Source organism: Sorghum bicolor, chromosome 8, assembly GCF_000003195.3.
Source record: "Sorghum bicolor cultivar BTx623 chromosome 8, Sorghum_bicolor_NCBIv3, whole genome shotgun sequence".
Taxonomy (NCBI): Eukaryota; Viridiplantae; Streptophyta; class Magnoliopsida; order Poales; family Poaceae; genus Sorghum; species Sorghum bicolor.
The window spans coordinates 4045419-4116501 of NC_012877.2; the positions used below are offsets into that span (position 1 = coordinate 4045419).

General features: G+C 44.4%; 4 protein-coding genes, 1 long non-coding RNA gene and 2 pseudogenes across 18 annotated transcripts; 4 read left to right on the plus strand and 3 right to left on the minus strand.

Moving 5' to 3' along the window:
* LOC110429667 lies at nt 9831–11009 on the plus strand. 2 transcript variants are annotated; one of them, XR_002446781.1, is made up of 5 exons: nt 9831–10049; nt 10120–10266; nt 10351–10521; nt 10598–10629; nt 10703–11009. It is a non-coding gene; the product is annotated as an uncharacterized LOC110429667 (long non-coding RNA). The 2 variants fall into 2 exon arrangements; XR_002446782.1 differs by having other exon boundaries at nt 9831–10018.
* Nucleotides 19478–23141, minus strand: LOC110429569. 13 transcript variants are annotated; one of them, XM_021445673.1, is made up of 6 exons: nt 22592–23141; nt 21847–21872; nt 21602–21743; nt 21313–21391; nt 20351–20383; nt 19478–19718 (listed from the first exon to the last, which is right to left on the minus strand). In XM_021445673.1, exons 3-6 carry the CDS (start codon nt 21671–21673, stop codon nt 19639–19641), a joined length of 264 nt encoding a protein of 87 aa, XP_021301348.1. In that variant the 5' UTR covers nt 21674–21743; nt 21847–21872; nt 22592–23141; the 3' UTR covers nt 19478–19638. The 13 variants fall into 13 exon arrangements, 5 of the variants coding, with proteins under 5 accessions (XP_021301348.1, XP_021301347.1, XP_021301344.1 ...); XR_002446654.1 differs by having other exon boundaries at nt 19478–20383; nt 21293–21391; nt 21821–21872; XR_002446659.1 differs by adding an exon at nt 20494–20640 and having other exon boundaries at nt 21293–21391; nt 21602–23141.
* Nucleotides 23847–27798, plus strand: LOC8073454 (annotated as a pseudogene).
* LOC8079841 (TLD domain-containing protein 1) lies at nt 31490–35697 on the minus strand. Its single transcript, XM_002442789.2, has 8 exons — nt 35288–35697; nt 35080–35182; nt 34876–34983; nt 34489–34574; nt 33870–34108; nt 32656–32845; nt 32140–32323; nt 31490–32032 (listed from the first exon to the last, which is right to left on the minus strand). Exons 1-8 carry the CDS (start codon nt 35347–35349, stop codon nt 31727–31729), a joined length of 1278 nt encoding a protein of 425 aa, XP_002442834.1. The 5' UTR covers nt 35350–35697; the 3' UTR covers nt 31490–31726.
* LOC110429837 lies at nt 35846–37046 on the plus strand. Its single transcript, XM_021446509.1, has 2 exons — nt 35846–36442; nt 36531–37046. Exons 1-2 carry the CDS (start codon nt 36256–36258, stop codon nt 36752–36754), a joined length of 411 nt encoding a protein of 136 aa, XP_021302184.1. The 5' UTR covers nt 35846–36255; the 3' UTR covers nt 36755–37046.
* On the plus strand, nt 44958–45944 carry LOC8073455. The gene is made up of 2 exons (XM_002441813.2): nt 44958–45099; nt 45203–45944. The coding sequence occupies exon 2, from the start codon at nt 45208–45210 to the stop codon at nt 45601–45603; it is 396 nt and encodes a 131-aa protein (XP_002441858.1). The 5' UTR covers nt 44958–45099; nt 45203–45207; the 3' UTR covers nt 45604–45944.
* LOC8079842 lies at nt 58280–60275 on the minus strand (annotated as a pseudogene).

Below are 71083 nucleotides of genomic sequence, written 5' to 3' on the forward strand. Positions count from 1 at the left end.
GATCCAGGGGCAGTCAGTCAAGGACATCGCGCCAGCTCTTTTAGCCTTCGTCAGTAACAGAGACATCAAGGCCACAACGGTCGCCGCAGGACTCTCAGCACGCGCGTGGGTGCGCCAGATTTCCGGTGGGATCTCCTCCACGGCCATCCTAGATTACTTGAAGCTGTGGGACGCGATGGCCCAGTGCCAGCTAGGTGTTGGGGAGGACTCCCTCATCTGGAGATGGACGCCGGACGGCCAGTATTCCGCCAAGTCGGCCTACCGGGCCCTTCTCCTACCCTCCCACCCTGTGCACGGCTACTCGAGGATCTGGAAAACTTGGGCTCCTCTCCGGGTCAAGATCTTTCTCTAGCTTGCCATCAAGGGCCGGCACTGGACTGCCGACAGGAGGCGTCGCCACGGACTACAAGCTGAAGACAGATGTTACCTCTGCGACCAAGACCCACAGACTATTGATCACATCCTAGCCTCTTGCTCGTTCTCGCGTCAGGTTTGGTGGACCATACTATCGCTACTCGGGGCCGACGCATCCATGATAGGCGACGACACTCTTCTTCGGTGGTGGGACCGTTGGAGGCAGCGTTTTCACGGTGAGCGGCAGAAAGGAGCCGACACCCTCTTCGCGCTAGTAGCCTGGGAGAGTTGGAAGGAGCGCAACGCTCGGTGCTTCCGCAACGCACCATCCAACATCAACCAGCTGCTAAACACCATCAAGCTCAACGCCGATCTTTGGGTTGCAGGAGGGGCTCGGCACCTTGGTTGTTTGTTTAGTGAGTAGTCGATTCTGGCTTGGGGGGCAGGGGTAGGCGTCCTTCATGTCTGTTTCTAGTAAACCACCCAAACCCCTTGCTGTCTGTGTCATCAGCGCTAAAGCGCCGCTGTAAACTTTTTTCTCCTGCTTAATACAATGATACGCAAGCCTTTTGCGTATTCGAGAAAAAATAACACTGATGGATCCAAGAGTGTTGAAAGCTGATGGAAGAGCTATCAATTCACTATCAGTGTAAAGCTTTCAATGCAATATAAAGCTGGGCTAAAAGCGTTTGGTCTAAAAATTCACCATCAGTGTACACGCGGCCGCGCAGATGTATGTTCGTAGGATGCATGATTTGCAGTAGATGGGATCAAGGGGGTGTGAATTTGGTTAAAGCGTGGTACCTTCTCAGGCCACGGTTCCATGTTTATATAGGCCAGGAATATCCTTTGGCAAAGGAGTTTACATCTTGTACAACAAGTATCTAATCTAGGAGATTACAATAATAGGATTACAACAAGAGGATATCCTAATCGTATACAACACATGAAACCGTATCTATGCCTGACTCATACTCCAACACACAACCATAGTTGTCATGTACGTATGCTGAACATACTGGTATTCTAACACCTCCCGTCAATCACAACTTGTCAGCAAGGTTGAGATTGTTTCTGAACAGCATAGTTTGCTTCACTGGAAGAGCTTTAGTGAATCCATCGGCAACTTGATCTGTAGTACTAATGAACCGGACATCCAGGCACTTGGAGGCGACCTGTTCTCTCACAAAATGATAGTCGATCTCGATGTGCTTTGTTCGGGCATGAAAGACAGGATTTGCTGTTAAGTACTTGGCGCCAATATTGTCACACCAGAGGCGAGCAGCACGGGGATAACAAATTCCTAACTCATCCAGCAACTTGCGAATCCACATGACTTCTGCAGTTGCATTTGCAAGAGCTTTGTATTCTGCCTCAGTGCTCGACCTGGAGACAGTCGCCTGTTTTCTGGCACACCAAGAGACTAAATTACTCCCAAGGAATACAGCAAAGCCTCCCGTGGATCTCCTGTCATCTGGGCATCCTGCCTAATCTGCATCAGCAAAGGCACTCACAAGATTTGAATCAGACTTTCTAATCTTGAGGCCAAGACTAATAGTTCCTTTGACATATCTCAAAATCCTCTTCACTGCCTCCCAATGCTGACTAGTTGGTGAATGAAGAAACTGACAAGCTTTATTGACAGAGAACGATATGTCAGGCCTTGTTAACGTTAGGTACTGGAAAGCACCCACAATGCTCCTGTATCTTGTAGAATCTTCAGACCCGAGGCTAGATCCACTTTGCAATGAAAGTTTCTCGGTAGTAGGAAGAGGAGTGGCAACCGGCTTACACATTTGCATATTAGTTCTTTGCAGAATCTCAGTAGCATATCGTTCCTGATTCATCAACAGGTCACCATTCTTTCTCTGAACCTGAATGCCCAAGAAATAGCTTAGTTCACCGAGATCCTTGATTGCAAATTCCTTGTCAAGATCACGCAGTAGAGCATCCACTGCTGCCTGTGAAGAGCTTGCCACAATTATATCATCAACATACACGAGCATATAAATGACATGGCCTCCTTTCTTATAGAAGAAAAGGGATGTATCTGACTTGGAGGCAACAAAACCAAGACTCTGAAGCTTCTGACATAGGCGTGAGTACCAAGCACGGGGTGCCTGTTTTAGGCCATACAAGGCCTTGTCCAGCTTGCAGATGTAATGTGGCTTACTGCTGTCTTCATAACCAGGAGGTTGTCGCATAAAGACTTCTTCTTCCAGATAGCCGTGCAAGAAAGCATTATGCACATCAAGTTGCCTCAAACACCATTTGTTAGACACAGCAAGAGACAATATAAGGCGAATAGTAGCTGCTTTCACTACGTGACTAAAGGTCTCTTCATTAGTCAATGCCGTACCTTTGTTTGAACCCTTTAGCAACTAATCTCGCCTTGTACCTGTCTATTTTCCCATCGGACCGTCTCTTAATCTTGTACACCCATTTGCAATCAACCACATTCTTTCCCTTTTGAGGTGGCACAAGATGCCATGTCTTATTTTTCTGTAATGCCAGAAATTCTGCATCCATAGCCTTTCTCCAATTCGGATCAGCTAGAGCAGATTTCAAGGTAGGAGATTCCTCAGGAGTAACAGCAAGATGACCATACCGTACGGTGCCGTCGGTGTACTGTTTAGGCTTCCGTATCTCGTGTTGAAGACGAGTCCGTGGACGTGGTGGATCGGCAGGCGGTGGAGGCGCCATCGCTGAAGCCACAGGATCAGCTACTAAGGATCTAGTGTGGCCACCAGCATGTGTACTGCTTGGAGCAGAAGGTCCCGACGCAGTCATCGAAGATGGCGCTGGCGCGCCTTGTCCTTGTCTCCCAGCAGTCGGAGCTAGGACGGACCGGGACAGGACAGATGGCGAAGGCGGAGAGCTAGGCGCGGTAGACGACACCGGCGTGGACTGCAACGGGGATTCACCTGCAGTCGTAGCAGATGCCGGAGGATCAACCGGCAAATCTGTTCCGGGATTGGCGCCTGTTCCTGCCGAAAAAGGAAAACCACCCACCTGCATAAAATCACGGCCAGTTTGCCGCGGATTAGCACCGTCCGACGCTGAATCGTCAGGAGAATCTGCATGCTCATTACATGGGTTAGTGTGCAGGGAATCATTATCAGCTGAATCAAAAGTATGTTCACCGCCAAAACCAGAAGAAGGATTAAGGAGATCGGTTGGAAGGAGAAGGATGTCTGAGCGGAGACGAGCACCGGCATTAGGGTGTAATTTAGAGAAGGGGTAGACTGTTTCATCAAAGATAACATCCCGAGAGATGTAGACACGACCTTCAGCAACATCAAGACATTTAAAACCCTTGTGCATGGTACTGTATCCCAAGAAGACACACTGTTTAGACCTAAATTGTAACTTCTTTGCGTTGAAAGGACGCAAGTTGGGCCAACAGGCACACCCAAAAGTACGAAGATTCAAATAATCAGGCTTGTGACCGAAGAGTCGTTCAAGGGGAGTTTGATGATGAATAACTTTGCTAGGCAACCGATTGATCAAGTATGTAGCAGTTAGAAAAGCCTCATCCCAAAATTTTAAAGGCATAGACGCATGAGCTAGCAAAGATAAGCCTACTTCAACAATATGCCGGTGTTTTCGCTCAGCAGATCCATTCTGTTGATGAGCATGGGGGCAAGAAACATGATGATTGATCCCTATGCGCTGAAAGAAGGTGTTTAGCTTTTGATACTCCCCGCGCCAATCAGTTTGGACAGAGAGAATCTTCCTATCAAACTGGCGCTCAACCATAGATTGGAAATCATGAAATTTTTGAAACACCTCAGATTTATGACGAAGCAAATAAATCCATGTAAACTTGCTAAAATCATCGATAAAACTGACATAATAATTGTGTCTATTGATAGAGGTGGAGGCAGGACCCCATACATCTGAGAAAATAAGTTCAAGAGGACTCGAGGAAACACTAGTAGACACAGGGTAGGGTAATTGATGACTCTTCCCTAACTGACAGGCATCACACATCTGTTCTTTATTTGACTCAGAAACAAAAGGAACATTGTTCTTGCTAAGAACTTGCTGAACTATGGAAGACGACGGGTGACCAAGCCTGCTGTGCCACCTAGACGTAGACGGTTTGATGGCAGCATGCGTCACTTTATTTGAAGTAGATCTAAACGACTTCAATGGATAGAGTCCTCCTTCGCAGCCCCCTCTAACCAGAGTTTTCCTCGTGACCTGATCCTTAATCAAAAAATGATCCGGATGATATTCAATGAATGCATTGTTATCAGATGTAAGACAATGAACAGAGGCAAGGTTTTTATTTGCTTCAGGAACATAAAGAACGTTTTTGAGAACAAGGTTTCGGTTAGGGGTATGAACAATACTTTGACCAATCTGATTGATTCTCATACCTGCACCGTTTGCCGTGTGCACTTGATCAGTGCCGTGATACTTGTCCCTGGCGATGAGCTTCTCAAGTTCGCCGGTGATGTGATCCGTGGCGCCGGTGTCAGTGTACCAATTTGTGTCTACACCATAACCGGCAGTTGCCGAAGATGCCTGCCGTTTCTCCTGGGCAGGTCCCTGAAAAGATGCGTTAAAACGCTTGTAACAGCGTAAGACGGTATGACCCTCAAGGCCACACAACTGGCACTCTTCATTGCTCTTCTGACGAGGACGTCCACCATTGCCATTGTTGCTACGACCACGGCCATTGTTGCGGCCGCGACTACCACCTCCACGTTTGAAGCCACCACGACCACCGCGAGCAGCAGCGTTCGCAGAGGAGCTGGAGTTGTCACCACCACCGTTTGAGAAATTAATGCGCTGCTCCCAACTGACAAGTTGGGTGTAGAGGTTGCCGAGGGACACCGGTTCGTCGCGGTTGGAGACGCCGGAGACGACGGGATCAAAATCCCTGTCGAGACCAGCGAGGATGTACGAAGCAATCTCCTCGTCGTCGAGCTTCTTGCCGGCAGCCGCCATATCGTCGGCAAGACCTTTCATCTTGCTGAAGAAATCAGCAATGGTGGAGGAGCCTTTCTGCGCTGTAGCCATAGCCATGCGCGTGTTGATGACGCGTCCGCGGGACTGGGATGCCGTCATGTCCAGGATGGCCTTCCAGATTTCGGCGGCTGTGGTGCAAGATGCAATCTGCACCTGCACATCCCTGGAGACGGAGGAGATGAGGTAGTTGAAGATTTGCTGGTCCTTCGCAACCCACTTCAAGTGCTCGGGGTTGATAATGAGTTCATCAGGCGTCTCCTTCGCCTTTGGGATGAACTTCGGCGGTTCTCCCGCCGTTGCTGCGTCGAGGAAGTGAGCGACTTCGGCTCCGCGGATCGCCGAGAGGACTTGCGCCTTCCAAAGCGGGAAGTTATTCTTTCCCAGCTTCTCGGTCACCGGACATCCGATGAAGGTGTACGACGCAGGTGGAACGAAGGACGTTGACATCGGAGACAATTGCGGAATAGCTACCGGGCTCTGATTACCATGTGAATTTGGTTAAAGCGTGGTACCTTCTCAGGCCACGGTTCCATGTTTATATAGGCCAGGAATATCCTCTGGCAAAAGAGTTTACATCTTGTACAACAAGTATCTAATCTAGGAGATTACAATAATAGGATTACAACAAGAGGATATCCTAATCGTATACAACACATGAAACCGTATCTATGCCTGACTCATACTCCAACACGCAACCATAGTTGTCATGTACGTATGCTGAACAGACTGGTATTCTAACAGGGGGAAGTGTTCATGAGAATTCGAAGGGAGAAGAAGATGAAGAGCAACAGATTGACACAGGTTACAAACAGTATACAATTAGGAAGTAGTTTGAGGATGGGAGCGAGCTTCCTCCAACGTCGTCCAACCTCATGTGGAAGCAGCAAATTAAAAGCACCCGAAGGTCTAGCTACTACTGCTGCTGCTGACCATGAGCAAGGGGATCGGAGCTTCTAGCACTAGCAGGTAGATCGATGGTGCCCCCACAAGGGTTTTGGAGCCATCCACCGCCGCAAACAGCCGATCATCTTTTCCGCGCGCGAATGCATGCATGGTCCAGGGGCACGGGACCAGCAGCTTACAGCAATCGCCTCCAGTACGTAGCTGCCTATATATACTATCCCTGCCCAAATGATTAGGCTGCGGGCATTGCAATCAGACAGACAGGCTTGCATGGTTGGAACTGCACAACCCTAGCTAGCTTGTCGACCGGCCTCGGCCTGCTGGGTCCATCTTCATTCGCCAGCTGCGGTCTTGTTTACTTCCACCCAAAATCCAAAAACTTTTCAAGATTCTCTGTCACATCGAATCTTTAGACGCATATATAAAGTATTAAATATAAACGAAAATAAAAACTAATTAGGGCCTGTTTAGATTTGAAATTTTTTGGCCCAAAGAGAAAAATTTTTGTGGAATTGGGGCCTGAGAACTAAACGGGGCCAAAAAATTTTGGGGCCAAAATTTTGGGCTACAACTATGCACGCACTCCCATGGAAGCCCACCAATGACAACTGCAACTGCATGCAACCCAAGTTGTGTCAGAAAAAAATTTGACAAACTAAACACCTAAAATTTTTCGCGTGCGTTGGACCACAAAAATTTTTACCACTTTGACCAAAAAATTTCAAATCTAAACAGGGCCTTACACAGTTTGATCGAAATTTACGAGACGAATCTTTTGACCCTAATTAGTCTATAATTGGACAATAGTTATCACAAACAAACGAAAGTGCTACAGTGTTCCGAAAACATTTCGGGAAGGAACTAAACAAGGCCTGCATTTGTATCGTAGTATACTACTCCCTCCGTCCGTATTTAACTTCACCTTTGATGTTCAAAAAAATCTCCAAATAAAAGGTCTCGATGGCATCCGAAGCTACCAGATCAGGACTGTACTACACGCATGGATATAATAAAAAATGCAAACCTGCCGGAGTCTCCTGTCCACACGTTTCAATCGAGCAGAGGAAAAAAAGGAAACGAAAAAAAATTCCCATCGAGGGAGCCCATCCACACCTGCGAGCCTCGCGAGGCGTGAGCACTCCTCCGAGCCTGACGCCTCTCTCTTCCCCTTTTCCTTCTCAAAGCTTTCTCGTTCCCTTGTCCTTCGCACACCTTCCTATCTGTTCAAGCCTCGTTGCTGTGTGACCATGGCTGCAGGCGGCCGCCGATGTAGCCGGCGAAGGATGCGTGCAGGTGGCAAGATGGCCGGGGCCATCGGTGCTGACCTTATGAAGCCCCCACGGCGGGATGAGCGATCTCGTCAAGCCAGGCGCCGCCGAATCAGCAGTGAAGCCAATCAGCGCCGACTCGGCTGAGGAGGCGTGGATCTACGTTCGCGGGTGCCGAATCAAGAGGGCTGGCCTGCGCTTCAACTCCCAGGGCGACGTGTACGTCCCTGACTCCGAAGACGAAGAGGAGGCCCTTGAGGTGTCCGTGAATGGGCCAGTCGGCGTCGATCTGGCCCCTGCGATGGCCACAGACGGGGCTGCCGGTGTCGATATGGCCCCTACGGTGGCCGCGGATGGGGATGCCAGCGTGGAGATGAAGCCGGAGGTAGCTGCACGCCTGGCCAAAAAGGTTCTTGGCGAGGACCTGCACCCAGAAGTGGCTGCCCTCCTGGCCACAGGTGCTTTGCAAGATGGAACCTTTATACCAAAGAAAGCTTCATCGACATGTATAAGGTTATGATGCCTAATTTCTTCACCCCCGCCCCCTAGTTTATTTGCTGTTGGTTAGATGATGTGCTTTTGGTGCCAGGATGCTTGTGGATGATGTGGTGTACATTCTGACTTTGTTTACCTGAAGTGTTATATGTACTAGGTGTATGTTGTCACTTTCTGTACATAACGTGGTTTTAGTGTACTAGGACGAACTACTGTTAGTGTACTGATGGAGTGTGTTGTATTTTAATAAATGTTAATCAATGTAGATGTGTGATGACGACTGCTTATGTTTTGTTATGATTTTAATAAGTCATTCACACAAGTGACCTGAGAAACTCTGGTTTCGCATAAACCACCACACATTATAAGGTCTTCTATTTTATAGCAGTGCCACAGATGATTAACATTACCATGTATACATGCTGAATATGACCAAGGACCCCCTGCTTTATTTATAGCATTACCAGACATGATTACCACTGTATCAGGCTCCCAAAATTCCCAAAATCACAACAAACACGATACAATTAGTTTCCTAGTGATGCCAGCACATCCTCATATAGCTTTCTGTCACAACCAAGTACTCTAGGAAGCATGCCTAATGACTGCAGTCGATCTTTGTCGATGTGAGGAATCTTGTACCTATTTCCTCCGCCATCTTTCATCACCTCAATCAAACACCCTTGTAGTGTCAGAAACACTCTGTTCAAAGTGTCTGGATCATAATTAGCAAACTCATTTTGTACATTTGCGATCAGGTCATCCAAGTTCCTAGAGATCATGTCATAGGTTAGGGATTGAAGAGAATTAAAGAATCCTAGGTCGAGTACATTCAAATCTGGGGAATTAGAAGGTTGATTGATGAGTCGTATATCAAGCCCTGTGTGTGCCACAGCAGTCCTAAACTCCTCATCATTTACTGGCACATGTGAAGGGGCATTATCTTGCTGAATATAAATGGTTTGTCCTCTAAGTTCTCGTGGCCACCGTTGAACAATAGCGCCCAGAACTTTACTGATCAGATATGATCTCATAGTAGTCCGATCTACATTGATAGGTTTGGTGACTTCAACCCCCCTTCCTCTGTTACGACTCTTTCTTCTTGCTTGTTCCTGTAGTTAATGAAACCAAGTAAGGATCCCAAATTTTTAGCATAAAAACTTATGAAATTTTTAACAAGTTGTGTGATGTACCTTTCTGACAAATGGCCACACCCCTAGCTTTCCATCAAAAATACAATTACTTGCATCGTCATATATTGGTCTTCCTACTGCTGACAGAAACATAACTTTGCCAATGCGATTATTATTGTGCACAGTCCTATGTGGATCCTCCTCCTCGGGAAGCATATAATATGTCATGTCAGATGTGGTGTTGAACCACTTCTCATCCATGTGGATGATGTTGTACATATCACGGAATTTGGGTTCATTAGGCAGTGTCTTTCCATCTAACATGGAAATACACCATCGTAGCCTATCTTTCTTATTATCTTCCCTCAAATAAGGCTTTAGTGTACTGGAGTGGCGGCGTAGTAGGCCTTGCTTGAACCATTTATGCAGGGTGGTCTTCTTTACACCAATAGCTTTAGCTAGAGATCGTATAATCCTCCTCCTATGCAAGGGAACTCCAAGAACACTTGATAGATCAATCTGTAACCTTTTGCGGCCACAATTCTTTCTCCGTGATCTGACATCTACTGGTCTACCTTGTGCACGACACTGCTTAGCTCTTCGCCAAACACCACGCACTTGATACCTACTCACCTGAAACATGTCTGCTACTATTTTTGTAGTGTTCTTTTTTAATTTTCCACGATTGCTTCTCTCAAGCAATGCTTCATATATTTGTTGCCTTTGAGCGTCCGTCAAATTTCTACACTTACGTGAAATATTTGTGTTTGTATGTTCATGTTGTTCAACGTCAGAGTCTCCAACTCCTCTTCAAAAACTATGTCCACAGCATCAGTGTAGACACCATAGTCGTCCATGTCCTCGATCATGTCTACAAAAAAAAATGTGAGACAGCAGCAGCAAAAAAAGTTGTGAGGTAGCAGTAGCAAAATATTGTTAAGAAAAAAATGCAAGTTCCATTGAGGCTTACTAATCATTTGTTGCAGCTCATGTTGGTGATCGGCAGCTTCTAAATTGATGTCAAAATTATCCTGTTCATGTGGAGCATCAAAGTTGATATCTCCATCTTGTTGATGGCCGTCTTCAACAGCAAGAACTGCAATAGGGTGGGAGATGTCATTGATGGCTGAAAGGTATGTTCACAGAAAATAAGTACTTGCTTTTAGTAATGAAATTGAGAGAAAAGTTACCTTCATGACCTTCTTCTTGTCCCTCAGAAGCAACAATATTGAGATATATGGCATGCAGAGCACCGTCTTGCTCTTTCTGAAGATAGTGGGACTGACCTATGAGTGGATGCACTTCTTCATTAATGAGATGAAATTGATCTTCCTGGAGGTATTGGATTTCATGTCCTGTATCATCAGCAAGCTCTTGATTTAGGTCTGGTAAGGGCTCTTCACTGTCTTTCCCTAAAACTATGTTTAGATCGAGGAGCATGGCTGAAGATGAAATGGATTGTAGGTTGATGGAGGTTGGTGCAGCATTTAGATAAGGTAGGGGCTCTCCATCTCCTTCATGTGGTGCTGTGTTTAGATCAATGAGCATGGTTGATAGAATGAATTGCAGGTTGATAGAGGTTGTAACACTTCGGAGAATGGGGGAAGGCTGTCATTGTTGGAGTCTTTATAGTGCCGCAAAGTGGCGCCCAGTTCAAATTTCAGGCTGAAGACAAATGGGCGCCAGAATGGGGACTAGAACTTTCTGTAGTACTCCTGGCCACATTCTACTCTGTGTATTGCTACTGTTTCTATTTTGTCTGTTGCTTGTGCTGGTTGAATTGTGACCACACATTTGTATCGTGGCTGTTGATCTGTATGGGGCCACTGATGTCAGCTGCACTTTTTAGAGGTATAATTGTAATTTTGCATGTACAGTATCTTCTCCATTTTGAAGTTAAATACGGACCGAGGGAGTACTCCTGTACTCGGGAGTATATGGTGCAGTCAACTTGCATGGCATTGCATGCTGTATCCAGGGACCAGACTGCAGCTAGCCAGGCTCCACGGCTCCACCCAACTCAATGCCTTGCCCCGTCCATGCGAATAGTCAGACTCGAACGGACACACAGTTGTAGTACACTATACAGAGCTCGCTAGCTAGCCCGTATCTTTCAGAGGGACACTTTTCTCTCTCTCTCTGCAGACAGATGCATGATCTTGAGATCTTGTGCGTGTACTTTTATATATGCCACGAAACCTCCAAGTGCACAGCAGGCAGCAGCAACAGTTAACAGACTGGCTATCACACTAGCACACTGCTGGCCTATTCATTGGAACGACAAATAGCTATAGATTCGAGGATTTTTGTTATAGCAGAACGTGAAACAAAGATCATTTCTAGTGATAGTCACAAGATCCTTTTATCAAGTAGTGGGAAGACTACCTAACCTTTTAGGGGATTCTATTGTTAGAAAGCATCAATATTTATTTCATTCCATTAAAAATAACAAGTCAATTATGTTTGTAAGAAGAAAGAGAAGCAGATCTTCCATTTTGTTCTAGGATTATTCTTTTTTGTGGCCATCTGTGTCATGCAAGTGTTAGATAAATAGACAATTTTCACGTTATTTTAATTGCATAAATTAACATTATGATGATGACATATAAAAAGTTATTAATCATAGAAATAATGATATCAAACATGTTCATAGCAATACGGAGTGTGATCAAATAACATGTGAAGCATGTGATTATTAAAAACATGAAAGCATAATATATATTGCATAACAACAAGGCAAGACATATATCTCATAACAACAATAAACATGAGACAACATATGAAACGATGAAACAAAACTACTGAAACATGTATGATCTAGAAGATGAAACACAACAGGAAGATGAATAGATCATACCCTCTCATGCGCTCCGAGGATCCCGATCTTTGTCCAACTCCCATGATGTAGACGATGAAGATGATCTCTCCACCGGTGCGACCGCGTGAGGAAGACGGAGACGGCGCTCGAAGGAGACCATGAACACATAAGATATTTGCTATTTAATACCTACCTAATACTAAAGAGGCAAAATTTCAGCCTCTTTTTTAGTCTGGATTTTTTTGATCTGGCCTATTTGTGAATCCAATTATTACCTTGTTCCCATATGAATCCATATAAAGCGGCGGCGCTATAGGTCCTGCCCAAAAAAGCCATATCTTCTGGCCGAACTACGTGGGCCAATTACCTCCCAAAGCCCAACGTCGAAGAGAATTCTCCTCAACCCACTTTCAAAGCCACACATGCATGCTATCGTCGGCCCATATACAAATACCTGGCTGAGCTGAAAGCATTCATTGTGGGCCACCCAAGTGGAGCCGCGGGACGCGTAGGCCTCCACGGCCCGCCTGAAGCTTGGGAGCAGTTATGTCCTCTAACCAGTTGTATAGCGTTTGGACTTTAGAGAATATAATAATCTATATCTATATCTATATATTTATCTATATCTATATCTATGGCCCTGTTTAGATTGGAGATAAAAAAATTTTGGATGTCACATCGGATGTGTCGGAAGGATGTCGGGAGGGGTTTTTAAAAACTAATAAAAAAACAAATTACATAGCTCGTCGGGAAACTGCAAGACAAATCTATTAAACATAATTAATCTGTCATTAGCATATGTGGGTTACTGTAGCACTTAAGGCTAATCATAGACTAGCTAGGCTTAAAAGATTCGTCTCGCGATTTTCAACCAAACTATGTAATTAGTTTATTTCTTTATCTACGTTTAATGTTCCATGCATATGTCTTAAGATTCGATGGGATGGATGAAAATTTTTTGGGTGGGGAACTAAACAGAGCCTATATCTATATCTATATCTATATCTATATCTATATCTATATCTATATCTATATCTATCTAATAATAAAGAGGTAAAATTTCAACCTCTTTTTTGATCTGGACTAATTTTTGATCTGGCTTATCTTTTCAAGCATCCGCTCCAACCCGCTCTGTTACTGTATACTCATACTCACAATTCACAGAAGGCCCACACTAACCTCTAGCTGCTCCTTAATGACTCTACTAAAGAGGCAAAAGTTCAGCTAAAATTTTGGTCTGGAATAATTTTTGTCTGCCGGAACTGAGGAAGGAAGCTTTGGCAGGGAAGCGAGGCGGCCAGGCGGGGGTCGCATGGCATGCACGACACGATGCCCTAGTGGCTCGGCGCCCCTGCCCACTGGTGCAACGGGTCGTGTGGTCGCGGTATAGACGAAAAAACCACCAGACCAAAAATTAGACTGAAATTTTGCCTATTTAATATTAGGCGGGGGTCGCCTGGCACGCACGACACGACGCCCTCGTGGCTCGGCGCCCTTGCCCGCTGGCGTGACGGGTTGCGTGGTCACGGTACAGACGAAAAAAACAACCAGACCAAAAATTAGGCTAAAATTTTGCCTCATGAATGCATGCAGCCGGGGTGCACGAGCAGTCAAAGGGTTGGGGTGTTGCGTGTCTCGGTCTCGGAGTAGAGACAGGGAGAGTATAGGGGTGTTTTTATCTATATACGAAAGTATGTAAATGGGTCTAAGAGGTAGTTAAGTGTGTGGCAAATTTCAACTACACAGGCGATTGTAACGACATATTTCTAATACCGCGAATAGTAATGGTACTAGTAGCTGGCGCACGCCCTCGCGCGCATGTTGGACTAACTTATGCTGATAAATGGTGAAGTTTTATTTAGTACATAGATTGTTATATGGGTAAAATACATGGAAGGTGATAAATGGTGAAGTTTTATTTAGTACATAGATTGTTATATGGGTAAAATACATCACTACTGGAAACAGCAACGCTGCCGAGGGTTTTTTCTTTTGCCGAGGGCCGGATTTCGGACACTCGGCAAAAGATATCTTTGCCGAGGGCCAACCCTCGGCAACGAGTGACCTTCGCCAAAGGCTTCTTCGCTGAGGGCCGGACCCTCGGCAGAGAAACACCCTCGGTCAAGGCCCATCTTTGCCGAGGGCCTGGCCCTCGGCAAAGAAGGGGCGCTCGGCGGTGTGGGCCCAGAGTAACGGCGGCTCTGGGCGTTAGGCTTTGCCGAGTGCCCACAGTTAAGCCCTCGGCAAAGCTCTGCCGGAGGTCAGGATTTGCCGAGGGCCCTCCGGCCTGCCCTCGGCAAATCCCCTCTTTCCCGAGGGTCTGGAGTGGGCCCTCGGCAATTTTTTTTTGTTTTTTTTTATCCATTTTTTTTTCATTCTGTGGCACACCTACACTATTTTTAAGTACATGCTAAAGTTTGGTTCATTTTGAAATAACTTTGGTATATTTTTTGGATTTTTTGAATTTGTTGAATTTTTCGACAAATTTCAAATTCAAACTACAGGTGCATTAAATAATAGTATTTAATTATTTCAATCATGACATTCATGATTGTTAGTGGATTTCCAGGCCGTATGCAGAAAGCCACATGAAATATCGAACATTTACCCCCCGAAACATGTGGACCAAGTTGCGTGAAATCGTTTTTTTGAATATATAGAATGAAAACAAACTCAGAAAATCACGAAACATGTGGACCAAGTCGGCGTCTAAACCCCTTCACGAGCATACAACTATTTCTCAGCTGGATGACATTGGGCGTGTGATTGGGCTGAAGGCCGAGCTGAACCTGAGTCGAGAAGGCTTCGATAAGATGTTGACTGTGTTTGCCACCATGCTACCGAAGGATCATATTCTGCCCCCCAACTTGTACGAGTCAGAAAAACTACTTCGTGCGCTCAAGATGCCATATGATAAGATACATTGTTGTCCGAAAGGTTGCGTCCTATTTCGGAAAGAACACGAGAATACAAAGTACTGTCCGAAGTGTGGAGCCTCAAGATACCTCGAGGCAGTATCCGGTGATGGCCAGAAGGTGCAGCTTACCATCCCCGCTAGAGTGTTACGTCACCTTCCTTTCATGGCGAGGATCCAACGACTTTTCATGACCAAGGAAACTGCGAAACAGATGACTTGGCATAAGAATGGCAAGCGGTACCTGTGTTGGTCTGTAAGCTGGAGAAGATCTTCCCACCGGGCTTTTTCTTGTCGATGCAACATTTGATCGTGCACCTTCCCACTGAAGTACGTTTGGGGGGGGCCTGTGCAGTTTCGCTGGTGTTTTACAGTGGAGAGGGAACTGAAGACTCTTCGCAAGAAATGTACAAATAAAACCAGAATTGAGGCTTCCGTTGCAGAGGCATACCTGAGGGAGGAGGTGGCAAACTTCACTACACAGTATTACAAGCCCAATCTGCCGAGCAATCACAACCCACTTCCACGTTACAATGTCGACGAAAATGAATCAACTCTAAGTCTTTTCCATGGACAACTCGGTAGCGCAAGTGCATCCACCGTGAAGATTTTGACAAATAACGAATGGCGCAGTATCATGCTATACTTGTTCAACAACCTTACTGAGGTGCAACTCGGGGAATTTGTTCGTGAATCTTGGAATGAACCAAGAGATCCAACCACGCAAGAACAAGACATCCTTCTATCCCAGGGCCCGGGAGCGAATAGGCCTGATTTCATTTCTTGGTTCAAACGAAAGGCCCGGACCGACTCGTCCATGAGTGTCGAGTTGAAACAGGTTGCAAACGGCTGCCAAGTTAGGGTGAAGTCATTTACCGGATATGATGTGAACGGTTATCGCTTCCACACAACAAGATACGAGAATATCCGGCCCAATCGGAAAACCACAAATAGTGGAGTTTGTACTCCCGGCACTGATGGCCTCGACTACCATGGAAGAGTTGAGGACATCTACCAACTTGAATTTGATGGTGACAAACCTCTGAAACCTGTCATGTTTAAATGCCACTGGTTTAATCCTCGCGAAACGAGACTCACCCCTAGTCTTGGGCTAGTCGAGGTGCGAGAAAATTCTGTATATCCGGGAAAGGATATCTACATTGTGGCTCAACAGGCCGTGCAGGTGTATTACACGAGATATGCGAATCAAGCCAAACAAGAGCTTCAGGGGTGGGCTATTGTGCACCAGGTTTCTCCACACGGGAAACTCCCAGCCCCAAACGATGACGATTACAACTTTAACACAAACACATATGATGGAGAGTTCTATCAAGAAGATGGGCTATCGGGGACACTTCAGATACTCCTACCTTAGGCCCTCGAAATGGAAGAAGACAACTAAACGGTTGATGACGAGGATGATGGAGACGTGGTGCAAAATGCCAAGGACATACAAATGCTTGAGCGATTACATGTCGCTGCTGATGAAGACGAAGACGATGACGTAGGACCTTCGGATAGTGTCGCTTATTTGGATAATATTGACAGTGATGACGAGACCTATAATCCCAACCACGAGGACTATTCGTAATACATGTAATACTATGTCTTTTTTAAATTATTGACATTTTTGTTTTGTTTATTTATTTTCAAGTCTCTAATATGCTTACTAATAAGTCTTGTTTCATTCTTTGTGTGTGCAGGTGTTTGATCAAAGATGGCGAGCAGGCGGCCACGACGTGACACACCCTCGGCCTACGCGAGACGCCCTTCCCTCACTGGCGAGGCAGAGTCGTCAGGGGCAGCCGCCGCAGGACGCCGCAGGAGGGGGAGGCCTTCCACGACGAGTACCAGCCAGGGGCGTAGGAGGCCGCGGAGTCCCACCCCAGACCCCGTGGCTCCGACGCTGGAGGAGTACCAGGAGGACGAGGACCAAGACGAGGACCAGGTCGAGGGCCAGGACGAGGGCCATGATGAGGAGCACGGTGCGGCGCCCGAGGACGAGGGAGGCGCGGCGTCGGGTGTCTACCAGCGAGGTCCCGCGAAGCTCCCTCCATACCCACTACCTCAGAGTCGGGCACTGCTTCGCCCTGTACCGCCCAAGTAAGTAAATCTAAATGATATCACAACTACCTCATCTGATAGGTTTGAGGGTTTAGAGAGAAACTGACTATTTTTTTCTAACTGGTGCAGGTCTTGGGATCTGGTGTCGGGTAGTCCCGTGCGCGCTCCCTCGACCATCCTGGGTACCCTGTGCCGGAAGTACATCCCCGGCCTCGTGGAGTTGGCGTCGGGGGCCCGTGAGCCGGCCACCACCTGGGACGTACGCTTTAGGGGAGGACGACACGTACCGCAACCCCCAGGAGAGGATACTGGCCGAGTTTGGGTAAGTTCCTTTCGCACAACAATAATTCATCCATTACATTAAAATCTATTTTTTTTTAAATAATGATTGGATGTATTAACTTTTGTGCAGAGGTACTTCAGGGTGGAGGACGAAGACGTGGCCCTGGCTGAGTCTGTGGCGCACGCCTCCTGTAGGAAGTATGTCAGCGACATGCACCACGAGGCGCGCGTCCAGGCAGTGATAGACTTCTACGCGTCGGCGCGTAGTATGACTATCACGAAGGCTCAGGCGCGGACGATGACGATGATCCAGGAACAGTACCTGGAGGTAGATGAATAACATTCAGATTGTCTCTTTTTTGAATTTAATATATTCAATTATATCTTCATATCTGTCAAACACTCATTGTCTTGTAGGTGATTCCCTAGTGGTGTCGTGCGCATACCGATGCCTGGGCCGCGATCGTGGGTAGGTGGTTCACGCAGGACTACCTAGACAGGCACGAGTCTCAGCGGACACTGCGTCTGCAAAGACCAGCTGCCACTCACCACCAAGGCAGCAAGAGCCTCCCCGCCTTCAAAAAATCATATGTAAGTGATTTGTCTTCTATTTAGTTTCGCGTTTAATGTATGCTTGATTACTCACCCTCTGACGCTTTTCTCGTAGGAGGCTGCGCACCCGGACGAGGAGGTGTCCATGTTCACGGCTTAGGCTGCGTCTCACCAGACTGCAGGCCAACGCACCTAGGACGCAGCTGCCCCTCGCGAGGCATACTCCGACCCCAACGTGTACGATAAGGTCCAGGAGTACACGTTGGCGGTACGGGAGCGGCACGGGCCAGAGTACGACGTCCGCACCGAGCCACTAGATGCCGAGGCTGTCATGAGGCTCGGTGGCGGTAGGAAGCACGGCCGGGCCTGGATTGCAAACGCCGCCATCGACCCCAACACGACCCCCACTCTCAGCCAGCTCAGAGCACAGAGCACGAGCTCCAGCCAGGCCATCCGTGCACGGCCGACTCCGACAGTGAGCATGTTAGCTTCGCTCTAGGTAATTCTAGGTTCTCTCATAGTAAATTAATATTCTCGCAACTGAATTACATTTGCATTACTGAAACATTGGAGTGTAATCTTGCAGGCCGACAACGCCCAGAAGACGGAGCAGATCACGGCCCTCACTGCTCGGCTGGAGGCTGAGCGTCTCGCGCGAGAGGCCCAGGACCAGAGGATGGCTGAGATGATGAGAGTCCTGGCCGCTCTGGGGCAGCATACAGGTGTGGACGTCACGATGTCAGCTCCAGCGCCTCAGCTTCCGACGCCGTTTAGTTCTACTGTAAGTGTCAAAGTTAACTTCTTTGTAACTGTAGTGCAGAAATAATTACTGCAATCTCACATAAACATCTAACTGTTTGTGCAGCCTCAGTCGACAGCGGGATCCAATAACCCGCCTCGTACGTCACCGGATCCTGGAGCCTTCGACACACCACCCTCGACGCAGAGGCAGGACGGTTGGGGACGATGGTGACTTCTCGCAGCCCTACGGTGCGTACGTGTCGGCGGTTTGAAACTTTGGTTCGATTTGGTGAACTTGTGGACTACTGGATGGTCGTGATATATATACATGATGTTCGTGATATATATATATGTGATGTTCGTGAGATGTATGTGCTCGTTGTCGACTCTGTGTGTGTGATGGTATATATATATGTATCTGTCTATTGTCTGGATGCAAATAAACAAACAAAAAAAATTTAAAATTTCTCTGGTCTTTGCCGAGGGCCTTGACCATAGCCCTCGGCAAAGATTTTCTCAGAAAAAATAGAAAATAGGTCTTTACCGAGGGCTATGGTCAAGGCCCTCGGCAAAGAATTCTCCAGAAAAAATAAAAAAAGATACTTTGCCGAGGGCCTGCATGGTAGCCCTCGGCAAAGAAATTACCCAAATAAAAATTTAAAATTTCTTTGCCGAGAGCCTGTATGGGAACCCTCGGCAAAGAATTTACCAAAATAAAAATTTTAAAAATTCTTTGCCGACGGCCCAACGTTCGGCCCTCGGCAAAGACGCCGTCAGTTGCAGCTAGTGGCCTAACGGCATCTTTTTTTCGCCGAAGGCCGGCGTCAGCCCTCGGCAAAATCTTTGCCGAGTGCCCGACAGAAGGCCCTCGGCAACTCTTTGCCGAAGGCAGCCCTCGGCAAAGCCTTTGCCGAGGGTCTTATAGCCTTTGCCGAAGGCTGGAAGCCCTCGGCAAAGATCCTCTCTGCAGTAGTGCATGGAAGGTCAGATTTATATGGCATATATCGTAGATGGTATAGCGATAACGATGGGTAGTAATATTATACAATACAAGGAGGTTTTTAACTCGGTAGTCCACTAAATAAAGTAGAGACAAGGATGTCGTAACAGCTTGCTGAAATTGTGGAAGAGCGATTAGTAGTTGATGCTGCGGTCGGATTTACAGCCAGGTTCGTATTCAGTTGAGTTGCTTCTTGCCCAGTACGTGGTATCATCTGATAAGACATGATGATGTTATATGGATGTTAGTATGGGGTCGATTCAATCTCTGAAGCTCAGGAACTCATCTACATTTTTAAATTATGACCTTGAGAAGTACCTCTGAGATGAAAATTTTGCGACAACAGCTAGATCCTAGCCAACTTTTGAGTTGTGCACAAAACTGGAACTATTCTTATGTTTGCATCGTTGAAATAATCATATCAAGCTTTGGTAAATTTAAGCAGATAAAAAATGAAGTTATGAAGACACTGGCATTATATAATCCTAGAAACTATATTAGACTATAAAATAGACTGCAGAATCAGCTAAGATTAACATTTTTATTCTTTTGTTTTTTATCATGTACGATAGTATTCCGTGTTTTTTTTCATGTCGTGTCATACAGCACTTCTCAGACTTTGTAATGAATTTTCTCTGCTGTCATAGTGATCAAAGATGCACACTGTTATGCCAATTATGTAAACAAAACAACAAACAGTTGAGTTCACTATCAGTAGTTGAATTACATATGAACTATCAAATTCTAAACCAACAATTTCACGAGAAGCAAACAGGTAGAGGTGCACACGAAGGTTTTCTTAAATTTCTATTAGCACCAAGTTCATCATTGACGATTGAAACCTACCTGAGGTTGTCAAACCTGGTGGCCCTTTGAAACCTACAGTAATATAAAGTGAACCATGACCATTGATCCTCCAATGTTGAAACTATGAAATGAATAATTCATGTGATTATGCAAAGTAAATACCACCAGAGGTCTAAAACTACCATAATAGCTTCATGAGGCTTTTGGTGCTATAAAAAAGGTTCCTTTGTGGATGGTTAAAAAATATATGAATTGCCGATGCACCCACACAGTCTTCTTTTCTTTAGAGGAGGTCCAGTATTGGTGCATATTCAAAATGGTTTATCAACCTGTCCCATATACATTATTTTGTTAGCTGAAAATGGTTCATAACCAGGTTCAGTCAGTAATAGTAAAGTATTGGAACCAATCACTGAGCCAGTTTTCTCAAAATAACTGCTATATTAAAAACCCTTTGCCTTTGGCAGTTAGATGTTGCTAAATTAAGAAAAGTTACGGAATCCCAAACGGTACAACAACTAAAATGGAGTTTTTTACAATATATGTAGAATGAATGACAAAAGCTTTCTGACTGTAACATATCTGGTGTTTCTTTTGCTAGGTCTGTCACCCCTGCATTCAGGCATGCATGCACTATGGTTTGGAATTTAGTACAGCATTAAGTTTAAGAAATACTAAGATATTACAGTCAGATATATGCCTGAATCTAAAAAAACTACAATGCCTCTGATTTTACGCAACAGCAAACAACTTGTAAAGAACATTCAAATAAAAGGTCAAACAACGTGATCCTGTGGCTCATTACACCTTAGATCAGCTGTTAATAAATATAGCCCTGCACTCATACTCAATCCATGATACAGGCGTACATCTATACGCACCAGCAATGTACAATGTATTATTTCATTAAGCTAAAAGAACTGTAAACATGTATGACTATGAAAAAAGGAATTTTCATAAGAAGGTTATGGTAGAGCGCACCCAAAAATAGTGTACTATACCAATTTTGACAGTTGCTGTGATTGGAAAAACCCTAAGGCGGTACCTCTGGATCTCCAGCTTGAACAAGGAAGGAATCAGCTGCATAAGAACCCACACGGTTCAGCAAAGGTTCACTGACCCCGTAAGCACAATAGGCCATTTAAAATAGTGAACATTGCAATGGTAAGATATAGTGTATGTCTTAGAAGAGGTGTAAATCAAATTGACGACTCTTGGAATGGAATGGTAGCTCAGTTCAGTAATCAAATGTAGCCTGCATCATGTGATGAACTCTGCATCATGACTTACTCTTTCGACTGAATTGAAGGCTCCAACACCAGCGACCTCGAGGCTGTCGGTGATATGGCTTTTGAGCTTCATGAATAGCCTGATTATGTATTGGTAATTCACCCAGACATACTGGGAAGTTCAGAGAGCAGAACAGAGACATCTGAAAGAACAGGTGCAACAGAAAAATCATAGGCCGATTAACCAAATGCTGTGGCAGCAGTGATTAATCCAACTAACAATGTAAGAGAAGGTACGGTGCACACTCTTTCTAGGTAAAGGAGTTTCTTTCCTGCAAGGTAGTAAGCAAAATTTGAGAGATGAGACAGATTAATCCAAAAATGGCATTGCCAAAAATTAGTAATTGTTTTAGGGCTCTATCTTTCTAGAGGGTTGGGTAAATAATTATGGAGCAATAATTTATTTGAGACCAAAAATTTGAGCAGAAAGCATCTAATTGCATAACTCAAATTTAAACAATTGGTTTGACCGTTTGAGGAGGTTTGATGAACTAAATATGGATAACAATTAGTTACCTAAGGAGCAAAGTATTGTGGTGTCAAAAATTCAACATATATGCAGGACAACACTGTAGGAGACAACATGTGGCATGCGTGGACTAAAAAACTACTTTCTTAGTCACATGATATCTAAAATTTCTCATCCAGGATGACCCCAATGCAGTGCAGATATTTATGTATTAATATAGATAGCTGCTTTGAGAAAAAAAACTTAGCCATATAGAGAAGCTGTAAGTGAAGAAAAATGTGGAAGCCACCGAGATTGTAGCATCACAGCAAATTAGGATGCTATTGAGCGCGTGTGAACCCAATCTCGCTTATTGAGCTGATAGTTAGGTCTCTAGCACTATTCTTATGTTTCCCTAAATTAGTGCAAATATTTAAGGATAGAGGACACACAAAAAACTGAATAAAAAGAGAGGCTAGTATAGCTGGTTTACGTGAGGAACAGGGCAAATAGAGGGTCCTAGATAAAAAGATGAGAGGAAACCTGAGCGTAGGGTACATGGCCCACGCCGCTGTTCCAAAATCGAAGGTGAGAACCACGGCCATCGCTAGTACGGCGGCAGCAGAGGCTTGCTCATGCTGGAGCTCTCGTGGTCATCGACGAGACTACCGTGCCCGAGCCCGGCACTGGACAGTGGTGTCCGCGAGCACGGAAACCTAGGGTTTCGAGGAGCCTGCCTCGGAGAGCACCCGCGCCGCCAGCCACCGGAGGGCCCTGCTCGGAAAGCCCTGTTGATGCCCTGCCGTGGCCGGGGATGAGCGTCGACAGGTCACACGGGCGGTGCTCCGCCGTAGCCTGAGGACATCGTCGCGCCGCAAGGACGCCCTGCGGTGAGGTGGTGCCGCTGGGGCCCGGCCTCCATGCCGCCACATCGGGGGAGAGGGAGAGGAAGGAAGAGGCGGCGGGAGCACAGATTGCCGGGGAGGCGCGTCGTCGTGGCTGCCGCGTTGGGAGAGGCTGGCATGGGGAGACGGAGAGAGCGAGGGGTCGAGAGGAGGCCGTGGGTTGTCTTTTTTTTTTGCCGAGATGAGGGGGAGGGGCTAGGACCAGATCAGGAGACGAGGACGAGCGTTTTTTTTTATAAACAGTAACCGCGGGATGACGTGGCTGTCGCGAGGCACCGGAGAATTCCCGAGCTATTATGTGTAGAAGAATATTTTTAATTCGTGATATTTATAATAATATGGTTCCAAATAACAAAAAAAAAGAAAAAAGAAAATACCATTCTATTCGTGTCTGCCTACGGTTCGCACGGCCGCAACCGGTGAGCGCGGCCCTTGCCCTAGCTACGGCGGGTACAGCCCCAACCCCTGCCCCTGGTCCGGCGGGCGCGGCCCGTGCTCCAGCGACGGGCGCGGCTCCTCCGCCTCTGCGGGTCCGACCGGCGCCTGAGCGCCGCCGAGTTCTCATCGGTCGTGTTCCTGTTTGAGAGGAACCAGCAGCGGCGCGGAGCAGAGCAGCTCTGGGTAGCGACGGCGCGGCGAGGAGCAGAGCTGCGGCACGCGATCTTCCTACCACACACACCGTCGGTGAGTCCTCCCCGACCCAACGACGCAGCTGCCCTGTCCTTGGAGTTGCGAAGCCATCTGCGAACGCCGTCATTCCACGGGTCGACGCCGCCATCACCTCGCGCCGCCACCGTACCACCCGTGCCAACGCCGCCGGAAGAGCAGGGGGCCAACACCCCTCGGCTCCTCACTACCTCAACCCTAAGCCCCGACAGCCCTTCTGCAGGACTGCAGTCTGCAGTTGTCAGGCAAGAGCCGTGCAGCTCTTCCACTGCTCTTGGTCTCATCTCATCTGGTCATTGATGAAGTGGTGAGGTGCAATTTTAAACTTCTGCTACTTAGCTACTGCCATTTACAGTTGAAGCATTTAGTTCAATTCCTTACAATTCCATTTTATGTTACTGTTGTCAGATAGTCGAGGTATAAATAATGGAAAATTGGAAATATGCATTGCTCTTTAGGAATATATATGGATGATTGCTTTTAAGGAAGAAGGAAAAATTGAAAATACTGTTGCCATTTTATGGGCACTGTTGTCAGAATTGAACTTGAGACATTTTGAGACCTTTAAAGTCCACACCTCATGCTTTTTTAATATGGATTATACTGAATTGGCAAATTTATACTTGTACAACAAGTTGTGAATATGGATTACCGAATTGCATATGAAACATTCCATAGGACTACCCTATGTTAAAATCCTAGTTCCGCCACTATCGATCACCAATGTTTGAGGATTGATTCGGTATTGAGGTCATGTATGCAAAAATTTCAATCTTATACCTTTTCTGTTCTGACTGCTATCTTGGTGGATCAGATCGCTGAGCAAGGGCTGCAATCACTCAAGATGTCATCATCACAGGCGGCTGGGGGCAGCACATGGAAGTGCCGCCGCACCTTGGGCCCTGGATCTTGTTGGGCATCACTGCCTGAAGATCTTATTCGTATGGTGGCGTCGCGCCTGCTTGATAGTGACTTTCTCGACTACGTCCGCTTCCAGCTGTCTGCACGAGCTGGCGGTCCAGCACCACCTCCCCGAGTGGCCGCGGGGTAACTGACCCGCGTTTCCACCCACGCCGCTGGATGTTGCTTCCCGAGGCCACCCCAACCTGCATGGGTATGTCCACTTCATCAACCTTGACATAGGGACCATGGTCCGCGTTCAGATCCTGCTCCTAGGGGATCACTGCGCCATTGACTCAGTTGACGGCCTGCTGCTGCAGAACTCGGACCAGGAAAGGCACCGTTCGCCTTGTCCACCCTTTCACCGGCGACATCACTGAGCTCCCACCCATAGGGACCCTCCTCCCACAGCCACAGGTGGACTCTTGTATTCCCAGCGGCCCTACACTATACAGGATAAGAAGACTTGCAAGATTCATTTGTGCTTCTGTTTCCTTCAAAGCTGGAGCCATGACCATCATGCTTGCACTTTATGACGTATGGCATGTAGCCTATGCTACCTCCCAGGATAGGCAGTGGAACCTGTCAAGCTGGCGATTGCCAATGCTCTATGCACCATTGTCGTTTCAAGGCAAGCTATACATAGTGGGTACTCCCAGAATATGGGAAAGTATGCACCAGGTCTTCCAGATTGACCCTCGAGGGCAGAATGAGGCTGGTGCAGATCCTCAACTACAACCACCAAAGTTGATTGCCACAATCCCCATAGGCAAACTCATCCATCCTCATGGTCTGGTACAATGTGGCACAGAGATCTTGGTGCTTGGACAAAACGACCTTTTAGTGTCACAAATTTTAGTTTGCAAACTCACAGACCTTGTGCTACAAAAGTTTATCCCAGTAGACAACATTGGAGATAATACCTTATTTCTTGGAGAAAGGAACCTAAGTGTCTCCTCTAAGATCCTGTCTACAGTCAAGGGTGACAATGTTGTCTACGAGTGTTCAGGACAACCCTATCTTGGACAGTACCACCTCAGTAGTGGCAGTTTGACACCAGCAATTGATAGTTGCAGCTTGTATGGCCGTGCACCGGGACCAAGTAGCCTCGTCCACTATATCTTCAGCTGCTGCACTCGTGATCTGTGGTATGTAAGTGTATTTAGTTTATTTTCTTTCTGCGCTGTCTCTCCCTACCATTACTTGTTTTGTTTTGGGCTACCTAGAAGATTGTTCCATTATGTGCTTGTAGGAACCGAGGACTACTATTCAGAAGAGCAAGGGATGCTGATTTATGGTTTGTGTAAGATGAAGAGCAAGTTCAATAATGAGGCTAGTCCTTCATCCCTTGTTTTCTATACCAACACATGGTTCACCAATCTTGGACTTGAATTCGCCAATACCCTCTTTATTATTATTTTTAAATCACAGCACAACGTAGACACTCATGCGTGCACCCCTATGAATGCACGTATACACACCCTACCCCTATGTATTGAGATTGACAAAGTCACGACATGAGCCTCTCTGTCAATGAATATGTTGCCTACCGCTGAAAGAACATGACTGTTAAATCATGGAATAAATCTAGGAAGTGAAAGTGCCCCCCGCCCCCCGCGGTAGCAATTGCATTTTTCTAATGATGTCTATGGTTAGTACTTATGAAGTATTAGAGATTCACACACAGATAACTTGAAAACTATTGGCCCCTCGAATCCTCGTGAAAACCTGGATGGCCAGGTTCCACCATAAAAAAACCCTACCAGCTGAGCTATGCTTAGTTCTCCAATACCCTCTTTATTTTAATCCTACGTGCTAGTTCTTATGCTACTCGCAAGCTCTTGTTTTGTATGCAAATCCAATTTGCTCAACCAATTAACTGTTTCATTCCCTTTTTTTAATGTAACATTATGTTTTCAGATCTATTAGTTGAAATATATGTCATTTATACAATTATACTGCAGCATTATATAACCCCTCTTCCAAACAAGCCTTTATAATGTGCATTACTGCATTTGCCTAGACATTTCCTTCACCAGACCTCACTTTGTGTGGGAGCTTTCCACCCTTGACTTTCTTACTGAATGCAGAATGGTTACAAAATTAATAAGATGCTATTGTGATGTTGTAAGGCGCTTCCTACATATAGATTTTGTTTGTTTGCCTCATTACCTACTGTTTATGTGCTACCAGCCTACCATAGTAGAGGTGGATGCCTTAGTTTAGTGTAAGGTTCATGTGCGCAATGGCCTGTCCAGCCATGGGTTGTCCCAGAATAACCAATTATCAAGTGCCCCCTTTTCTCATTATCCTGAAACAATCGTTCACATTTGGATACCCTTGAATAACTGTATTCAACACAGAGGCACAGCTCTGCTCACATTATATCCAACTGCACCGTATCCCTGTATGCCATATTGTTGCCGCCCTTCTCCCAAGCTCTCTTTGTTGGCCTGCTTCACCCGTATGCTCGTTTGGTTGAACATGCAGTGGTAGCAAGTTAAGTTCGGCAGGGTGAATGGTAGCTAGTTTAACACACTGTTGGCTGTCTTCCACGTGGTGAGCTCGTGCTGGGTTTGAACGAGCACTAAGGATAATATCATGCAATGCAATCTGTTTAGATCAGAATTTATTTTCTTTTTGTTAACACTCTGACTAGTGATTTCTACGTTTGTGCATGTAGTTTCGACCAAAGTAACTATGTATTGAGATTCGGGATTTTTTTTCCATGACACTGGTGGCATGCTGCTAATCTACATAGGCCTTGTTTGTTTGGCTGATTTATATTGAAGTGGTCAAAACTAGAAGTAGTCCTAGAACCAGCTTATATTTTTTTATTGATGTTATGAAATACTATGTTTGTACTCTCTGTCAACAGTGTATTGATTTAATGGTATAATCATGCTTTTAATACAATATTCTTGTCATACCCCTTTTCCAGGCTTAAACCAACACCTGGCTACCAGTTTATACCAGCGCACCAGTTTATAGCAGTATCAAAAGGATATGAGATTCCCAGTTGTAACAAATATTATCATTAGTTATGGTATTTGACTTTCACAGTACATTGTAGTATATTATGTTACTATTGTTTCTTACAAATCTTTATTAATGTGCTGCGCTCGGGCACCACTAAAGTGTTGTAATGTACAAAAGTGTTGTAATGTGGATCTTTACAAATCTTTAGTATACCTGTATCGGTAAAGTTGGATGTTTAGATAGAAACTGAACACCATCTTTTCAAATTCTGGCAAAGAAATGGCAAGCTCTTAGGTTGCTTCTTCAGGGACGTTCTGCGGCGCCTAAACTCTTCTGCTGATTTGGTGATCAGTAGGACTTTTGCTACAGTGGCGGATAGCGGAGTCGTGGTGTTATTCCTTTTTTTTATTATTTTTTATTTTATTTTTTACGGCGGTGTTATTCGTTGCAGACGTTATTGGGCAAACTTGAAACATGAGTCTAGTTTTGAATCAGCTCCACCGCTCTGCATAGAAAGGCCAGTCTGCTGACTGCAGAGGGGCAGTGACCGATTTAGGCTCCTTTCCGTCAGCCACCGTTTTTTTCTCTTATTACACTCAATCAAACAAACAATATTTTCAATCATAACTTTTCAAACAAGCGAACAGGCGGCCTCTTAAGGTGCTCCTGATTTTTTTTAACTCCCATCACATCGAATATTTAGATACATAATACTAAATATAGATTATTTACAAAATTAAAAATACAGTTAGAGAATAATTTACAAGACGAATCTTTTGAGCTTAATTAGTCTATGATTGGAGAAAAATTACCAAATAAAACGAAAATGCTACAGTACTTGTTAAACTTTAACACCCCTAACCAAACACCCATTAGATTGATTGTTAATTCTTTTTTTTTCTGCCATATTTACAAAGTCATAAACAGATGGAGACCATGCTTATAGATCACTCACTTGTTTTATACCAAGGCCTTGTTTAGTTCACCCTGAAAACCAAAAAGTTTTCAAGATTTTCCGTCACATCGAATCTTGTGGCACATGCATGAAACATTAAATATAGACGAAAATAAAAACTAATTATACAGTTTAGCTGTAAATCACGAGACGAATCTTTTGATCCTAGTTAGTCCATGATTGGATAATATTTGTCACAAACAAACGAAAATGCTACAGTACCGAAAAGTTTTCAATTTTCGGAACTAAACAAGGCCCAAACTTTGGGTATGTCCATATAATTCGTACAAGTTTTGGATTTCGTCGGTCACAAACTAGTTTCTGCCTATCTTATTGTCCTAACCAAGAATTTGTCATTGCCCATAAGCAGGACTCGAGCTTTAGCCGTGCAATTTGAGTTATGAAGTGTGCAACTCAGATTTAATCTCACTTTGTACTAATAAAAATGTGGAGCAGTTTTTAGATAAATTAACAATATACAATAACATTATTAATGATATAGCCTTTTATACTACTACTATTACTTATTTGCTATTCTTGGTATTTGTGCACAATATATTTATTACAAAACACGTTGGTTCACAAATTTATTCTCTCCATACCTATAAAGAAAGTCGTTTTATGTTCACAAAAAAAATAAAGAAAGTCGTTTTGGACAAGATTAGGGTCAAACATTGGAAATATAAATTATAAATAACTTTTAAGTTAGAGTTTAAAAATATAAAAACCATATGAATAGATTTGTCTTGAAAAATACTTTCATAAAAATACACATATACCACATTTTGATAAATATTTTTATAAAAATAAGGAGCCAAAGTTGGACTTTGAAAACTGTATCGCTGTCATAAAGGGAGTATGCAATTTTCTGAGGGCAGCAAGCAAACAAGCCCTAAATGCAAAGGCTTGACAGATCAAAAGTTACATCACTGTCAATTCCCATGTGCACAAATCCAATGTTTTTTTATTCAATTCCCTTAGACTTCTACCACTCTTATCTTGCCTCTTTCGACCAAAGGCATTTCTCAGCTTATATTGAAAGCTTAAAAGATGTTTTTACCGGGGCTATCGGCTTACAATGCACGAGTTCAAAAAGTCCACGAGACTGCAACCTCCTTGTGCAGATAGAAACAAAAAATCTTCTACGAACAACCCCTGACCTAGGACTGACCTAGGACCCTTAGACTGTCTCCAATAAGGAGACCTAAACCCAAAATACCTCGCTCATAGTGGTTTGTCTATCTAGAAATCCTCTCCAACGAGTGACCCAAATACAGGATGCATTTTGCGTATCAGCCTGAACGCTACCCAAATATGCCTCGCATCTCTCCACGGTCCGCAAATCTCCAGCGTCTCCCTCGCGGCCTACTACCTGCACCACGCCCGTCTGCGAGCCGGCGAGGCGCCGTGCCCTCCTGCAGAGAGAAAAGGGAGAGGAGGAAGAAGCCTCTACCGTCCCCAACCCACGCTCCGCCGCCGGCGTTCCTCACCTGGTTTGCCTTCACCGGATCTAGGAGCTCGAGGACCACCAGCAGCACCGCCTTTACTTGATCTTGGAGCAGGTCGCGCGTGGCTGCAGGGGCAGGTGGCGTGCGGCGGGCTGGCCGCGGAGGAGGGCGCCGTGCTCAACCAGGGAGGGGAGAGAGAGTGTGGGCGGAGCTGAGTAGAGTGGCAGAGAGGGACGGGCGGCGCCAGGGCAGACACGGAAGGGAACAGGCAACGTGGGGGAGAGATAGGGACAGGTTTTTGCTTTTGGGTACTGGCTGTTGGAGAATCGCACTTTTGGGTTCGCTATGGATTTGTTGTGCATGACCCAAAGTGTAGAATGGGTCTTCGGTTTAGGTCTTGGCTGTTGGAGTCGGTCTTACTTAAAGCCAGAAACATAGAACCTTACAACCTTACAGAAACTTGGGCCGTAAAACAAAAGAACACATGACAGCGAGCGTTTGCATTAAGCACAGGTCACCAGCGCTCCATCCCTGTCACCAACTTCTCCACCGCCGCTTCCTTCTTTGCTCCATCCTTTCTTGCTAGCTTGATCCACTGCTTCATAAAATCGAGAGATTTGTAAGCATGTTTAGGCAATTTAACCACAATGTTAGAAAAAACTAAGTCGTTTCTAGTTTTTCATAGCGACCACCTCAGAGCCGCCATCATCCACCACACTATCTCGTGCTCTTCTTTGCCCCCTTGTTCAAGGAACAAGTCCTGAAACCTAGTAATTGATGTTGGGGCACTTGGCCAGCCCACTCTTATATTGCCTCTAGCGATACCATATGCACAATCCAATGTTCTTATTCATTCCTACGAGACTTATACCATTCTTATCTTGCCTCCGGTGATTGAGAGAAGGGATGGTCTTCATATATTATCATCCAACTTCTTTTCAAAAATTTATTTTCAAAGGTTTTGAAAACATTGCAAGAGAAAACACCAAAATCCTCAAATGGTATTCTCAAGTCGCTCAAGTTGTTATTATTCCTAACTAGAGTTTTAAAGCACATCACACGAATGTCAAGCAAAATTTGGGAGCATTATAACATGGATTACAAGTTGTTACCCCCTCTGTCCCTAAAAACTTCAACTTTAAGAGTTGTCCTAAATCAAACTTTTAAAACTTTGACTTAATTTCTAGAAAAAAACGCTAAAATTTATATTACTAAATTAATACATTAGATTTATCATAGAATATATTTTCATAAGATACTTATTTTATGTCATAGATATTGATGTTCTTTTCTATAAAGTTGGTCAAACTTAAAAAAAGTTTGACTGACACGGATTCTAGGAGTTAAAGCTTTTAGTGATAGAGAGAGTATTATTCATCACTAGGGTTTTTAAGCACATGACATGGATGTCAAGCAAAGTTAGGGAGCATTGACATGGATTACATGGTGTTTAGTTTGAAGAATAAGATCATCCATTACCTTTGTCATATTTTAGTTTTGTTTGATCCATCACTACTTCATCCTCACAAGCACATTAGTACGACAAAAGGGATAAAGTCATCCCACTGAAGTTAATGAGATGAACTCATGATATACCATGTCATTTCTAAGATCAAACATATCATTAGCTCGTCTGTCCTTCACGTCTGGGGACAAAAGTAGGTAAATTGTTACAAAGTGTGGATCAAATGGATATTTTGAGTGGCAAATTTCAACTAAAGCAATATATGAACAGTAGAACACAAAGACATGGTCTCAGGATGGACTGTTCTTATAAACATGTGCTGTACAGGCTCTCAAACATGTACATCATTGTGATCCTCTGTCAATCACTCGCATTTGCCAAACCAACCATCTTCAGCATGTTCCGGTCCTCCTTGAATCTCTCGAGGACTGTCCCCTTGACTAGCTCCAGTTTTTCATCTTGTGCTCCTCTCATTTGTATACCCCAACATTCAATGACTTCTGGCCTGAACCTATTTGTCTTTGAAAGGGGAGGGCTGGTAAACGTGCTACAAGTAAATGAGTGCCCTTGATCGAAATTTGCAGATAAAAAGAGTCCGAAATGATGTGGCTGCCCTCCAAATCCAATACCATTGGGTATGTTCTCAGAGCTGAAGTTTATAGCACACTGCCAAAATAAGCTAATGATGTAAACTACCCTTTATTTATATTAGTAGTAACACAAACAGTGAAGAAATTAAAATAAGGAGATATGTCATACAGAGCACAACATACCCATTGCAAATTCCTGTTTGCTCCAGTAGGGCGGAAAATGGATGCTTGAGGATATAATTTGAAGAGGAATGTCTTCATGTCACCATAAAAATCACTGTGCCTTTCCCAAGGCTGTGATGCATATCCACCATAAATTGATCCTTCTCTATCTTTAACAATCAGAACAGTCTGGGCATCTCCATTCCTATAAAACAAGAAACATATCCAAGGACATATATAGGTCCAAAATTATTCAGATGAAAAATATGAGCAGTGATAGGGCAAGCATAAGGACTCTCTTGAATCATGAGGATAGGTTGTAAAATTGTCATGTTTGTGCCCATTATTAGAAATGACAATTGGCATCAATGTGGCCGCTAAGCAGACAAAGAAAAGTAATTGAAATCATATCATGAGGATGGAACTTAGTTTCATTATGCCATATGCATATATAGTAACACGTCTTTATAATTATGAATAAAGTTTTAAAAATGGGGCTTTCACTCCAGCAGATCTACAAAATTGAGGAGTACTCACGTTACTTTGCCTAAAAAAGTGTTGAAGCTTTGTCCATGAAGAGAACTGTGATATAAAAGCTTCCACTCTTGCACCTCATTTTGGGAAAAGCCTCCTCCAATATGCCAGGCATACTCTTTATTTAGAAGCAGCAAATCAGTGGAGATGTTTTCAGGATAATGAAGCAGTGGTACTTCAAACCCTGGTCTACCTACAAATGAAATAATGTCAGCAAAAACATGACATGATATATCATGTACGTTAGTCATTTAAACTGCTCAAATGCTAATAAACATGCTAGATGTATAAGCGTACAACTATAGACAGCATGTGCAGAAGCAGAAGTAGAACCGATTGAAATTGCTTCAGAATGAAGAGGCAAGAGTGTGAAATGACACAAGTGAGAAAAGCTGGCACTCATGCAGCACAAGCACCATATCTAGGAAATGTCCTAATAACTGAATCTAGGAAGCACATAAAAAACACTAAGCCAAATAACATATTAGTTCTAATTGGTGTCGTTGTGGAATCTAGTAAGAAAATATCAAATTCACTATAGTTAGCACATTTACTTATTTCATTTGTATATTAAATTACATTATTTATGACTTGAACAGACATATTAGCATCTTTCTGAAACTCAGAAAAACATATGTCTGTATCTGCTATTAATCCAGGCATAAAAGTATGGTTGAGAATGAGGCATGCTTCAGAAAGAGGACTCAAATGTTTGTAGGAGGTGAAAACAGTATGCTTCAAGACTATTTGATTCGATATGGTTTTGAGACTTAGAAAGCAGTGGTTCCATAATAACTTCTACTTCTACTACTTATGGTACAAGTTTTAGAGGAATAGTCAATGTAGTATGGATCCCATTTTTTCAAGAAAATAGTATAAGTTCTTCGACTCTATGTCTTGTATTTTTCACATAGCTATGTGCATGACAAATTTCTTAGATGTAAGATCACATCTACATCCTTTTGTACAGGTTTATGAGCTTATTCCTAACACTCCAGCTGTAGAGTAAGTGCATAAACTTTTTTGAGAGAATAGTGCAACAACTTCGCTCAGATATCAATGGTGTAAATTCCTAGATTTGAAGACTAATGAGGAACGACCTGACAAAAAATATCAGTCCAACTCCTACAGCATCAGATGGGTCTGATTATTTTGTTATAAAAAATGATGGAAATGCTGCTTAGGAATACTAACAGAATCGCAAGAATGAGATAAACCTGAATCAGGGGGCATCAACAAATTTCCAAGGAACTTCCTCAATGATGGCAAGAGAATGCACAGGTTCCTAAAGTCTGATAATGACATAGACTTCTCTGAGACCGCTTCAGCATCCTCTGAAAGTACTGCCGAGTTGAGGAATGCTTCAAATGGTCTGTTGTTGGAACCTTCCACGACTTCCTTCTTCACTGCAAATACAGTTTCATGAACGGATGCCAAGACAGATTCCAAATCAGACCTGGCAGTGCACGTGAGGGGTAAATGCAAGAGTAAATACCAATTAACGCCTAAAATGCTGAATAAAAAAATCCCAAACAAACAATAAATCACAAGGTTTGTTAAACAAGAAGTATGGGTTCTTCTAAATGCAAACAAATTCATCTTGGACAATACCGCCCAGTGAAAGAACAATCTAAAACATGTGACCGGAATGCATAGGCCCAATGGTAGCCAGAAACCTCATTGACATCACCTGCCCTTTTTAATCCCTTTGTTTGAGGTAATTTTCAAATTTGAAGCATTCAACTATCAACTATTAAATCAACTTAGCAAAGGACACCGATTCACACACATGAGACACCAATGTATGAGAAGAAAATAATTTCTCTCGAGCAATACCTTGTTAAGGCACCATCTCCTGTGACATCACATAGTTGATAAATGAATTCATCAACCTCATCTCGAGTTCCCCTTCCATATGTTGCCTACATGCAACAAAGAAAAGGGTGTCAAACTATAGAATACATACAAAGTATTACATACAAAATCTTAAAAGCTCACAATGAAGCATCTCATTGGATCAAAGCACTAGTGGTATAGCCATTCTTATCAGAAAACTCAACAGCCCAAGCCTAATCTACTGAGCAATATTGCACCCATGTGACCAACTGCCCATGTCCCGATCTTAACTTCGATCAATTCCACCAGGCACCAACACATCACTCTACCCTCGCTCGCGACAACTAAATGAACAACAGAGTGGATCGAACTGAGTGGAGCACTAACTTTGGAGATGATCAAATCCTCGAACGTGACCCCATCGCTGCCGCCACTCTCCTTCGCCACCAACTGGAACAGCCTGTCGCCTAATGGCCCCCGCACCCCATAGTACTCCTGCGCAAATAGAGCCAAACCCGTCAGAAATCGTAGTCCAGATCCAGCCAGATCCAGGCCCCGATTCAAAGGAGCGAATGCGCGTGCGGTGCTCACGAGGAAGACGGAGCGTGAGATGGCGCGGCCGCTGGTCTGCGACTGCGCCGCGAGGGAGGTGAATAGGCCGCGGAGGCCGTCCAGCTCCTGCTTCGAGAAGGCCCTGCGACGAAGCGTGTCCCGGTGGTGAGATCACCAGACAAGCAAAGGTTTGCGAATCGCCGTCGCGATGGAGGTGGCAGGCAAGCTGTTAGTGGGGTAGTGGTACCTCGAGGCCATGACGAAGCGGGAGCTGGAGGCGGACGCCGGCGAAGCCTGCGAGTTGCCCATCGCCGCCGGCGGAAGCGGGGCCACGGCTTGCCCGTCGGCGACGTCCGAGCGCGCTCAGGCAGGCTCAGCAACTGCCAATTGAACTCTGGCCTTGTTTAGTTCCAAAAAATTTTGCAAAATTTTTTAGATTCCCCGTCACATCGAATCTTTAGACGTATGCATAGAATATTAAATATATACGAAAATAAAAACTAATTACATAATTTGGTCGGAATTGATGAGACAAATCTTTTGAGCCTAGTTATTCCATGATTGAACAATATTTGTCAAAAACAAACGAAAGTGCTACAGTGCCTGTTTTGCAAAAATTTTTGAACTAAACAAGGCCTCTGTGATTTTTTTTTCCCCCATTTTTTCCCTCTTTTTGAAAGATTTTATTTATTCTTTTCCGTTTGGTGTCACTGGACGGCCCCTCGCGTCACCAAGGGACGCCTTCGCTTGATGGGCTTTTCGCTTTCTCGCCTTTTCACCTGGAGGCCTAATTTCTGGTAGCCCAGCCCAAATAGTAACGAGGGGCGGCCGCTTCTTGGGCCGGAGGCGTCGGTGGCGGTTGTGGTTGTGGCGCGTGGCGCGCCGCCGACGGCGTGCACCGGCGCGGGCGAGCCGCTGGATGCACTTCTCGGGGAGCGCGAGCAAGGGAGAGGTGACCCACCACAAGCAACAATGACTAGGTACTACAGGCGCCGGTGATCCAGCGCCTGTCCTCCAAGGCTTCTCAACGTGGTCCTGGCCATGCCGGCTTGCCCGCACCTTGTTCGACGAAATGCCGAGGCCGGAGAACCCAGCTAAGCAGCAGGAGTTCTCGGCTTGTCGCCAGCAGCAGCTTACCCTGTGGCAACTAGCCACCTTAACTCGTGTTTGAGCCTATTCCCGTTTCGACTAGTCCGTGAAGGGAAGGGACAAGGGATGTCTGCCCTCCACAGGGACCTGGAGGGCCAGCAGCAGACGCGGAGACGCCGCCGGTGCCTGACTACCGCGCTCCAGGATATCTGCCCAATACTCGGAATCTCGGATGCATGGGACCGCAAGCGATCACCTGCAGCTCCAGGATCTCCTGAACGTTCTTGGCCCCTTCGTTCACACCAGAGTCAAGGTATTAGCAAAATTGAAAAAAAAAAATTCAGCTATCTTGATTGTGTACTGAAATGATTGCTGCTATATTTAGCTGTTTCTTATTGCAGATATTCTTGCAATGGGTTCTAATCTTCTAGGGTCTCTATGCTTTATGACATTGCCATGTGGTTATTCATACTCATCTAGTCATCTTGCACAAGCTCAGCTGTCTGTGGTACACATTTATCAGAAGAGTAAAATTTCACAAGAAATAAAGTGCCAGAATTCCCTTAACGTTTATTACACTGTAGTAGTACATATCTTAAGGGGCATCTGTTCCATCATGTATTGATTGTTTTCATGGACTGTAGTACTCCCTTATTTCCTTGAGTTCTTTGTACTTGGGTTGGAGAGATATCAATGCGATTTGATCACCCACGGCAGTACTGGCTGCTGGATTAATTCAACCTTTCTGGTCAAAGATTTAAACAGCTTCTTCTTCCTTTTTTTTTCTTTTTTTTTCAATACCCGTCTTTATAGCTCTGGCCTCATAAAGGCCGTTGCCCATTTTGAGGAAAGATGCCAACTTTTAAGGCCCTGTTTAGTTCCCCACCTAAAATTTTTTCATCCATCCCATCGAATCTTTGGACACATGCATAGAACATTAAATATACATAAAAAAAATAAACTAATTACACAGTTTGATTGAAAAACGTGAGACGAATCTTTTAAGCCTAGTTAATCCATGATTAGCCTTAAGTGCTACAGTAACTCACATGTGCTAATGATAGATTAATTATGCTTAATAGATTTGTCTTGTAGTTTCCTGATGAGCTATGTAATTTGTTTTTTTATTAGTTTCTAAAAACCCCTCCCGACATCCTTCCCACACATCCGATGTGACATCAAAAAAATTTTATCTCCAATCTAAACAGGGCCTAAGTGCTAGCATCGGACGGACTCACAATCCATGGCCGATGGTGCTGCTGGCAGAGATGCACATCAGACCTTATAAATGTTGGAGTGATTCGTCTTGGAGGGCATAATTTTTAGAACTTTTTTGTGATGCCAAGATATGGATTATATGGTTTTCCAGACGGGCCAGGCCCGCTGGGCTGGAACGGGCACGGCCCGAAAAAACACGGCCCGAGCACGGCCCAGGCACGCTAGCACCGTGCCCGTGCCTGGCACGGCACGCTAATGGGCCGTGCCTGGGCCGAGAATCCAGCCCGTGGGCTGGCACGAGGCACGGCACGGAATTTAGCCTGACCCGCTAGCGGCACGGCTCATAAAATACCAGCCGTCCGATCTGTAACCCTAATGAATTGCAGCCGTTGGATCAAAGCCGGTTGGAGGGATGTATAAAAGGCGTCGCCGGCCACACTCCCCTCACATCCCCTAACCCTCATTCATTTCACCCGGCCGCCGTGCGACGCGAGTCTTCTCGTCCTCTCTCGGTCTCTCCTCTCCTCCTCTGTCCTCTCTGAGTCTCTGCCTCTTTGGTTCTCCGTTCGACGTTCGTAAGCTATGGCGAAGGGGAATGGAGGGGAGAACCATGCCTCAAGGCGACGGCGGATCACCGGCGTCTCTCCCACCGCCGCGTTTCGCCCGCCGGCAGCGGCAGAGGCACGGGCCGGGGCCTCGCAGTCGCCGGAGCTTCGAAGGACCAGGTAAGCCGTAAGCTTCCAGTGACTTCTTCTTCCTCTCTCTGCCTCTCTCCACTCCAAATCTGTGACTTTGTCTTCTTCTCGCTCCAGATCTGCCGATCCGCTGTTGCTCGGAGTCGCAGCCGAGGCTTCTCCACCTCCGGCGTCGTCGAGGTAAACCCTAACCCTAGGTCCTAGTTCTTCCTTTTCATATTCCTTTATTCTTATGCTAATCTCTTTTTTTGTTTCGTTGTTTTGTTTTTGACAGTCGCTCGAGGCTAGGGCCGTCGAGGCCCCTCTCTGTCTCTGAAGAAGCTAGTGCTACTGCTGTGTATGAAGAGCAAGAGAGGATGCGCGACCTCCCTGGAACCGAAGAAGACGACGACATGCGCGACGAAGAATTGGAAGAGCTCTTCGGCCTCGGCCCAGAAGCTAGAGCCGGAGGCGGAGCAGAGGATCCGGTCAACCTTGCTGATGGAGAAGACGAAGAACAAGGAGCTGAGAACAACGCCGACGAGGTATCACGCCCCTCCACTTCTGATGTCGGGCTTGATTTCAAGAAGCTCTTCAAACCTGGCCCCAAAGGTAAGCAAATCAGGTATGACGCTGTCTGCATCCACTGCAATACGCAGTATGATGGTAGATCTGCTATAGGCACTGGCCATCTTCGTCGTCACAGATACAAATGTCCTAAGAGGCGTGAGAAAATTAGGGGTTATAGTCAGTCTCAGATCTCTTTTAATCCTGATGGTTCTATGCGTAATTGGGATTACTGTCCTGCTCGTGCTCGTACTGAACTCTGTCGACTGCTTGCTACAGTAGATGTTCCTATTAGTTTTGGTGAGTGTGTTGTATTTGAGGAATATATAAAAAATGCTCATAACCCTAAGTTTGTTGCTGTCTCTACACAAACCACAACTAGGGACTTGGCCAAACTCTTTACTGAAAGAAAGGCTAAGCTGATAGAGTTGCTTTCTTCTGATGCTGTTAACTGTGTGCCTTACATCTGATATATGGTCTGGAAAAGCTAAAGAAGACTATCTTAGTGTTGTTGCTCATTACATTAACCCTGATTGGCAAATAGAGAAGAGGGTGCTTGGTCTTGTTCTTATTTATTGTAAGCATTCTGGACAAAACATTGCAGATAGAGTTGCATCTGTTCTTTCTGAGTATGGTGTGCTTCAAAAAGTGTTTTCTGTTACTTTAGATAATGCTTCATCTAATTGTTATGCCATGCTTAAGCTTAGACCTATATTGTCTCATTATCTTGGTATTCAAGTTCCTTCAGAAGATCCAAATGAAAGTGCATTGAATGATAGTGCTATTAGTTCTATTTTCTTACATCAACGCTGTGCATGTCACATTATTAATCTGATTGTTAAAGAGGCACTTGATGTTCTTAAGCCTTTGATTGAAGTATTTAGAAGTGCTATATCTTTTATGAACTCATCTAATGTGAGAATTGCTGCATATAAAAGATTGTGCATTGCATCAGGCCTCAGGCCTAAAAAGTTTCGATTGGACATGGACATAAGGTGGAACTCTACATATTTGATGCTTAAGCATTTATTTCCTCATAAAGAGTCTTTCACTACTTTCATTCATGCTAATTATCCTAGAACTGAAGATGGTTTGTTGCTTACTGAGGAGCATTGGGATGTTGCTGACAAAGTTTTGAAATTTCTTGAATTGTTCTATGATGCTACAGTTGCATTGTCTGGTGTTTACTATCCTACATCACCTCTTATGATTCATTATCTTGTTAGGATTGCTATACACTTGCAGCATTATGCTAATGATAGCCACATCAGACCTGTGGTTCAACCTATGATAGATAAGTATAATAAGTACTGGAGAGACATACCTTTGTTGTATTCTTTTGCATTCATTCTGGACCCTAGAGCTAAGATGAGGGGTTTTGCAAAAGTGCTTAGGAGGTTGATGAACCTTACCAGCACAGATTATAATGCTTACCAGGTTGGAACTAGAGCTAGGCTCACTGATGTAACAAGTATGAGGAGAAGTTTGGAGATGTTAGGTTGAGGAGGACTGTCCCTCAAAACCTCTCTGGTAAAAAAAGGTCTGCTTGGGATGAAATCTATGATGATGATTCCAGTTCCTCTGGTGGGGGCAGTTCACTGCTCCATTCTAGTCTTAATTTGTCCAGAGATACATCTGCTACTGCTTTGTTGCATGCTGCTACTTCTACAGCAGCTGCTAGTTCTTCTGAACTTGTCTCATACTTGGACTGTGACACTGTTAACCAGCTGCATGATGAGTTTGACATCTTAAGATGGTGGCATGAGCACAAACTGACATATCCTGTGTTGTCCATCATGGCTAAAGACATCTTAACTGTTCCTGTTTCTACAATATCTTCAGAATCTATGTTTAGTATGACTGGCAGGATCATCGAAGAGCGGCGGAGGAGACTCAAGTCGGAGACGGTGGAGTGGCTAACATGCATCAAGGACTGGGAGTTGGCAGAGGCAAGGCTGCAACACAATGTGGAGGACAAGGAGCTTGAAGATGAATTTGAAAATCTCTATCTTGATTAGTGCTCCAGCTGTCAGCTGCCAAGGTAACTGCTTAGTCCTAACTAGTGCTTCTTTGTTCTTCTTTTACAGTTGCTAACTAGTTCTAACTGTGTTCTTAATCAGGTGGACAGCTGGGATCCTGAGAGGCTGACTTGGGAGCAAGAAGCTTGAAGGATTAGTTCACTAGTTCATCTACCTTAGTATTTACTTTCTGCAAGAACTTTTGGTCTGTGAAATGACAACTTTGGACTGTAAAACTGTGATGAATGATGTAGGTATAAGAGCATTGAACTATTAGGGAGCTTGGTTGTACTCTTTTCCTGCCTAGGGTTTTATCTCACAAGGGTGAGTTTTACCTAGGTAGGTTTTTAATGAGGCAGCCATTGCACAAGCTCCTAAATTAATCATTTGATGTTAAATATTGTCTTTTGTGTCCAATTTAGCTTTTACATACTTTGATTATTGCTTCTGGGATCAAATCGATTTAGTGCCTGGGCTGGCACGCGCACTGGCGTGCCATCGTGCTTGGTGGCACGGCACGGCACGGCTATTGCCTGATAGTGCCGTGCCTGGGCCGTTACTTCGGCACGCTAGCACTATCAGGCACGGCACGACGTGCCGCCGTGCTTGCCGTGCTCGTGCCTGGCCGTGCCCGTGCCATGCCGTGCCGGGCCGCCCGTTTGGAAAACTATATACCGTAGTAGTACTAGTAAGATGTAAGAAAAGGTTTCCTAAGACACAACAAACTACAGAGAAATCGTTAAGCTATCATAAGTTTCAAAAACATTTATGGACTGTTGTTGTTTGTAGCTATATCTATCAAGCCTTGAATTCCCAATTAATATGTTGATGTCACGGTTCACTCAAGTCTTGCAATGTAGATGTCTCATCTTTCCGGTGATAGATATACATTTTCTACGACAGATGCCAACTTACTAAGTGCTAGTGGTGTTGGCCTATCCATGACTACTATCGGTGATGCACAGAACAGAGCTTATAAATATTGAAGAAGTGGGGAGCTTAGAGATTGCTGGGTTTTTAAGTAATGACAATATATTGATTGGGGTGCCGCAGAATGTAAGACAATAGGTATCCTAAGACACAACGAACACAATAGAATAATCAAGAATAAAGTTTAAAAGATGTTGATGAACTGTAATTTGTGGCTATATCTGTCAAGTATTGAAGTCTGAATTAACATGCAGATGTTTCACATTTTCGTTCCGATATGTCTGTCTGGTAAAATTGTCATGTAATTCAAGGCCTTGTTTACTTTCCAGAAAATTTTGCAAAATTTTTCACATTCCCCGTCACATCGAATCTTTAGACGTATGCATGGAGTATTAAATATAAACGAAAATAAAAACTAATTGCAAAGTTTGGTCGAAATTGACGAGACGAATTTTTTGAGCCTAGTTAGTCCATAATTGGACAATATTTGTCAAATACAAACAAAAGTGCTACAGTATCGATTTCCCAAAATTTTTCGGAACTAAACAAGGCCCAAAGCTCATTGAAGTGCTCTGCTTCAACTGTAGCTGATTTTACTGCATGAGAATTCAATACCTAACTGTCCTTTACTTGGTTTATTACTAAGGCCTTGTTTAGTTCACTCTAAAAACCAAAAAGTTTTCAAGATTCCCCATCACATCGAATCTTGTGGCACATGCATGAAACATTAAATATAGACAAAAACAAAACTAATTATACAGTTTAGCTGTAAATCACGAGATGAATCTTTTGATCTTAGTTAGTCGATGATTGGATAATATTTGTCATAAACAAACGAAAGTGCTTCGAAAACTTTTCACTTTTCGAAACTAAACAAAGCCTAAGCAGATGAGAGGTCTCGATTGCAAAATCATTCTCGGGGAATGCCATGTCGACCATACCAGGTTCTAACCTTGACCTTGAGTGGGTCCGTTTGTGGGGTCAGTCTTCTCTGTTGATAACTTAAACTTGGTCCTGACCGAAGTACAACAGGATCGTCGTGTGACAACTCTTTTCAGTTTCGACTGGATCCATCCAATCCTTCTGAGTTACTACTAATCCGGTGAGTTTTGTTCTTACTGTTGCAAACTGTTTGGATCTCAACATGAGGATGAGGTGGGAAAATGAGAGTAAGATCTAGACATTTAGATCTTAGAATGAGATTCTAGAATAAGAATTCAACTATCTAGCCAAAACCTACTATTTGTAGATTGTCACTGTGCAAAGGTAATAGTCACAAGAGAATGAAATCCAAACACCCCTGTTTTTACCTAGAATCTAGATTCACCATCTAGAATCACTACGAGAATGAGATCTAAACAGGGCCTAACAAAGCTTAAAACAGCTGGATGGCATAATGCACTTTCGTCTCTACAGTATGTTATGCATCCTGAATTCCTGATCACCTCAATCATGCACCAGGTTCCTTGAGCTACTTTCCTTGATCAAAATGTCACAGTCCAATAACTGGTGATGGAAAGAGTAGATCATACACAGTACTAATTTATTGAAGGATTGGACTGGACGTATCCAAAACCACAAATAATAGTGCAGAAAATCTCGGGAATCAGCTGGACACATGCAAATTAAACTCCAGCTGAAATAGGATGTTTTGCTGATGCTTTTCTGTTAGGCATATTTTACTTTCGTTGTTGTTGTTGCTCGATCCTATGGGGTCGTGTTGCTATGCTATATTGTTCGGAAGGAGCTTTATTTTAATATAATATGTAGCTCTCTTGTTTGATTCGTTTCCAAAACGACAAATTTTGCATTATTTGTGGGCACCTTTAAACTACAAATTCTTCACCAGACATTTGTGCTCCTCAGCGGAATAAAGATGAAGCGAGACTTTGCTGCACATCGGGCACTAAACGACTGAGTGAGATCTTAAGGTTGAGTCGAGCACCTGTGTTGTCCTATTTTGTGCTCTGAGTGGCTTTCCTTGGCCAAATCCTCCTTGTCTGCTAAGTTTTTTTTAATTTCTCTTAAACACCGTGTATGCTTTTCTTTTGGAAAAGACTATTAATACAGGCCTTGAAGAGTCCCATCGGTGGGGGTTTTTTTTTTGGGGGGTGGGGGGGAATCGCTACTGTAGCTCATAGAGTGACTCATCAACATAGGTATACAGTAAAATCTCTTTTTTTTGTGACTGGCATACAGTAGAATCAGTACTACTACGAGTCAACCCTACAATGCTTAGAGGTTTTTCGTCAGATTAAACTGGCCAGAGTAATTGACTTAATTGAATTGGTTTCCCTTGAAATAAATTAGTGCTACATTTTCACTACTAGAGTGGCGAAAAAGCTTTGATAGGGAGGATGGAAATAAATACGCAGCGCTGTTCTAAATGCCTGTTGGTTAGATGTCATTTCACAAGTTGCATCTTTGAGACACAAAAAGTGAAGCATGGAAGCAGAGCGAACGGCATTGAAGGATTTAGGCCGCAAAGGCATGCTATAGCTCGGTAATGCATGGGCTTTTTCTTTTCTTTTCCTTCACACAGGCTGCATACATATTTTTAACATGGAGAAAGAAAGGCTTTAGATTTACCTGAAATGTCTCTAATATTTAAAGATCGTCGACTGGTTCACATCATAAGCAGCTGCGGCTCATCGATGCACATTTACTACTTTTCTAGATGGAGAGTAGAAGCCCCTTTGATCAGCTGCTGCGGCCATAAATCTCACCATAAAGGGGGCATTCAAGGTGCTAAAACTATATGCAGCTGCTGCTGCCAACAGTATGGTGTAAAATTACTCACAGGTACGTACTACTGCCTGCCAGCACTACTGCACTGCACGGTGGAGTCATAGAGGACCCTCCCGAAAAAAATTGAAAGGAGAATCTCATCAAAGAAAGAGTAAATTCGAGCTTGCTGCTGAAAGATGATATTGCATTGCTGCCCTTGCTTTCATAGTTCACACTGTACTTCATAGTTCATACACCATGGATGTCTCTGTTTTACATTTTTACTGCAGCTGCTGATTCTCAAAGGCAGGGCGTGCATGTTGGGACAGATTAGAGTAGAGTAGAGCAGTTTGCGGTTGCATTCCAGCAGCTGAATACAAATACAACAACCTTAGTTATGAAGATCTTTTGTCTAGTAAAACATGATCTTGGAAAGTTCAGGAAAAAAACATGATCTTGGAGGAGGCATGAATCTCGCAGGGGCTTGGCTTTGTGATCTTCCAGACTAGGATAGGATCACCGATCAGAGAGAGAGAGAGAGAGAGAGAGAGAGAGAGAGAGAGAGAGAGAGAGAGAGAGAGAGAGAAAGGAGGAGATAGTGAGGTGCAGTAGGGGGAGGAAGAAGAGGGACGTGGGGGCTTTGTTGTTTTGCATTAATGCCAAGTAAAGAGAAGCATTGACCTCTCCCCTACTTGACACAATGGCACCCCCCCTGCCTGCCCTATATAACTTGGCTCCTAGCCGCTCAACCAAACGCATCAAAGCTCATCTCCTTCCCTGTTCCCATCTCCTCCTCCTCCTCTCGGGCATCCATCCATTCTCCAAGCTTGTTTGAGGTAACAGCTGTTCTTCGTTCTTGCTCATGTTTTTGGTATATATTATATAGGTTGTGTGGTAAGAGTTTGACAGTGTCTGTGATGAATTGATGTATATATATAGGTGCCATGAGCCGGGGCAACGGCGGCAGCGGCGTGAGGAGCACTCGGCTGGAGCTGCAGCTGAACCTGTCCCCACCGGTGGGGATGGAGGTGGACGGCGGCGGCGTGCAAGACGACAGCGACTCGTCGTCGCCGAGCTCGTGCGTGTCGTCGGACGGGCGGAGCTCGAGCGGCGGCGGCAGCCCCGGGGGCAAGTCGCCGATGGTGATCGGCGCCTGCACGCGGTGCCTCATGTACTGCATGGTGGCCAAGAAGGATTACCCGACCTGCATCAACTGCAAGCAGCCGTGCCTGGTGGACCTCCTCCACGGCGAGGCCGGTGGCCGTGGCGGTGGCGGTGGTGCCAGCGAGGCCGCCGCCGGCGACAAGAAGCAGCAGCAGCAGCGCGGCAAGCGCAAGTGAAGCCACGCGGCGGTGTACCGTGCATGTGCCCGCGCGCCCAGTGGATGCTCATACGGAGGGTCAGCTGCTCTAGCTCGAACTGAACTGACTGCCGTTGGATCATCCACTGGACAGCAGGGTGTCCCCTTCCTTCCTTCCTTCCTTCCTCATTAGGAGGAGGCTAGTACTACGTAGTAGTAGCAGCAGCAGCTTAGTTAACTTCGCTTGATGCTGCTGCAGTTGGAGTAGGTAGTTGTTTTCATTATGTGTGGTGGAGACTTGTGGTTGTGGTGGTGTTTCCGGTTGTAATCCTCTGAAGAAACATTTGCAAGCTAAGGGAATCAACTCTTTAATTATCTCTCCGCAGATGCAAAAACCTACTGTACTCTGTTTATGAGCTACTAGCTGCTGGTGCTCTCTGTTCTCAGTGCATGCAACCTAGTGGCTGGCCTATGCGACTCTCTCTGTTCCGGTGCTCTTGCACCTGTTTGCTGCTCCACAGCTCCACCTAGCTGGGTCTTGGGTTGTGGCACTACTATTTCAATAAGTACAGTAACGATTTTATAGTCAAGCTCGTATAATAATGATTTTATAACTAATCTAATTAGACACGCCCTGTGAGAGCATATATAATGGTGGGCCTAGATAAAGTGTATATTATAATATAAAGGGGCTTAAACGTTTCTACTCTTGTTTTAAAGTGTAATCGTGATTTTACTCTTGTTTTTTTAGCTTTGTGATTTTACCCCTGCGATTTCAAAACAAAGGAAGACTTTACCCCTGTCTAACATTGTTAATTTTTGGAAAAAAAGACAACTTTGCCTATGCATTTTTACCCTTGTTTTATTATGCCGTCTTCGGTCTTGATCTGCCATGACCGTGCATCGAAGCACGAGTCCACGTTGACTAAGCCCTTCTCCGTGAATCTTATTATGCTAGTCTCAATGTATGTTTTATGGGAGTGTCATGTACATTAAATAGGGTGTCACATAAGCAAAATTACTGACTTGGCAGGGTCATTAAATGAAGGAGTTCCATCAGATGAGAGAGAAGTTTCATCCCTATGAAACTCTTGTGGCTCGGTTACCTAGTTTATAGTCTTGGTAACAGTGTTATGAAACTATGCATTGAGACTGACCTTACTACTTGCGCTCGCTGAATCGACGCTCGATCCAGTCGTCCTGTGCACGCCAAGTCTGGCCGCCATTGACGTGCGCAGCCAGAGTTCCACCAGTCCACCACCACTCCCTATCTACCCTTGTAAGAGATGCCCCGAGCTCCTCTCATCGCGCTGCAGCCGCCAAACCTCTTCCCAAGCTCCCTCTCTCACTCAAGCGCCCAAATCTGTCGCCGTCACCGCCATTGCCGACCCGAGGTTGAGCTCTCGATCTCCTCATAAAGACCACTACTCGCCTCCCCCCGTTTCATGAGTCTACTAGTAAACCAAGCGGCCAGGAAGAGGTAGGGCTAGGCGGCAGGCGAGCCCCAGCCACACCACCGAGGGCGCCCGTTGGAGAAGCTGTCAGAGCCGAAGCCACCTGTGCGGCGCCCCTGACGCTGCGAGCACGAGCCGAGGATTGAGGAGGACGGGGAGATGGGGAGGGCAATAGGGAGAAGGAGGCACGCTGCTCGAACCCTAAGCTTGCAACCGCTTGCAAACAAAGACCGTGTCATGCGACTCTGCCGATTAGGAAAAGGCCCTAGGGGCATTTTTCTACCTTTTTTGGCCACCTGCCTTTTCTTTTCTTTTTTTGGCCATTTAATCCGACCATTACCAACGGTGTTACAAAGCAGTGGTAGATAGAGACTTCATGTAAAGATAATGAGGGTAAAACGCCAAGTTAAAAAAGGAGGGGTAAAATCATCATTGAGGTTTGGAATCAGGGTAGAAACACCAAATTCCCTAATATGAAATGAAAAGCTTTTATAGGTAAGTAGAAGATAACTATTCTCTATAACTTCATTTGAACATCTCTCCACAAGATTGAGAAAACTCGGCTATATTTCCCTATAATCAGTAATAGAAGAATTTGGTAGAAAAAAATTGGCTCCAACAAATCCACCTTCTACATCTCCTTTTCCTATAATTTTTTCGATCCCTTGATACATACCATCAATACTTCAAAGAAATAAGAAGAACCAAAGATTTTTTTTCTCATTCCCCTTTCTCCCCTAATGACCACCGTTGGATCTCCACATCTACAGCTGGTGCTTGTTTGCTAGAAAATGACTGTCGCACCACACATTGTTGCATCACATGGGCGAGAGGGCGAGGACCGGCCATGCCTCCACACCGAACATCGCACAAGTAAGGGCGGGCGGTGGCAACACCATCGTGTCGGGCACCCCATGGGGGCTAGTGAGCACTGGTCATGAGCTAATGTGGGCAAGGGCAAGGGCCATGCCACCACGCTAGGGTTACGCGCGATGGCGAGGGCTGGCCACCAAGCTATGATGATACACCGCAAAGTCATGGGGTGAACGCAAAGCACTAATAGTCAAGCTTTTCACGATCAACGGGCGAGAGAAAGGAAGAGAGAAGGGTACAAGGTTTTCTGCGTACAACCATCCCCTTAAGCTAATTTTAGGTCTCGCTTGGTACGGCTTCAGGGTGCTTCAATTGTGGCTCCAAAAATTGATAAGGCATTGTTGAACACTATAGTATACTATAGCACATAAAAATAGCTCCTGCTCCTTAAAAATGAACCACACGAGACTTAGGAGCTGAAAAAGGAGCAGTTTTAGACCTCTTTCCGGCTCTGCTGCTATAGTGAATGAGTCATAGCCTAGAGGAGCCCCTCTAAATGGGCCTTAAAGAAAGGAGAAAAGAGGACCCATTGGAGATACTCTTAGGGCTCTCGAATGGAGGAGAGGGAGACCGCATAAGCAACCTTTGAGCATGGTGGTGTGAAATAGGGATGCATCATGAAATGTGCTAGACAATCTTAAGTCGACACTAGTCTCTTGTTTTTTGTATTATTAAGTGGTTGATTAAGGTTCTGTTTGGTTTGTCCTCCTAAACTTTAGTTGCTCCTAAATGATTTAAGCCTCTTTTAGGCACTCCAAAGTGACTAGAGAGGACTAAAGGTCATTTAGTGCCACTTATTTATAGTGTTTAGGTAAAAAGTAATTAAATGGGACTAAATTTAGGAGCTGCTAGGTGAACCAAATACCCCCTGAATTGATTTATCTAGCTCCAAGTTAGTCCATTAAAGACACTCCATAGCTAAGCGTTGGCTCTTCTATTGTTAACCTTGCTCTTAGGGCGTCCTTAATAGATAGCTATTTGGCTAGCTATTCTAATATAGACAGGAAAAAGTATGAGAGAGAGTAGTCACTAGCGACAAACAAATAGTAGCTGATATATTTCACATGGTCCAAGAATTTCAGAGAGGAGTATATGGGTCCAATAGTATATATAAAAAAAAGAATATATTCCCTCTATCCCAAATTATAAGTCATTCCAAGAATCTCGAAGACTTAAAGCGTATCAAGTTTGACCAAATTTATATGATAAGATAATAACATTTATGATACCAAGTATCATTAGGTTTATCATTATATAAACTTTTATAATATATCTAATTGATATTATAAATCTTTGTAATTTTTCTCTAATTTTAGTTAAACTTAAGATATTTTGACTCTTTAAGATTCTATAAGTGACTTATAATTTTATATGGAGAGAGTATAATATAAAATAGTTTTCTTTTACTTTTGTTTCTTACCTCTATGTAAAGTGGCCACGTAGTTTGCATCACTGCGGACGCCTGCAGGAGCATCGAACTAAAACGCATGTTGACATCGTGGAGAGGGCAAACTTGATCGCTTGCCCTTTGGCTGATTAAAAAAACCATACTTAAAAGTATTGTTCGCTGATTTATTATAAGAAAAATATTGTAAGATGTTAATAAATAATATAAATAAATACTAGTAAATGCTTTGTGTAGCGTCGTTCAACATTTATTAGGGCATTCACCATGCAGACTCTATCATAAAGTCTAAAGTTATTTATTACCTCGAATAATGTGGACTTAGAGTCTAAATAAGACTTAGAGTCTTATTTTTTCTACCTCTTTCTTCAATAAATATGTTGCCACATCAGCAAAATACCATAGATAATATGTAATTAATTGTCTTCGACTTTGTGATAGAGTTTTGTATTGTGAGTGCCCTCAATATGACTAGAGCAGTATGCATGCGTAGAATACCCTTCATTGACGTGTTTTTTAATCAGAAATATTTGCAGAGTAAGAGTTGATCGAGGTGATGGCCGTGGGATTGGGAACCGGTGGCGCAGATCAGATGGAGGCACGGGAGAGCGCGGATTTGGTTGAAAGCAGCGGCAGCGTCTCTGGCAGGTCACAGGTACAGATATGATCCTGGTGGCGTGCCCGTGCTGGCCGCGCCCACTGCATGCAACCCAACGCGTACGTACGCACGCTCAGCAAGATCGTCTGAAGCAAATAAGGAGAGCATCATTACTCAATGATTTGATTCAGTAGGAGAGGCCAAGCGCGTGCACCGTGCAGTATCTAAGCATTATTAAGGCGCATTAACTTATTTACTGATGAGGATAGAGAGAGAGGCCTTATTTAGTTTAACCCAAAATTTAAAAACTTTTCAAGATCCCTCGTCTCATTGAATTTTATGATACGTGCATAGAGCATTAAATATAGATAAAAAATAACTAATTATATTGTTTGTCTATAATTTGTAAGATGAATCTTTTGAGTCTAGTTAATTTATGGTTGAACAATAATTACTAAATACAAACGAAAGTATTGCAGTGCCTAGATTGTCTTGTGTTAAGTTGCTTGCAGGCGGGAACAAGGATGAGACATCCGGTCCGACCGTCTCGACACGGCGGACATGGAAGAGGTGAGCTATGAGGCCATGTCATTGGAAGTGTCATGAATCAATTTTTAACGCATTCATATTTTAGAAACTGTGTAGAAGAGTTTTTAAGGTCAGTCTCAATGGTGAGTTTCACCTCCCAGTTTCCAACATGTGAAACATTGACATGAAACGAGGTTCTTTCACGGTGCAGAGTTTCATTGCACGGTTTCATAGCTTATTTTACTATTATTCTTCTCATTTCTATCTTTCCTCCTAATCTTTTCTCTCATCCATCTCTTCCGATAAAATACCGGAGCTCCTCAATGCGGGTTTCATCCTCGTTTCGTAGCCATGAAACGAATTCCTTCTCTCTCTTCTTCTAGTTTCACATGCAATTTGCTGATGTGGCACCCTCTTAAATGTACATGAAACCTCTCATAAAACCCCATTGAGACTGACCTTATCCCCATAAAACTCTCTCTACTCCTTTAAAACTCTTATCATCTCTCTATGTAACATTAACATATTTAATACCGATAAAACTCTATTAAAATTCCATTGAGACTAGTCTGATCCTCTGCGTTTCGATCTCTACCTAGTCGGGACACCACACCAGGGTCCAGGGACGGGCATCTTCTTCCTGTGGACCATCCGGCATGATTCAGGATGCAAAGCACCAGATCATCACAGACAGGGTAAAGGTGCAAACATTATTATGGACAGAAAAAGGTCGATCCTGCTTCGATCGATCGTGTGTAATGCTAAGGGCTTGTTTGGATCCTGCTTCGATCGATCGTGTGTAATGCTAAGTGCCTGTTTGGTTACGGACAGTAAAGTTTATCGCCCGTCATCAGGGGCAGAGCTAGCCTTTACCACTGGGGTCAAGCGACCCCGATAAATTTCTACAAACCCTATAGAAAACTACTGTTAATCACTGCTCACTACTACTATTGACCCCACTGTGTAGCAACGATGGCTGGCTTCGCCCCTGCCTGTCACAACAAATGTTTGGACATATGCATAAAGTACTAAATGTAGACTATTTAAAAAACTAAAAACATGGTTAGAGAGTAAGTTGCAATATGAATCTTTTGAGCTAATTAGTTTATAATTAAACACTAACTGTTAAATAAAACAAAAATGCTGCAATACTGTTAAACTTTAACAATCTCAACCAAACACTCTCATAGCATATGAGCGGTGGAGGCGCTGCAAGTGTTGTGTTGTCAGGAGTCGAATGTTATGGTGTTGATATATAAGGGAATGTGTGTGTGTGTATATAATATATATATATATATATATATATATATATATATATATATATATATATATATATATGCGCTAAGCGGCGCAGTTCATACGATGGATGGATGGATGACCTTTGGCATTTGTCAAGTGCCAACTTGCGCCGATCGACGACCCAGCAACGATGACTCTCTGTGTCTCTCTCTCGTACGTTCTCTCTATATATTCGGAGCCGCCGCTAGCTGTCTATCGTCCCCATGCATCTTCTTCTTCGGCGAGCAAACGTCAGTCAGAGCTTAGCTAGCTCACTACTCATCAAATATATGCGGCATCGGCAGTGTGCAGTAATAATAATAACAAAAATGGATCGGAGCCGCATGAATGCATGCAGTTGGGAGATGGAGAGCGAGACTGCCCCGCCCGCCGTGAGTAAATGGCGTGCGGCGCGACGCAATGCAATGCGTTGCGACGACGCACGCGGCCGCGGGTGCATCTGCATCCCAGGCCAGGCCGACGACGATGCAATGGTTGCGTGCTGCGCTGCGTCACACACAAACACAGGAATTAAAGGGCAGCAAGCGGCAGCTATAGCTTAGGGGCCGTACCCGTACGTCTCCGCGCTACTAGCTAGCAACAATGGATTCATTTCGGCAGGCATGCAGCGCTCGTCGTCGATGACCGATCTCTCTCTCTCTCTCTGGCTGCTTCTCTCTGCGTTCGTCGTCCGGCATGCATCTGCTGGTGATCCTGATGGATGCCTGCATCATCAGGCCGCGCAGCTCGCAACATCAAAGCCGCCGGCCGCAGCGCGCCATAATGCTAGCTAGCTAGCTATAGCTCGTCTCCAGTCCTCTGGGTCTCGATCTGCCTGCGCGCGCGGTTTTAAAAGCCACCTGCTGAGTTATGTTGTTGTCCCTACTAGGGCCTTGTTTAGTTCCCAAAAATTTTGGGAAATTGACACTGTAGCACTTTCGTTTGTATTTGACAAATATTGTCCAATCATGGACTAACTAGACTCAAAAGATTCGTCTCGTCAATTTCGACCAAACTGTGCAATTAGTTTTTATTTTCGTCTATATTTAATACTCCATGCATGCGTCTAAAGATTCGATGTGACGGAGAATGTGAAAAATTTTGCAAAATTTTCTGGGAAGTAAACAAGGCCTAGATCGATCGACTCCAGGATGTCGATCATGGATGGCTCCCTCATCTTCTGACCAACACACCCACATTGGCTACTACCATGAACCGTACCCATGAGCCCATGCATGCATGACCACATACTATAGTAGCTAGGAGCCATGCACGGCACGCAGCCAGAGTTGCTCTTACCTCTCCACATCGTACAGACACAGCCTCGTCCACCTCCCTCCAGCGCCGATCTCCACTACCGTGCTTCCTCCACTGCTAGGCCTCGCCCTCATCCGATCCCCTCCGGTGAGAGCGGCCCCTCCCAGTGGCGGATCTAGGGGTATTCCCCGGTATTCCCGGGAATACCCAACTATTTTGGTACACTTCTATGTAAATATATGTATACACTTATATATATAAATGTATAATGCTATAATATATAGTATTTTGCACATTTGAGCTCAAAACATGTAAAAAAACTAGCATTTCAATTAGAAGTCTATATTCTAGAAAGCAAATATTAGTTTAAAGTTGCTAACTTGCAGTATAATTGACTATATTTTCAACCTATAAATTAACTTTGTGAAAGTAGGAATACCCAAGTTTAAAATTCTGGCTCCGCCACTGGCCCCTCCTCGATAAGCGAGCGTAACCCCAGCCATGGTCGTCGCGATCGTCGGCCTCCCCTTCCCTTCCCCACTGTCAGCCTCTGCTTCAACGAACAACTCCAGCGCGGCCCCTTCCCCGCCACGCGGGCGCTGCCTCGATGCACCGAGAGCTCTCATCTCTTTTGTGTCGTGGACTCTGTGTGCAGAATGTGAGGAAGAAAGATTATATGACCCAATGACAAGTGGACCCCACATGCCATTGACTGCCAATTTGGATTTGGGAGGTCTTTATTTGGGTGGTGGTGTTGGAGTAGAAGCAAAAGACACCCAAAAGTAGAGAGCATCCAAATAAAAAATAGAGACCCTGTTTTGAGGCTACTGCGCTGGAGTTGCTCTTATGTTTTTGAATAATTATCCACTTATGCTATAACTATTGTTCCATACCAAGGGCTCTAGCTCAATGTATTGTGGATGTGGATATGGTTGGTGATGGTGTATGGAGATTTGGGTGATTCTAATGTGGCTCGTATTATCATACTCTTCTCCTTCCAGTTCGTTCGACAATGCGCATGTGCCCTATGTGCGAGCTGCATCATTTCTATGTGGCCTCCCCCACCTTCATTGCCACCTAGTGGAATTATGTGCTGGTCTTCGGTGAATTTTGTGCATGGATATATGGAGTTGGGTTGTCACGGGTGAAAGCTTCACATAACTTTTGTTGGTGCTAGCAGCGCTAGCTGTTGCACCCATGGGATAGATGGATTGACCATATGGAGGCGTCCATGTGTTGTTTCCTACTCCCTCCATTTCAAATTATAAGACATTATAAGAATCTTGGATAGTCAAAGCATCTTAAGTTTGACTAAAATTATAGAGAGAATTACAAAGATATAACATCAACTAGATATACTATAAAAATATAATTAATAAAGAATTTAATGATACTTAGTTGGTATAATAAATATTATTATCTTATCATATAATTTTAGTCAAACTTAAGATGTTTTGACTTTCTAAGATTCTTGGACACTACTACAAAAAATTTAATGGAAACGATCATTCTTCATTAATGGAGGCGGGCATTCGCAACCGCCTCCTCGGTAAATCGAGACTTAATGGAGGCGGTTGTCATGCCCGCCTCAGTTAACTGATTAATGGAGGCGGGCTATTTAGAATGCCTGCCTTGGTTAATCGATAAAAAACAAAAAAAATCATGAGCCCAATAGCAAGCCCATTCTCGAGCCCGCCGGTGAGCCCGTTGCCATCCCGGTAGCTAGATCTGGTGCTGATCTAGGCCTCGCGCCCCCGTCTTCGATCCACCACCCTAGCGCCGCCGAGAAGAGGGGGGCGGGGCTGCACACCGCACCGCAGAAAGACAAGGAAGGCGCACAACCACCCATCCACGGGTGCCAACACTGCGGCAGCTCCCAAGCCGCTACAGTCGTAGGTCACAGATTTGCGAAGGGAGGAGGATGTGAGGGATGGATCCAACTAGATGTGAGAGAGGAGAGGCTGAGGGACATACCTCTTTCTTGCACCGGATCCATGACGGCAAGGGTGCACAGCCACCACCGTCGGAGCCTCCACGCCACTGAGACCTCCACAACATGTGAGGGAGAGAAGGAAGGGGAGAGGCACTGCCACACTGTCGTCAGGGAGAGATGCTTGAGGAAGAGGGCACAGGGGAGAGGGAGGGGCCACGGGGGAGAGGGAGCACGGGGCCCAGATGTTGGACGCGGGGGAGAGGGAGGGTTCCGTCGTGCCGCTCGCTGGATGGAAGGAGACAGAGGGTGTTCGGCTGTGGAGTGAGAGAGAGGAATAAAGAGTGAATGGAAGAAACCCTAGCTTCATCTATTTATATCGAAGCGGTTATTGGGCCTCGCTTGGGCTTATTGGGCCACGATCTTTTTTGGTGGCGGGCCTTATACTGTGTCTGCCTCTAAAAATCGATTTACGAAAGAAGGCTCCTTAAGAAGACCGCCTCCAAAAATAGAACATTTCTGGAGGCGGTTGCCTTAAAATGCCTGCCTCCGTAAATCGATTTTTGGAGGCGGGCAAAAGTGATCGCCTCCGTAAATCAAAATGCCCGCCTCCATTAATCAGTCAGGATTTTAGGTGGAGGTTAAATTTTATGACCACCACCATTAATAAAAGGACACTGTCTTGCAAAATCATTTATATAGTAGTGAGAATGTCTTATAATTTGGAATGGAGGGAGTAGCTTCTAGGAGGTGCAAAATCTTACTCTTCCCTGTGGCTCTCACTTCCATTGACCTCTTGCTGGTATTTTGTTTGGTGGCTATGTGGTACCATTGTTAACTGTCTCACGCATTGGTCGTTTAAGTCACGTGCATTGAGTTGAGTTAGCCTCATTTTACCTTGCAATGGCCATTTACTGTTTTACTTAGGCTCTCTTTGGTAGGGTTTGGGCTTCTCCAAAAATAGACAAATGTCAAAAAAAAAATCACGTTTTGGTGGTTTTGCTTGTGCCCCCAAAATGCATGGCATCGGCCCCAAAAAGGCTCCAGTTTGGCTTGGTTTTAGAAGCCATTCTCGTATGTGTGCTTGGTAGGGTTTTAAGTCTGTAGAGAAGCCCCAACAAAAACCTTATCAAAAATTACCTTAATATTTTTCCATCATTTTTGCTTTGCTTCTGTGACCCTTGTAATAAACTCTCTTTCTTTTTTTTTTTGAAAAATATGTTCACCAAGTTCTCTAAACAAACAGAGACTTTTTGTACGTGTACACTAACAGTGTACCTGCTTATTACATGATGAACACGTGTATATATGTTCCATAGGAGCTACGTAAATACGTACGCATCATATATTCCCACACGAACTCCTCCTGAGTCCCCTCGATCTTGGGTTCCAACACAACATATATATAGTAGTATATACAGCCATAGGAAACGTACCTGTGCACGCACACGTCGTCGATCGTTCGAAGATGTATGGATGGAATAATAATGGATATAGCGGCGCATGCGTGCGTGCGTACGTGATGGGAAATTAATGAAAATTTGTCACACACCGCTGATGGTGCACACGTACGTGCACATAGACGAGCGAGAGAGAGTGGCACACGCACCGATGGACCTCCTCCCTCCCTCCCCCCACCACCACCATTGTCTCGTCTGCATACATGGGCGTCCATGGCATTGATGCCTTAACGTAACCGGTGCCGGTCCTACAAATTTGAGGGCCCTCTGGGCGAATACATTGCGACGACCCTAAACTATAAAATTTTATAATAATATAAGTTAATTTTTTCGTAAAAGGAAAGCAAATCCAGTCATATATAGACAAACTGCTCTTCTTATCTTTTTCATTTTCTTTTCATGGTCATTGACAATTGTTTCTTAGGTAACATTCTAAAATTCTAACACCTAACCTAAATTACAAGAAAAATATAACTATATGAGTATAAAGTACTAGACAAAAATTGAAAAAAAAAACTAGTGCCTAGACAATTGGGACATAAACAGAACTAAGATTCACAAATCACAAAAAATAAAAGGGTAGAAGGAAATAACAAAGATCATATGTCGTAGTCCTCGTCGAGCCCTGGTAGCTGGTCGCCGCTATCGTTTGGAGTTTGGAAGGCTAGAACTCGGGTGCAGAGGTTTTGGTATTATCCACTGCAGCTCGTGATCGCGTGGTGAACTGGTGAATGTGTCGCTGATGCCGCTGCGTCTCTTCTCGCGGTCTCTCCGTGTCACCAAAAGTCTAAAAATCGCGACTCGTGATCGCTATGTGTAGCAACTCGTGTATGAGCATTGGTGACTTGACTCCTTTTGGCTCACGATTTTTTTATAATAAACCATTGCACCTTGTATATGCATATACTAATAAATAAATATTATAGCTAAAGAGTATATTGTATTATATATTTAGGTTTGGGCCCCTATCTCATGAGGGCCCTCGGCCATCACACCTCCTGCCCTCCCCTGGGCCGGCACTGAACGTAACGTAACCTAACGTAACGTACAGTACGTAGTATACCCCCAACGAAACCGATGGCCCATGCCATGCACCGACTGCCAACGCGCGTACTGGAGTACGTGTGCTTCATTTGAGCGGGCCGTGTGTGGTATGGCGTCACTTAGCTTTTGAGGCCCATGAGAGAAGCCCAGCAGGCCAGAACCGCGCGAGGCTGCAATTAATTAAACCTGGTTGCACTCCCCTCAAAAAAAAATAAAGTGGTTGCGTAGCACACCACAGTGTATGTTGTCGGCCCAAAAACGATACCTGTATCAATCATGTTTTGGATTTTCTATTTTATAGGTAGCGTGCCCGTGCGTTGCTACGGAATAACTAAAATTTTTTATTAAAAATACATGTATCGCACAATAAGATAATAATATTATAATAAAAACATAAAGTATATATTTTCGAAAGGATAGCCATGGCAAAAGAAACTGCAAACACAGTAACGATTAGAATAGTCTATAGGAAACAATTAATAAAATGCTGAGCAAAAGACTTACGTATATGTATTGTGCTAAGTTGTACTCCATATCCTCACATATACCAGTGGATAGTTTTATGATGTTATTTTTAAGACTGTCATGTCATATAGAATGAAATAAAATACATCCCAGATAGTACTTGGTCCCTTAATCATGCCACATGCCAGTGTATGACAAGGAATTGACAGTTTGACAGTAACTTGCTAGTACCATCTAAACATATAATCCAGAGGCTAACAGGATAGCAGTGAAACTATTTCCAAATTCACATCTGTCCAACACATCAGCTATCCAAACCCAACTAATCTTCTATCATTAATTGTATCTCATAACAGACTTGCTCTCAAAACAACTACAAACATGCATTGTGAGTGCTGACTGGACAATCAAGCAGGTAAGGAAATATGATAATCTCAGTCTGAAGCTGAGAATTAGATAGTGTCAGGTGGCCACCAACACAATACAAGGAAAACTGATCATCTATCATGCTTGGTCTATGTTAGGTTCATTACCACACCCAGGAATCCAAATTGGTTTGACAACTGAGATCGACAGAATTACAAAAGAAAAGAGGTCCAAGCATTGTGCATAAAATTTTGTGTAGTTCATGAAATATTGGAACAGCACCCGACAGCGCAGTCAAAGAACCAATGGAAATCACTAAGAGTCTACGATGGCTAAAATGTAATAGTACCAATACTTTACAGCTGAATAAATTCAGAACTACACCATTCCAGGAATGACTGGTCTAACCCATGATTAACTAAATCCAAGCATCACCATTGAAGTTTATCACATTCCTTTTTTGTAATAAGCATTTGTTGTTTATAAGTTCTATTTCTGGCTATCCTCTTATGTTTCCACTTTACAAAAACACATTTGTTCCTCTTTGATACTGCAGTACTGCAAATCAACGACCTTTCAGTATTTCGCATTAGTTCAACCCATAATCATATTTAGAACTGTAGTAAAGTGGCATTTCACCTGTCAGAAGGGTAGAACTCTGTGGAACTGAATCCCTGGTGCTCAGAACGAGTTCATTTCAAGGCAATATGCCCTTCTCTTGAGAAGCACCTTTGCAGCAGTCCGATATGGCTCCTCAAAGGCCTCTGAAATCCAGCATGTACCAACAGGACCTGCAGCCCCAGCCCCTTGGCCCTCCCTCAAGGCATCCTCGCTTGGTCTGATCGCAACCAGTGTCGCGCCCTTCAGCAGGGTTCCCCCAGGCAGCTCAATGAGCGGTGCGTAGTGCAGACGCATACTGAGTGCCGGCATGAGTGTGCGGTGCGAGCTCTCTGACGGAGAGACGGGCCGCACCCGCAGTTCCTGCAGCTGCCTCTTGTCCATGGTGAGCACCCCTTGGCCGTCGGCATCTGTCAGGTCCAAGCTCTCCAGCGTTTCGTGATTACAGATAATCGGGTGCAGCGAGTAATGCCTCGCCGACGCAGCAATCAGGGAGCTGATGGTCCAGACAACGCGAAGCTTGAGGCCTCCATTTGTGTAGAGAGAATCAGGCAGGCTCCCCGGCTCTTCAGTCTCCCTACTGGTATCCGGAGCGGCGGCCGTGCTGTCGGCCGCAGCAGGTTCCGCCTGGGTGGTCGACCCTGTGGGCGGCTTGGACAAGACCGACGAGGCGCCGAGGATGACGCAGCTGCCGAGGGTGGAGCCGAAGTCGGCCTTCCACTTAAGGAGCACGCCGTCGTCAATGCCGAGCTCGCCCGTGGGCAGCTCGATGTGGAGGCACCGCAGCTCCCTGAAGGAGCGGAGCACCTCGGAGGGCGGGTGGTGGGAGACGTCCGCGACGGGCGCGGGCGGGGAAGCGGGCAGTGGTGGGTCGGAGCGCCGGGAGACGGCCGCCGCGGCGGGGGAGAGGATCTGGGCGAGCGCATGGATGGGCTTGGCGATGCCGCCGAGCAGGACGCGCGCCATGTGCGCGAGCGCGCGGCCGGGGCCGGGGCCTGGTGCGGCGGGGAGCCCGGTGCGGCGGCGGCGGCGGAGGGCGTCGGGTCGTCGGGGATGACGCAGTTGACGCGGACGAAGACGGAGTTGACGAGCGGCACGAGCGCGTGGAAGCGGCGCGAGACGAGGGCGCAGCGGCCCAGCGCCTTGACGTCGCCGATGCGGTGGAGGACGTCGAGCAGCACCGCGTCGTGGAGCCGCTCGAACTGGTCCGCGGCCTCGGACCCGCCGCCGCATGGGCACCCCACCACCTCCTCCTCCTCCTCCAGCTGCTGCTGCTGCTGCCGCGGCGCCGCCTCCAGCTCCATCCCACGCAGGCTGCAGGCAGGCACACAGATCGGGATCGTGGAGAGGCGTCGGCGCGGGGCGGGGCGAGAGCCGGTCGGCCAGAGAAGCCATGGCGGCTCATGCGACGATCTCCTTGCTGCCGCTCATGCGCTAACCGCAGCGACCGAGGGTGCGGGGGCGATAACCGCGGGAGGGGGGGGTGGGGCGATTAGAGCGAGGGCGGGGCGATTAGGGTGGGGGCTGACGATGACCTCCGGGTCTTTTTTAGTTGTAGAGATTAGTAGCGTATAAGTATTATCGTTGCTCAACAACAACAACAACAACAACAATAGCATAGTATTAATCTACCTTGAACGGAAGACTCATTGCCGTACCCCAATTTAAAATGAGTCTCCAATACAATACTCATAGTCTCTAACTATATAGAAGACCTATTTTGAATGTCAGGAGAAGCATAACTCAAATCAAACTACTCTCTCTTATGTAGACCCATTCACAGAAAGAGTTATCTTTTGGTTCTGTTATTGGAGAAGATAAAAAATATATATTAAATCTTTTGCCTATAACACTACCTAAATGACAAATGAGTCTTGTATTTTGAGTCATGATTATTGGAGACGGTCTTACCACCACGAGCAGAGCAGACAACCTCACGAAAACGTAAACCTCGCTTTTTTCGAAGACTAAATCCTGTCTCAAAATTAACTAAATGATATAATATTTACTATATTCAATAAATAACACAAATAAATTATGGAAAAGAAAAAAAATCTATAGTAGATTTTGAGATTTTTCCCGAAAACAGAATATACCATTCTTTTTAGACGGAGCGAGTACAGAAGGATATGCAAAGCGACCGTGACGGGCTGCCTGCTATACAGATCGCGTTGGATACATGAGGGTGACCGGAACATCGTTGCACATGATGCTACATAGCTGCACCGTGTCCGTGTGCATCACACAGCGGGCGACGATGATTGCCAAGCGCACGGCGTACATACAGTATCACAGACTGCACAGTTGCCACTGCGACGTGGGGGGAAAAAAAAGAAGAAGAAACGATCCAACAGGTAGTGCTTACAGTGTACGTCTGGATCGATGCATGGTGTGGTCGTTCTCGTCTAGCTGCAGTTCGACATGGATCTGTACCCCGATCGGAACAAGCGTCAAATGGACCACAGCCAATGATTAACTTTGCGTACATATATATTATGTATATATATGGTGAAGTGATATATATATATATATATATATATATATATATACATACATACATACATACATACATACAAGTGCTATTCTACACCCTAGGTGTAGAATAATATTCTAACCTAGGGTGTACAATAGCGCTACATATATATATACACACACGGCAGCGCTATTCTACACAGAATATTATTCTTTATTCTACACCGCAAGTCAAAACTGAGCAGAAAAAATACTGAGCAATACTGAACAATGTTTAGTATCATACAGTCGTACACCCAGGACCATAAAATATTGAATAATACTGCAACACGGGTACTGAACAATACTGAATTTTGTTCAGTATAACACTTTGGTGTAGAATAATATTCTATACCTAGGTGTAGAATAGCACTATATGTATATATATTTGTATAATGGGGATTCTTGATCGTGGCGTTTAGTTGGGTAATACTACGTTATAATAATTGGATTAGCTAGGACTCTCCTAGCGCATCTGATAAATAAAAGAATAACGGGGCACATATGGACTGCTTGTCGGTCCGCGTTCACGAGGAAAATGTGGGGTTTATTTCGGATCAAATCATCGTGCAATATATACACATAGATTAGTATAATACTATGGCCTTGTTTAGTTCCAAAAAATTTTGGAAAATCGACACTGTAGCACTTTCGTTTGTATTTGACAAAAATTATCCAATTACGGACTAACTAGGCTCAAATGATTCGTCTCATCAATTTCGACTAAACTGTGCAATTAGTTTTTATTTTCGTCTATATTTAATACTCCATGCATGTGTCTAAAGATTCGATGTGACGAGGAATCTGAAAAATTTTACAAAATTTTAGGAAACTAAACAAAGCCATAAATGTATGTATCACAACTAGAATTTTTTAATTCTCGTTATGACATGGGCTTCTCAAATGTTTCTTTAAAATTTAGTATAAACTTTCTGTACCAAATATCTTCTAGTGAAGATTCTCATGTGCCATGTCTAGTGGTGTGTTTTATAGTACTAATTAAAAATATTAGGAGAATTCCACTATTTTAATAGTGTATGTGTGTAAAAACTCCTTGAAAACACAATAATGTATAGTGGCATGCTCACTGCAGCATTCTTTAGGAGCATATGCAGCATTGATGCATTATATTAGTAGAAGTCACTGCATGTTGCTGTGCTATCGCCATCCATCTCATCTTTGATCGGAGAATTCACGCGAACTACATAAAGATGAGCATGCAGCCCGCGGGCCAAAGGCACGGCCCAAAGCACGGCCATTTGGCCCGGCCCGAGCACGGCACGGCCCGATCCTAACTGGGCCCGGGCCGGCCCGAAGCACGTTGCGGGCCGTGCTTGGGCCGACCCCTCGGCCCGCTGGGCGGCACGGCACGGCACGCTTTTAACAGCAGGCACGGTGTCGGCACGGTATCAGAAAATTTGTGAAACTTGAAGTATCAGATTCTATGACTTGTGAAACTTGTGACTTCTGGTAAGTAAAATATGATCTGAGAGTATATTGTGTTATGTGAATTGTGAAGTATTAATGTATGTGACTTGAATATAATGTATTTATGCTTTGTTAAATTCTGTATTAAATTTGGTGTTTTTCATATATTGGGCCATGGGCCGGCCCGAAGCACTATTGGACCTCGTGCCTTTCGGGCCGGCCCGGCACGAAAATCGGCCCACAGGCCGTGCCTGGGCCGTCAGGCAGGCACGATGGCCTGTGGAGGCACGGCCCGGTGGCACGCGGGCCATACGGGCCCGTGCCCTTTCGGGCCGTGCCTAACACGGGCCCGTGCCGGGCCGTGCCGGGCCGGCCCGTTCCTCATCTTTAGAACTACATATAACACGTATGTTAATTATGTGACGTATCTCAATCTCAATGCAACGGAAACCCTGTAGCGGCAGGCCGGCAGTACGTCCTGAAGTTTCCTTGGCATCTGATATACTTTCTGCCACATCGAGACACTACTATATATACTTATTTTGTTATATACGTACTATGTGGTCGAGGTCAACCACATGTCCCATGTGAGCTTTGGCTGTAAGATAGAGACGGTCGGTGTACAAGCAGGCATATCAAACTGATGCACATGGGCTGAATGCTGATGTGCATGCATGTATAATTTGTATATAATAATATACCTTTCGCTTCAGTCCAGGCCAAGGCAATTATATTATTATCGGAAGTGTATACGTACGTCCAGTGCTTGTGATCAGCTCACATCGAGACTCTCTGAATTCTGAATTACCAAAGGCTCTCCCAGATGCTTGAGCACAAATTAAGCTACCCTCTCTCTGCCTCTGAATCTCTGAACAAGACACCTGCTAGCGGTGCCGGTCCTACAAATTTGAGGGCCCTCTGACGAATACATTGCGACGACTCTAAACTATAAAATTTTATAATAATATAAGTTAATTTTTTCGTAAAGAGAAAGCAAATCCAGTCATATATAGACAAACTGCTCTTCTTATCTTTTTCATTTTCTTTTCATGGTCCTTGACAATTGTTTCTTAGGTAACATTCTAAAATTCTAACACCTAACCTAAATTACAAGAAAAATATAACTATATGAGTATAAAGTACTAGACAAAAATTGAAAAAAAAACTAGTGCCTAGACAATTGGGACATAAACAGAACTAAGATTCACAAATCACAAAAAATAAAAGGGTAGAAGGAAATAACAAAGATCATATGTCGTAGTCCTCGTCGAGCCCTGCCAGCTGGTCGCCGCTATCGTTTGGAGTTTGGAAGGCTAGAACTCGGGTGCAGAGGTTTTGGTATTATCCACTGCAGCTCGTGATCGCGTGGTGAACTGGTGAATGTGTCGCTGATGCCGCTGCGTCTCTTCTCGCGGTCTCTTCGTGTCACCAAAAGTCTAGAAATCGCGACTCGTGATCGCTATGTGTAGCAACTCGTGTATGAGCATTGGTGACTTGACTCCTTTTAGCTCACGATTTTTTTATGATAAACCATTGCACCTTGTATATGCATATACTAATAAATAAAGATTATAAATAAAGAGTATATTGTATTATATACTTAGGTTTGGACCCCTATCTTATGAGGGCCCTCGGCCATCGCACCTCCTGCCTTTCCCCTAGGGCCGGCACTGCCTGCTAGTCTCAAGTCTCAGCTACTCTTCCTGCATCCCGCTGCACGCACGCATGCTTGGCATGTAATGCAGGCACGACGCGCGCCACGACTGATCGATCGAGAAGAGAGAAGGAACATCGTCAGCGTCAGGGTAGCGGCGGCGTTGCGGAAGGAAGGAAGGAAGGAAGGAAGGAAGACGCCAAGAGCTAGCGTCAGTTGAGTTGCGGGGGTGGTCAAACCGCACGGTACCTCTCTCTGCATGCTCCCAATTTGTACGCTTGCCAGAATTTCATGGGGACTGCATGACCAGCCGACGACAGCGCGTCATCATTTCTGCATGACTTGGGCCTTGTTTAGATACAAACAAAAACCCAAAATTTTACAAGATTCCTCGTCACATTATTTCTGCACAAGTAGAGTAATAAGGCGCGAAAATTTTTGGTTTTGGTTAATATAGTATTTTTATTTGTATTTGATAACTATTGTCTAATCACGGGCTAACTTGATTTAAAAGATCTGTCTCGCAAATTATATAATTAGTTTTCGTCTATATTTAATACTTCATATATATATATATCCAAAGATTTGATGTGATGAATAATCTTGAAAAATTTTTTAAAACTAAACCAGACCTAACGGCTTTAGTTTGGCGCCCGCGCGCGCATTATCGATCGATCGTCATCACGTTTGGCAGCTGTATGTAGGCGATATTTTCTTTTTCCGTGTATGTACTATTGTGTTGTGTATTTGTTAATTTATATCTGCCAGTGCTAGGCCCTGCTTGCTCAGAACTGTTGCTCTACATAGAGGTTCAGTTTCTAATACTAAAGGCTATGATCCTTTAATTCACTCTAATCCAAACTTTGAACTGCACTACAAGTTAATCAGCAATTTTGTATGAAAGATATCATTTCAAATGATTATTTTATTAGCTATGGATAGCGCGCCACTCCTATACTAATAGTCAAACTGATAAAATGTTGGCTGATACAAAATAACAACCAGACTAGAACGGTCATAAATTTTCAGCAAATAGTACTTTCAGTCCTGACTTTTCAACCAATCAAATAGACTCGGATACCATAATCCAGCACCTCAATTACTCGAACCTGGTCTGAATCAGCAATCACACAGACCTCAAGTAGTCGACCATGTATCTCTGGTATTGAGTTCATAAACCCTGTTTATTTCGGAAAATTTGAGTAACTACACTGAAAAGCCAAGTCCTTAGTGGCAGCCCAGCCTATGATCAACCATTCCCAACTTAAGATGTGAAAGCAAGCACTCATCGACCTCCAAACCTAGAATTTGATTAAATACCAGAAATAAATTACCAATTATTTGATAGATAATCATCATTGATATCAATAACGATCATAATTGTTCCGCTTTTGATAACAGTAACTACTCACTATATGTCATTTAATTTTCAATATTTTAGAACTTAATATTTTTTTTTGCGTGTGATCTTAGAACTTAATATGTATAAATTTTAGCCGATAAATGATCTCAAGTAGAAAAGTAGACAATTACAGAGTTGTAGATCTCATCAAGCCTACAATTTTTAATACCATTTGCTTTCATATAAATTTATTTATAAAAATATGATGAATTTATTTGTTTGACAGCTATTTTCTTAGGCGATTGACACGCCTAAAATCAGAAGATTTCCATGGACTGTTTTATCAAGCTACAAACCACCCAGGAAGAAAAGGGTATGTGATTTGTAAAAAGAATCTGTGTAGCCGAAACTAGAGAAAGTAAAGATAAGTAGTTCTCGATTGTCATGGTCTCCAAATTTTTTTTAGTACTTACTTCCTCCGTCCCAAAATAAGTGTCGTTTGCGCTTCCCAAGAAATAACTTTAACTAAATATATAGTAAAAAATTTATAGTACATAATTAGTATCATTGAAAAGATCTTTAAGTCTAGTTTTTTAACAAATTTATTTAGAGACACAAATATTGCACATATTTTCTAAAAATTGAGTCAAACTTGTGTCACGAAAAACTAAAACGACACTCTTTTTAGGACGGAGGGAGCATCTAAATTAGTCATGAGTCAGGACTAATTAAATATAACTGTGTGTTGTGGGAGTGAGAGGGAAAAGACTGGAATTGGACCTCAAGCAATGCGCGCGCATGGCCAGGAATTGGAACGTGCACGGTGCGAATCTTCCATTTTTATCATGTCCATAAATGTTGTACCTTGCAGTACTAACGAGCCTTGTATCTCCCTACATATTCCGCATCCACGGATGACAGAACAGTGCTTATGTGTATCCTATCAAGGACTCGTTCATGAATATGTGCAGTACTACGGCAGTAGCTCATTACTAGTAGGGACTGAACGAACGGCCAAATGTTGTTTTTTTACAAGAAACACATATATTATATTATCATAGCAGCCAAATTACATAAAGGTTCACAAAAGGAGACAATTTTACAATATAGCCCTTGATTTGGAGAGGAAAGACAGCGCTGTCCATGGCGTTGGTGGCGACGAAGCCGCTGGCGGAGGGTCGCAAGGGCGTCAAAGACGTATACACCTGGGTGGATTGACTGCGCAGAGCATTGGTTGAAGGCAGGTCGGTCGAACCGTCAAAACACGAGCACACCGGCGACCGAAAGATTCATTTGAAGTCGTCACCGGAGGTTGAACAACAGTCTTGAACCGGGATCTCAAGGGGAGGCAGCACCGTCGGACGAATACCAGGAGGGGAGCCACCTTGTTGCCGAAGAGCACATCAGGATCTGAGGTTGCTGTGGAGAGGAAGAAGTGTGCGGTCGGGTGGAGTCGGAGAGCACGGACGACACGATCCGGGTGGGGAGGAGCACAGCAGCGGCACCACGGATCAGATCCAACCCAAAAAAGGAATCGATCCGTAGTCACAGCCCTCAAATCAGTCTCAATTTTGGATGAATCGGGGACAGTGGCATGGAAGCTTGAGCAACCATGGAGGAGAACTAGGTGGAGATGGAGCTGCACGAGGGAACTGATTTATTTTATTTCGACTGACCTGAGAAACGGCGATGTCGGCGAAGTGGACCATGACTGCCATGGCAAGCGCGACTACGGCGCCGGCTCCAGGAGAGGACTTCGACATCGAGTACCTAGTAGTTTATTTAACAGGACATGCATGTTACTACTTAAGCCTTGTTTAATTGGTAAAATTTTTTGTTTTGGATATTGTAGTATTTTTGTTTGTATTTGGTAATTATTGTCCAATCATGAACTAATTAAGCTCAAAAAATTCGTCTCGCAAATGACAAACAAATTATATAATTAGTTATTTTTTATTTATATTTAATGTTTTATGCATGTGGAGTAAGATTCGATGTGACGGAAAATTTTAAAAAGTTTTTAGATTTTGGTGTGAACTAAATAAGACCTTATTATTAGTATAGTCTAAAACTACTATTATACTAGTAGTACAATACTAGTCTGTCATCACTCGTCAGGCCCCAAAAATTTATATTCCCTTCTCTGGACGAAATAGATCGATCTTGTACCGTGCAACGATTATACGCGGCAACATGCATGTCCAATACACTATACATGCACATGCAAGCATCGATCGACAAGGAAATCTCTGCAGCAGAGCATTTTTGCTATTCTGAAGTCTGAACCACTGCGAACCTATAGTGGAACCGCTGCGTTTTCCCCGTCGCTACGGACGGCCTGTTTAGATTGCGGATAAAAATTTTTTGGATGTCACATCGAATGTGTCGAAAGGATGTCGGGAGAGTTTTTTTGAAAAATAAAAAAACAAATTACATAGCTCGTCAGGAAACTGCAAGACAAATTTATTAAGCATAATTAATCTGTCATTAGCATATGTGGGTTACTGTAGCACTTAAGGCTAATCATGGAGTAACTAGGCTTAAAAAATTCGTCTCGCGATTCTCAACTAAACTGTGTAATTAGTTTAGTTTTTTATCTACATTTAATGTTCCATGCATGTGTCAAAAGATTCGATGGGATGGATGAAAATTTTTTGGGTGGGGAACTAAACAGGGCCTAAACGGACGGTCACGGTCTCCGCCGCAGCCCGTCGCGCACGCACACAGCGCAGATTTTGCCATTGCCTGCCGCTGCCGGCAGGCCGAGTGCCCGCCATGCATGCATTGCACAGTGCCAACCAAAGCAGGCAAACCCCAGAACGTGTAAAATTCACTGCGGCCACCAACCAGTCAACCACCGGGACGTGAGCTTTTACTTCCACATCGCGCAAGCCCTTGTTTAGTTCCACCAAAAACCTAAAAATTTTAAGATTTCACGTCATATTAGATCTTTAGACGCATGTATCAAGTATTAAATATAGACAAAAATAAAAACTAATTGCACAGTTTGGTCGAAATTGACGAGACGAATCTTTTGAGCCTAGTTAGTCCATAATTGGACAATAATTACCACAAACAAACAAAAGTACTACAATATCGCGAAATTTTTTTCTTCACGAACTTAACAAGACCAAGTGCAAACCCCACTAGACAGGCCCAAGAGTCCCCTGGTATATATGATACCAGTACCACAACAAGTAAAACCCCATTTGTTCCTCAAAAGAAAAACAAAAATGTAACCCCATTTGCAATTGCAACAAGAGTACAGTACTTGCTATGCCATTCGTGCAAGGTCTCTTTCGAAATCCTTTCATTTTTTTTGTTTATCGTTTCTTCTTTGTTTGCTGCCCGGGTCTTTTGGTCCTCGGCTTATGCTTGCTTTTTTCAGCTGTCTGTAAAATCTGCGGATTACTTCCTCTTAATTAAATACGTGTTTAAAGGACTTGGACATGGTCGCGAAAAAGAAATCCTTTCCAGATCTACTTGCCGCGTGCTTAGCTGGATTAGCCATAGTTTGCCTCTTATATTGTCAAAACTCCATCATCATGCAGAACTTGCCGCGCGCGCCTTGCGTGTCTGTTGTGTGTTGTAATTAAACTTGCCATATTGGTTTTTGGTCTACATTGAACCCGTGGAGAGCAAAACAAGAGTCTATTTGGAAGGGGATTGGAGCGTGAAAGGTGCATTTACTTTCTGTCATGACTTATCTGCCAAACGAACAAAGGTTTCGGCGTAGTGTTTGCTTCATGCCACTGCTCACCAAAGGTTTCGGCGTGTCCTTTCTCTCAACGTCTGTATCCTTGCTCATTTTCATATACCGGCTCACTAACTAAAAGTTCGGCCGATGTGTAAACCTACCACATTAGGTGCTATGTCAAACTCGTGGCAAGTAAAACAAGGGTTAGTTTGGGAGACGATTAGAACCAGATGCACAAAAGGTGAGGACAAGCCACACTTTATACAAAAGGTATTTAATTCGCGCCACTGCTCGCCAAAGCTTCCAATGTGCCCTCCGCTCCACGTTCTCATCCTAGCTCATTTTTCACGTGATGGCTCACCAAATAAAAAATTGGTGGACATTTTTGTTTGCCACATGCTTCTCGTGTCATGGCACGATAGGCTTCACCAAGTAAACTTGCCATGTCGGGTTTCTCGCTATGTCAAACTCGTGGCGAGCAAAACAAGGGTTAGTTTGGGAGGCGATCAGAACTAGCCCCGTGGAAGATCGAACAAGCCGCACTTTTCTCTAAAAGGTGTTTTCTTCGTGTCGCTGCTCACCAAAGGTTCCGCCACGTCCTCCGCTCCACATACATCCTTAGATTCCCCTCTCATTTTTACGTGTTGACTCACCAAACAAAAGTTCGCACGGATGTTGTTTGCCACACGCTCGCGTCACAACACGGTATAGCCTTCACCTTGTAAACTTTCTACGTCAGATTTCTGGCAACATTCAACTCATGGCAAACAAAACAAGAGTTTGTATGGAAGACGATCGAAACCAGTCACATAGAAGGTGAGACAAGCCACCCTCGTTCTTAAAGGTGTTTGCGTTGTCCGCCTAAGGTTCCGATGCGCCATCCACTCCTAAGGCATAGTTACAAAACAAACATTTATCAAAGCAAGTGTGATGTGGCGCAAGTAATTTGGCATGGTGACCTTTGATTCTCGTGTTAGAGACTCATCCAAATCAAGCGAAAAGAGGGGTTTGTTATGTCGGGTCTACCATCTTCAATGGCTGTTAAGGATATAGGGTTTCGAGGCCAGGACGCCATTCATCGGGACTTAAAAGACAAATTGGATTCTCTCAATTGGTTGTTACTCTTATATTTCAAGTAAAATATTGAGCACAAATAAATTTATGCGCACTCGGCCGACCGATCCGAATGAAACTGACTTTCGTGTCATCAAAACTTATGCATCAATCCAACCACGCCCAATTAATCTAACCACGCCCGAGTGAATCCCAATACACAGCCGACAAGCCGAGCAACATTTTCTCTCGAGCTTGTTCGCTTAAGCTTATTAGCCGAATCTATCAGCCATTCAGTAGTGTTTTTCTTTCGCAACAAATCAGTCAACAACACTTTCTGTGATGACTTATCAACCAAACGAATAATAATTGCGATATTTGTTAGACCAGTTTTCCAAAGCAGCCGGAAACAATTAAATTTGGATGCAAACTGACGTGCCAAAGTTTTAACTTTATCCGGCACTTCTGTTAGGCCGGCTCTACCGACTTGTAAGCCGAGAAAAGGTGGCTTCACTTTCTATTAAAACCGGTTTTTTTTTCTAAAAAAAAGTGGCTGCAA

What these genes read in the sequence shown, in the direction of transcription:
- LOC110429837 (XM_021446509.1), top strand. Translation starts at nt 36,256, where the DNA reads ATGTCTGCCCTCCACAGGGACCTGGAGGGCCAGCAGCAGACGCGGAGA. An exon ending in TCGTTCACACCAGAGTCAAG is followed by an intron (nt 36,443 to 36,530) that starts GTATTAGCAAAA and finishes TTCTTATTGCAG; the next exon opens with ATATTCTTGCAATGGGTTCT.
- LOC8079841 (XM_002442789.2), bottom strand. Translation starts at nt 35,349, where the DNA reads ATGGGCAACTCGCAGGCTTCGCCGGCGTCCGCCTCCAGCTCCCGCTTC. An exon ending in GGAGATGGTGCCTTAACAAG is followed by an intron (nt 34,109 to 34,488) that starts GTATTGCTCGAG and finishes GTGCACTGCCAG; the next exon opens with GTCTGATTTGGAATCTGTCT. An exon ending in ACTTTTTTAGGCAAAGTAAC is followed by an intron (nt 32,324 to 32,655) that starts GTGAGTACTCCT and finishes CTTGTTTTATAG; the next exon opens with GAATGGAGATGCCCAGACTG.
- LOC8073455 (XM_002441813.2), top strand. Translation starts at nt 45,208, where the DNA reads ATGAGCCGGGGCAACGGCGGCAGCGGCGTGAGGAGCACTCGGCTGGAG.
- LOC110429569 (XM_021445669.1), bottom strand. Translation starts at nt 22,653, where the DNA reads ATGGCCGTGGTTCTCACCTTCGATTTTGGAACAGCGGCGTGGGCCATG. An exon ending in ACCGTACCTTCTCTTACATT is followed by an intron (nt 21,744 to 21,820) that starts GTTAGTTGGATT and finishes CTGTTCTTTCAG; the next exon opens with ATGTCTCTGTTCTGCTCTCT. An exon ending in CCTTCAATTCAGTCGAAAGA is followed by an intron (nt 21,392 to 21,601) that starts GTAAGTCATGAT and finishes GTTCTTATGCAG; the next exon opens with CTGATTCCTTCCTTGTTCAA.